The sequence below is a fragment of the Ranitomeya imitator genome, chromosome 3 (genome assembly GCF_032444005.1).
Source record: "Ranitomeya imitator isolate aRanImi1 chromosome 3, aRanImi1.pri, whole genome shotgun sequence".
Classification (NCBI taxonomy): domain Eukaryota; kingdom Metazoa; phylum Chordata; class Amphibia; order Anura; family Dendrobatidae; genus Ranitomeya; species Ranitomeya imitator.
Genome location: NC_091284.1, coordinates 516,190,051 through 516,262,139, shown reverse-complemented (window position 1 = coordinate 516,262,139; position 72,089 = coordinate 516,190,051).

Here is a 72,089-nt window from a genome sequence, read left to right as displayed (position 1 = left end):
CCTAGGGAAAATACAAAACTGGGGGCTAAAAAATAATTTTTGTGGAAAAAAAATTTTTTTTTATTTTCACGGCTCTGCATTATAAACTGTAGTGAAACACTTGGGGTTCAAAGTTCTCACAACACATCTAGATAAGTTCCTTGGGGGGTCTAGTTTCCAATATGGGTCACTTGTGGGGGGTTTCTGGGGTTTCTACTATTTAGTTACATTAGGGGCTCTGCAAATGCAATGTGATGCCTGCAGACCATTTCATCTAAGTCTGCATTCCAAAAGGCGCTCCTTCCCTTCCGAGCCCTCCCATGCGCCCAAACAGTGGTTCATCCCCACATATGGGGTATCAGCATACTCAGGACAAATTTGATAACAACGATTGGGGTCGAATTTCTCCTCTTATCCTCGGGAAAATACAAAACTGGGGGCTAAATAATAATTTTTGGGGAAAGTTTTTTTTTATTATTTTCACGGCTCTGCGTTATAAACTGTCGTGAAACACTTGGGGGTTCAAAGCTCTCACAACACATCTAGATGAGTTCCTTAGGGGGTCTACTTTCCAAAATGGTGTCACTTGTGGGGGGTTTCTACTGTTTAGGTACATTAGGGGCTCTGCAAACGCAATGTGACGCCTGCAGACCATTCGATCTAAGTCTGCATTCCAAATGGCACTCCTTCCTTTCTGAGCCCTCCCATGTGACCAAACGGTGGTTCCCCCCACATATGGGATATCAGCGCACTCAGGACAAATTGGACAACAACTTTTGGGGTCCAATTTCTCCTGTTACCATCGGGAAAATACAAAACTGGGGGCTAAAAAATAATTTTTGTGGGAAAAAATTTTTGTTTTATTTTTACGGCTCTGCATTATAAATATCTGTGAAGCCCTTGGTGGGTCAAAGCGCTCACCACACATCTAGATGAGTTCCTTAGGGGGCCCACTTTCCAAAATGGTGTCACTTGTGAGGGGTTTCAATGTTTAGGCACATCAGTGGCTCTCCAAATGCAACATGGCATCCCATCTCAATTCCTGTCAATTTTGCATTGAAAAGTCAAACGGCGCTCCTTCCCATCCGAGCTCTCCCATGCGCCCAAACAGTGGTTTACCCCCACATATGGGGTATCAGCATACTCAGGACAAATTGTACAACAACTTTTGGGGTCCAATTTCTTCTGTAACCATTGGGAAAATAAAAAATTGGGGGCGAAAAGATAATTTTTGTGAAAAAATATGATTTTTTATTTTTACGATTCTGCATTATAAACTTCTGTGAAGCACTTGGTGGGTCGAAGTGCTCACCACACCTCTAGATAAGTTCCTTAGGGGTCTACTTTCCAAAATGGTGTCACTTGTGGGGGGTTTAAATGTTTAGGCACATCAGGGGCTCTCCAAACGCAACATGGCATCCCATCTCAATTCCAGTCAATTTTGCATTGAAAAGTCAAATTGCGCTCCTTCACTTCCGAGCTCTGTCATGCACCCAAAGAGTGGTTTACCCCCACATATGGGGTATCGGTGTACTCAGGACAAATTGTACAACAACTTTTGGGGTCCATTTTCTCCTGTTACCCTTGGTAAAATAAAACAAATTGGAGCTGAATTTTTATTTAAACATTCCAAAAATTCCTGTGAAGCACCAGAAGGGTTAATAAACTTCTTGTATATGGTTTTGAGCACCTTGAGGGGTGCAGTTTTTAGAATGTTGTCACACTTGGGTATTTTCTATCATATAGACCCCTCAAAATGACTTCAAATGAGATGTGGTCCCTAAAAAAAATGGTGTTGTAAAAATGAGAAATTGCTGGTCTACTTTTAACCCTTGTAACTCCCTAACAAAAAAAAAATTTGGTTCCAAAATTGTGCTGATGTAAAGTAGACATGTGGGAAATGTTACTTATTAAGTATTTTGTGTGACATGTCTCTGTGATTTAATTGCATAAAAATTCAACTTTGGAAAATTGCAAAATTTTCAAAATTTTCGCCAAATTTCTATTTTTTTCACAAATAAACGCAGGCAATATCAAAGAAATTTTACCACTATCATGAAGTACAATATGTCTCAAGAAAACAGTGTCAGAATCCCTGGGATCCGTTGAAGTGTCCCAGAGTTATAACCTCATAAAGGGACAGTGGTCAGAATTGTAAAAATTGGCCCGGTCATTAACGTGCAAACTACCCTTGGGGGTAAAGGGGTTAAACAGAAAAATGCTGTATAGAACTAGGATAACACATCACAAAAAAAGGTGAGTGTAGGCCTGAAATGCCCAAATATGTAGCCCACAGATAGATCTTAAGTCTGATAGAGGTACCACACTGTTCAATCTGTGGCCTGTATTTTTTTTAACCAGAAATACTGTATAGAACTAGGGTAACATACAGCTAATGCAGTGGAATGTAGGCATGAAATGCCCAAACTTGTAGCCCACAGATAGAACAGGCATCTGACAGAGGTACCACACTGTTCAATCTGTGGCCTCTATTTTTGTATTTTTTACCCCAAAATACTGTATAGAATGAGGGTAACAGAGAGGAAATGCAGTGGAATGTAGGCCTGAAATGCCCAAATTTGTTGCCCACAGATAGATCAGGGGTCTAACAGAGGTGCCACACTGTTCAATATGTGGCCTGTATTTTTTACCCTAAAATACTGAATAGAACGAGGGTTAGGGTATGTGCACACGTTGCAGATTTTGATGCGTTTGTTGCATTGGACGTGCAGAATTGCCTCAAATTCGCAGTACAGAGTGCCCACAATGTTAATGAACGGGAAATGCAAAAATGCAGCATGTCAATTCTTTTTGCGGATCTGCAGTAGCTGTCTCACTCATTTTACTCTGCGTTTTCTGCCAAGAGATGTGGATCCTATGCAGAAAAATCCACAACGTGTGCACATACCCTTACAGACAGCCAATACAATGGAATGGAGGTCTGAAATGCCCAAATTTGTAGCATACAGTGTCTGCATGCCTTGCACTGATATGAATAGAGCCATATAAACTCCCCTGCCTACCTAGCACTGCAATCTATATACTCATACTCACTTGCAAGAAACTCGGCTGAGTTTCGCATGCTGCCGGCACTCAGACCGGAGCATGCGGCCGCATAGGAATTACTGCACATAATCCACACAGACGGATGCGGTTCTCTGGCGCTTGTGAAATGAACAAGTAAACTCTAGGATATCGGTGGGTATAAAGAAGGTTCCTGAAACCCCCCATTTCATAGCAGGATACTAAAAAGTGCCACCATCATACACATTACTGCACATAACCCATAGGAATGCATTCAGCCGCACGCTCCGCTCCTGAGTGCCGGGTGCAGTGTCGGGTATTGATGTGCGAGACTCAGCCGGTGAGTATGAGCTCTTAGAAGGATTGTTGGTTTAGCTGGATATGTGGATTCTGTGATGGTAGACTCAAACTGACTAATAAATCCCCAAATCTGACCCTATCTGAGCAGCAGCTCTCCCTACTCTGTCTGAATCCGGTGCTGAATGCGACAAACAGGGTGGCGCAAGGTGTCTTATAGACCTGATGAAGCTGTGCTGCCAACCAATCACTGTAATACCACAACAAAGATGGCTGCGGCATTACAGTGAGTGGCACACAATCCCTGAATGCCAAACATGCAGGGAGGGAACTCAAGTTCCCACCAAGCAATCCCGAAAATGCTCTGCGCTTGCCGAGTACTGCTGGTGTAGTAACAAGCATTACCGAGTATGCTCTCACATCACTATTTAAGTCCTTTTCAATATGATGCTTCTTAAAAGCCCAGTCTGAGTCTGTAATTTTTACTATATACAGCAAAGCTGTTGCGCTGAAAAACAATTCCCCCCCCAAAAAAGTCAGATTTTTTTTTCACTATTTCTCCCCACTTGGAGTTTTTTTTCCAATTTTCAGTACACTATTTGGTAAAATGAATGTTGTCATTCAAAAGAACAACTCATTCTGCAGAAAATAAGCCCTGATTTGTCTATGTGGACAGAAAATTAGAAAAGTTTAGGGCTCTGGGAAGAAGGGGATGAGGAAACAAAAATGCAAAAATAGAAATTAGCCATGGAGTTAAAAACACATAAAGGCAACACATTCAAATACAAAGGATAGGAAATAACTTACTGAACTTTGTGGGTCTGAACTCTGCAATCCCCAGTGAGACAGGGACTGGAGCCTTTGAATCCCGGAACTACATTCTGAAAATCCCCATCTTGAATGGAGCATGCGTATGCAAACTTGACCTATTCGTTGTTTATGGGATGGTTGAATATTTTTTATTTTCACGGCTCTGCATTATAAACTGTAGTGAAACACTTGGGGTTCAAAGTTCTCACAACACATCTAGATAAGTTCCTTGGGGGGTCTAGTTTCCAATATGGGTCACTTGTGGGGGGTTTCTGGGGTTTCTACTATTTAGTTACATTAGGGGCTCTGCAAATGCAATGTGATGCCTGCAGACCATTTCATCTAAGTCTGCATTCCAAAAGGCGCTCCTTCCCTTCCGAGCCCTCCCATGCGCCCAAACAGTGGTTCATCCCCACATATGGGGTATCAGCGTACTCAGGACAAATTTGATAACAACGATTGGGGTCGAATTTCTCCTCTTATCCTCGGGAAAATACAAAACTGGGGGCTAAATAATAATTTTTGGGGAAAGTTTTTTTTTATTATTTTCACGGCTCTGCGTTATAAACTGTCGTGAAACACTTGGGGGTTCAAAGCTCTCACAACACATCTAGATGAGTTCCTTAGGGGGTCTACTTTCCAAAATGGTGTCACTTGTGGGGGGTTTCTACTGTTTAGGTACATTAGGGGCTCTGCAAACGCAATGTGACGCCTGCAGACCATTCGATCTAAGTCTGCATTCCAAATGGCACTCCTTCCTTTCTGAGCCCTCCCATGCGACCAAACGGTGGTTCCCCCCACATATGGGATATCAGCGCACTCAGGACAAATTGGACAACAACTTTTGGGGTCCAATTTCTCCTGTTACCATCGGGAAAATACAAAACTGGGGGCTAAAAAATAATTTTTGTGGGAAAAAATTTTTGTTTTATTTTTACGGCTCTGCATTATAAATATCTGTGAAGCCCTTGGTGGGTCAAAGCGCTCACCACACATCTAGATGAGTTCCTTAGGGGGCCCACTTTCCAAAATGGTGTCACTTGTGAGGGGTTTCAATGTTTAGGCACATCAGTGGCTCTCCAAATGCAACATGGCATCCCATCTCAATTCCTGTCAATTTTGCATTGAAAAGTCAAACGGCGCTCCTTCCCTTCTGAGCTCTCCCATGCGCCCAAACAGTGGTTTACCCCCACATATGGGGTATCAGCATACTCAGGACAAATTGTACAACAACTTTTGGGGTCCAATTTCTTCTGTAACCATTGGGAAAATAAAAAATTGGGGGCGAAAAGATAATTTTTGTGAAAAAATATGATTTTTTATTTTTACGATTCTGCATTATAAACTTCTGTGAAGCACTTGGTGGGTCGAAGTGCTCACCACACCTCTAGATAAGTTCCTTAGGGGTCTACTTTCCAAAATGGTGTCACTTGTGGGGGGTTTAAATGTTTAGGCACATCAGGGGCTCTCCAAACGCAACATGGCATCCCATCTCAATTCCAGTCAATTTTGCATTGAAAAGTCAAATTGCGCTCCTTCACTTCCGAGCTCTGTCATGCACCCAAAGAGTGGTTTACCCCCACATATGGGGTATCGGTGTACTCAGGACAAATTGTACAACAACTTTTGGGGTCCATTTTCTCCTGTTACCCTTGGTAAAATAAAACAAATTGGAGCTGAATTTTTATTTAAACATTCCAAAAATTCCTGTGAAGCACCAGAAGGGTTAATAAACTTCTTGTATATGGTTTTGAGCACCTTGAGGGGTGCAGTTTTTAGAATGTTGTCACACTTGGGTATTTTCTATCATATAGACCCCTCAAAATGACTTCAAATGAGATGTGGTCCCTAAAAAAAATGGTGTTGTAAAAATGAGAAATTGCTGGTCTACTTTTAACCCTTGTAACTCCCTAACAAAAAAAAAATTTGGTTCCAAAATTGTGCTGATGTAAAGTAGACATGTGGGAAATGTTACTTATTAAGTATTTTGTGTGACATGTCTCTGTGATTTAATTGCATAAAAATTCAACTTTGGAAAATTGCAAAATTTTCAAAATTTTCGCCAAATTTCTATTTTTTTCACAAATAAACGCAGGCAATATCAAAGAAATTTTACCACTATCATGAAGTACAATATGTCTCAAGAAAACAGTGTCAGAATCCCTGGGATCCGTTGAAGTGTCCCAGAGTTATAACCTCATAAAGGGACAGTGGTCAGAATTGTAAAAATTGGCCCGGTCATTAACGTGCAAACTACCCTTGGGGGTAAAGGGGTTAAACAGAAAAATGCTGTATAGAACTAGGATAACACATCACAAAAAAAGGTGAGTGTAGGCCTGAAATGCCCAAATATGTAGCCCACAGATAGATCTTAAGTCTGATAGAGGTACCACACTGTTCAATCTGTGGCCTGTATTTTTTTTAACCAGAAATACTGTATAGAACTAGGGTAACATACAGCTAATGCAGTGGAATGTAGGCATGAAATGCCCAAACTTGTAGCCCACAGATAGAACAGGCATCTGACAGAGGTACCACACTGTTCAATCTGTGGCCTCTATTTTTGTATTTTTTACCCCAAAATACTGTATAGAATGAGGGTAACAGAGAGGAAATGCAGTGGAATGTAGGCCTGAAATGCCCAAATTTGTTGCCCACAGATAGATCAGGGGTCTAACAGAGGTGCCACACTGTTCAATATGTGGCCTGTATTTTTTACCCTAAAATACTGAATAGAACGAGGGTTAGGGTATGTGCACACGTTGCAGATTTTGATGCGTTTGTTGCATTGGACGTGCAGAATTGCCTCAAATTCGCAGTACAGAGTGCCCACAATGTTAATGAACGGGAAATGCAAAAATGCAGCATGTCAATTCTTTTTGCGGATCTGCAGTAGCTGTCTCACTCATTTTACTCTGCGTTTTCTGCCAAGAGATGTGGATCCTATGCAGAAAAATCCACAACGTGTGCACATACCCTTACAGACAGCCAATACAATGGAATGGAGGTCTGAAATGCCCAAATTTGTAGCATACAGTGTCTGCATGCCTTGCACTGATATGAATAGAGCCATATAAACTCCCCTGCCTACCTAGCACTGCAATCTATATACTCATACTCACTTGCAAGAAACTCGGCTGAGTTTCGCATGCTGCCGGCACTCAGACCGGAGCATGCGGCCGCATAGGAATTACTGCACATAATCCACACAGACGGATGCGGTTCTCTGGCGCTTGTGAAATGAACAAGTAAACTCTAGGATATCGGTGGGTATAAAGAAGGTTCCTGAAACCCCCCATTTCATAGCAGGATACTAAAAAGTGCCACCATCATACACATTACTGCACATAACCCATAGGAATGCATTCAGCCGCACGCTCCGCTCCTGAGTGCCGGGTGCAGTGTCGGGTATTGATGTGCGAGACTCAGCCGGTGAGTATGAGCTCTTAGAAGGATTGTTGGTTTAGCTGGATATGTGGATTCTGTGATGGTAGACTCAAACTGACTAATAAATCCCCAAATCTGACCCTATCTCAGCAGCAGCTCTCCCTACTCTGTCTGAATCCGGTGCTGAATGCGACAAACAGGGTGGCGCAAGGTGTCTTATAGACCTGATGAAGCTGTGCTGCCAACCAATCACTGTAATACCACAACAAAGATGGCTGCGGCATTACAGTGAGTGGCACACAATCCCTGAATGCCAAACATGCAGGGAGGGAACTCAAGTTCCCACCAAGCAATCCCGAAAATGCTCTGCGCTTGCCGAGTACTGCTGGTGTAGTAACAAGCATTACCGAGTATGCTCTCACATCACTATTTAAGTCCTTTTCAATATGATGCTTCTTAAAAGCCCAGTCTGAGTCTGTAATTTTTACTATATACAGCAAAGCTGTTGCGCTGAAAAACAATTCCCCCCCCAAAAAAGTCAGATTTTTTTTTCACTATTTCTCCCCACTTGGAGTTTTTTTTCCAATTTTCAGTACACTATTTGGTAAAATGAATGTTGTCATTCAAAAGAACAACTCATTCTGCAGAAAATAAGCCCTGATTTGTCTATGTGGACAGAAAATTAGAAAAGTTTAGGGCTCTGGGAAGAAGGGGATGAGGAAACAAAAATGCAAAAATAGAAATTAGCCATGGAGTTAAAAACACATAAAGGCAACACATTCAAATACAAAGGATAGGAAATAACTTACTGAACTTTGTGGGTCTGAACTCTGCAATCCCCAGTGAGACAGGGACTGGAGCCTTTGAATCCCGGAACTACATTCTGAAAATCCCCATCTTGAATGGAGCATGCGTATGCAAACTTGACCTATTCGTTGTTTATGGGATGGTTGAATATTTTTTATTTTCACGGCTCTGCATTATAAACTGTAGTGAAACACTTGGGGTTCAAAGTTCTCACAACACATCTAGATAAGTTCCTTGGGGGGTCTAGTTTCCAATATGGGTCACTTGTGGGGGGTTTCTGGGGTTTCTACTATTTAGTTACATTAGGGGCTCTGCAAATGCAATGTGATGCCTGCAGACCATTTCATCTAAGTCTGCATTCCAAAAGGCGCTCCTTCCCTTCCGAGCCCTCCCATGCGCCCAAACAGTGGTTCATCCCCACATATGGGGTATCAGCGTACTCAGGACAAATTTGATAACAACGATTGGGGTCGAATTTCTCCTCTTATCCTCGGGAAAATACAAAACTGGGGGCTAAATAATAATTTTTGGGGAAAGTTTTTTTTTATTATTTTCACGGCTCTGCGTTATAAACTGTCGTGAAACACTTGGGGGTTCAAAGCTCTCACAACACATCTAGATGAGTTCCTTAGGGGGTCTACTTTCCAAAATGGTGTCACTTGTGGGGGGTTTCTACTGTTTAGGTACATTAGGGGCTCTGCAAACGCAATGTGACGCCTGCAGACCATTCGATCTAAGTCTGCATTCCAAATGGCACTCCTTCCTTTCTGAGCCCTCCCATGCGACCAAACGGTGGTTCCCCCCACATATGGGATATCAGCGCACTCAGGACAAATTGGACAACAACTTTTGGGGTCCAATTTCTCCTGTTACCATCGGGAAAATACAAAACTGGGGGCTAAAAAATAATTTTTGTGGGAAAAAATTTTTGTTTTATTTTTACGGCTCTGCATTATAAATATCTGTGAAGCCCTTGGTGGGTCAAAGCGCTCACCACACATCTAGATGAGTTCCTTAGGGGGCCCACTTTCCAAAATGGTGTCACTTGTGAGGGGTTTCAATGTTTAGGCACATCAGTGGCTCTCCAAATGCAACATGGCATCCCATCTCAATTCCTGTCAATTTTGCATTGAAAAGTCAAACGGCGCTCCTTCCCTTCTGAGCTCTCCCATGCGCCCAAACAGTGGTTTACCCCCACATATGGGGTATCAGCATACTCAGGACAAATTGTACAACAACTTTTGGGGTCCAATTTCTTCTGTAACCATTGGGAAAATAAAAAATTGGGGGCGAAAAGATAATTTTTGTGAAAAAATATGATTTTTTATTTTTACGATTCTGCATTATAAACTTCTGTGAAGCACTTGGTGGGTCGAAGTGCTCACCACACCTCTAGATAAGTTCCTTAGGGGTCTACTTTCCAAAATGGTGTCACTTGTGGGGGGTTTAAATGTTTAGGCACATCAGGGGCTCTCCAAACGCAACATGGCATCCCATCTCAATTCCAGTCAATTTTGCATTGAAAAGTCAAATTGCGCTCCTTCACTTCCGAGCTCTGTCATGCACCCAAAGAGTGGTTTACCCCCACATATGGGGTATCGGTGTACTCAGGACAAATTGTACAACAACTTTTGGGGTCCATTTTCTCCTGTTACCCTTGGTAAAATAAAACAAATTGGAGCTGAATTTTTATTTAAACATTCCAAAAATTCCTGTGAAGCACCAGAAGGGTTAATAAACTTCTTGTATATGGTTTTGAGCACCTTGAGGGGTGCAGTTTTTAGAATGTTGTCACACTTGGGTATTTTCTATCATATAGACCCCTCAAAATGACTTCAAATGAGATGTGGTCCCTAAAAAAAATGGTGTTGTAAAAATGAGAAATTGCTGGTCTACTTTTAACCCTTGTAACTCCCTAACAAAAAAAAAATTTGGTTCCAAAATTGTGCTGATGTAAAGTAGACATGTGGGAAATGTTACTTATTAAGTATTTTGTGTGACATGTCTCTGTGATTTAATTGCATAAAAATTCAACTTTGGAAAATTGCAAAATTTTCAAAATTTTCGCCAAATTTCTATTTTTTTCACAAATAAACGCAGGCAATATCAAAGAAATTTTACCACTATCATGAAGTACAATATGTCTCAAGAAAACAGTGTCAGAATCCCTGGGATCCGTTGAAGTGTCCCAGAGTTATAACCTCATAAAGGGACAGTGGTCAGAATTGTAAAAATTGGCCCGGTCATTAACGTGCAAACTACCCTTGGGGGTAAAGGGGTTAAACAGAAAAATGCTGTATAGAACTAGGATAACACATCACAAAAAAAGGTGAGTGTAGGCCTGAAATGCCCAAATATGTAGCCCACAGATAGATCTTAAGTCTGATAGAGGTACCACACTGTTCAATCTGTGGCCTGTATTTTTTTTAACCAGAAATACTGTATAGAACTAGGGTAACATACAGCTAATGCAGTGGAATGTAGGCGTGAAATGCCCAAACTTGTAGCCCACAGATAGAACAGGCATCTGACAGAGGTACCACACTGTTCAATCTGTGGCCTCTATTTTTGTATTTTTTACCCCAAAATACTGTATAGAATGAGGGTAACAGAGAGGAAATGCAGTGGAATGTAGGCCTGAAATGCCCAAATTTGTTGCCCACAGATAGATCAGGGGTCTAACAGAGGTGCCACACTGTTCAATATGTGGCCTGTATTTTTTACCCTAAAATACTGAATAGAACGAGGGTTAGGGTATGTGCACACGTTGCAGATTTTGATGCGTTTGTTGCATTGGACGTGCAGAATTGCCTCAAATTCGCAGTACAGAGTGCCCACAATGTTAATGAACGGGAAATGCAAAAATGCAGCATGTCAATTCTTTTTGCGGATCTGCAGTAGCTGTCTCACTCATTTTACTCTGCGTTTTCTGCCAAGAGATGTGGATCCTATGCAGAAAAATCCACAACGTGTGCACATACCCTTACAGACAGCCAATACAATGGAATGGAGGTCTGAAATGCCCAAATTTGTAGCATACAGTGTCTGCATGCCTTGCACTGATATGAATAGAGCCATATAAACTCCCCTGCCTACCTAGCACTGCAATCTATATACTCATACTCACTTGCAAGAAACTCGGCTGAGTTTCGCATGCTGCCGGCACTCAGACCGGAGCATGCGGCCGCATAGGAATTACTGCACATAATCCACACAGACGGATGCGGTTCTCTGGCGCTTGTGAAATGAACAAGTAAACTCTAGGATATCGGTGGGTATAAAGAAGGTTCCTGAAACCCCCCATTTCATAGCAGGATACTAAAAAGTGCCACCATCATACACATTACTGCACATAACCCATAGGAATGCATTCAGCCGCACGCTCCGCTCCTGAGTGCCGGGTGCAGTGTCGGGTATTGATGTGCGAGACTCAGCCGGTGAGTATGAGCTCTTAGAAGGATTGTTGGTTTAGCTGGATATGTGGATTCTGTGATGGTAGACTCAAACTGACTAATAAATCCCCAAATCTGACCCTATCTGAGCAGCAGCTCTCCCTACTCTGTCTGAATCCGGTGCTGAATGCGACAAACAGGGTGGCGCAAGGTGTCTTATAGACCTGATGAAGCTGTGCTGCCAACCAATCACTGTAATACCACAACAAAGATGGCTGCGGCATTACAGTGAGTGGCACACAATCCCTGAATGCCAAACATGCAGGGAGGGAACTCAAGTTCCCACCAAGCAATCCCGAAAATGCTCTGCGCTTGCCGAGTACTGCTGGTGTAGTAACAAGCATTACCGAGTATGCTCTCACATCACTATTTAAGTCCTTTTCAATATGATGCTTCTTAAAAGCCCAGTCTGAGTCTGTAATTTTTACTATATACAGCAAAGCTGTTGCGCTGAAAAACAATTCCCCCCCCAAAAAAGTCAGATTTTTTTTTCACTATTTCTCCCCACTTGGAGTTTTTTTTCCAATTTTCAGTACACTATTTGGTAAAATGAATGTTGTCATTCAAAAGAACAACTCATTCTGCAGAAAATAAGCCCTGATTTGTCTATGTGGACAGAAAATTAGAAAAGTTTAGGGCTCTGGGAAGAAGGGGATGAGGAAACAAAAATGCAAAAATAGAAATTAGCCATGGAGTTAAAAACACATAAAGGCAACACATTCAAATACAAAGGATAGGAAATAACTTACTGAACTTTGTGGGTCTGAACTCTGCAATCCCCAGTGAGACAGGGACTGGAGCCTTTGAATCCCGGAACTACATTCTGAAAATCCCCATCTTGAATGGAGCATGCGTATGCAAACTTGACCTATTTGTTGTTTATGGGATGGTTGAAAATAGCCAAGTGCTGGACGACATTCTAGGGCAGGCCCTTAAACATTAAATTGAATGGAGTGTGAGTGTGTGCACTTCTCCTTTCATGATGGGGTTCTGTAGATCTCAGTTCCAAAGTTCCAGAACCTCTTATAGGCTCTGGAACCTTGGATATGCTCCTAACAGGCTTTGTATATTCTTCTTAAAACTATCTATCAAATCTGGACCTGTAAATATATGATGCAATCAATAAGTTACTATATTACATATGAGAGTCCTAATTATTATCCAACTATTTTGGTTGATTATAACTTTTCTAGGCCAAAGATACTGTATTATGTCATCGGCATTGCAGGTTTTCCAACGAAGAAACAAAGCGATCTCCATCTTCCCATTTACCATGACATCAAATTACACAGATATTTTTCGATCTTTGGGATCGAAGCGTCGCCACAGAAAGCAGAATAAATTGTGATTTATTTCACCAACATGTGAGGCGTTGTCTTTTATATCTCTATACATTGGACTACATACCAAGAAGGACTCCTTGGCTGAGACGTGCGCTCTTTATATGGATAATGTTGACCCTGCTTTTCCCATGAGGTGCTGTGTTCCACTGATTATGCTATATCAAATTACACAGGTCTGCAAGGGTAAAATTGTTTGAAAAGTAAGACGTGATTTTTATATACTGTACTTTTGATCGCTGAACTTAGTACAAATATCGAAAAAGTATCAAAAGAAGCTTTAAAGGGAAAAAAAAGGTGCAAGAATGAATTTCCAGTAAAGTTACAGAATGAATGTTCAATACATTTTTATATATAATATTTTGTACATTTAAAGATTTTCTTGTTCATTTTGCTTATACGTAATTTCACTCTCATTTTGTGCAAAATCCATTTGTGAAATAGAAGTTTTTTTTTAAATCAGGGCATAAGAAATCATAAGAATCAGTTGTTGGCTTTAAAATGTTTTCCATAAACTCAAATTTTGCATACCTGTATTATTAGAGGGAGTTGCAATCTCAGCCATTGCAACACTGTTAGCTATATGTTAAAGATGCTATCCATTGCGGAGGATGAATACAGAGCTCCTGATCCATGTCATCTGCATGTCATAGGGGTGCAAGTAGATATTTAAAATCTTGTTATTATCATCATTATCAATATTCTTTTTTGCCAAAAATGTATGAAATTATTACTATATTATTATTATACATGATGGATGGATGGATGAATAGATATACTTCTTAGCATTGAAATTGCAATACCAAGAAGGAATGTCATGGATTGATAAAGATCACAAAATCACCTTTTTAAAATATCCTGATGTATGCTGCTGCAGCACACTGTCAGGCCACATGTTGCTAGTGCTACTTTTGTAGCCTAAATAAACTACCATGGCTTTTAACATTTCCAGACACTGAGTAAATCTGTGATGTCTTTGGTTTGCAATTAGAAAGGAAGATGCCAGCAGTGGATCTTGATCATTTGCATGCTCAATTGCATTCAGTGTGGCAAAACATTACTCAGGTAATCATTAATAACCTCAGTGATAGCGTTTCAGTGCACGCGTAGCGCTTATAATTGATAGTGCATAAATTGAGATATTTTGTGAATATTCCCATTATTTCAGCAATTCATATTATTTACCTGCCTATCGAACATATGATTGCTATAATTTCACTTTTCCTTCTTTGTGTTTTCGTTTTCATATTGAGGAGTGTAGATAATCATACTATAATTAATTATTAATTGCTGTCACATGATTGAACAATAGCTATGTGCTTGCAATATACTAAGAAGAAAAAGAAAAAAGTCCAAGTGAAACTTTATTTGCTGTTAGGCTAATAAAAGTCTCTTAATTTTTGTCATTTGGAATGCTGTTTTACTTTGTTTTGTTTTTTTTGTAGATTTATTTGTTATTTACTAATTACTTTATCGTGCTGAGGATTATAAATTTTGCGGGGCACTTTGTCATTGGATCAGATTCACATCCACAACTGTGACTGCATTCAATGGTTGAAGGTTTTCATATGTTATATACTGCATGTTAAGTCCTAAATCGGCTAGATGCATTGTACAGTGATTTTGAAAACTTGGCTTATACATATCTCAAAAGGGAAATTAGTCACAGGCGATCTTTAGTTCTCACTTCATAATGCAGTTACAAGGTCTATTCTGTTTCACTGAAAATTCACAACTATTTAGCATAAAAAAAAGAACATAACCAAATTCTGTTCCTGATATCATGCGGAGCAGATAATATCTTTAATAAAAGGATGCAAAGCAAACAGCATGGTGTAACTTGAACGTGTACATTTAAAAAAAACCTTTGAAACTTCCAACTTCTACTGGCACTTATAAAGTACAAAATGAGGCGTTATATAATTGTAACCAGTGGAAGATTTTTCATTAACCTTGGTTTAGGCAAATACTTGTTCTTCCCTTCATCTTTCTGTTCATCTTTCCTTCTTTCATCTTGCTCTAAGCTCTAACATTTCTTATCTCAGAATGATGTACAGTATCCATTAAAATTCAGAGATGACCTGATAAGAACAAATGTATATTAAAGCAAAAGTGACCCCTTAGGACCCAAAGTGAGATTAACTTGATAATTCTACTAACATGAGCACTAGCAATTCTATTAGCCTTTACTTACAGTAATTGCTAAATTACTGCAGAGATGCCATTTTAGCAAGTACAGTTTCACCTTTATATTTCAGTATGGTATGTAGCATACATCCGGAGGCATATAACAAAATTCTGCTGTTTTTTTGCATGTATATTGATCTTTTTCACCCATTTTAAGTCTACACAGCCACATTATTTTATTAATTTTCTCTGTGTTTGTAATTCTTTACCAAAATCAGTATGTAGTTGAATGTTGTCTTCACTGCTCTCTTTTTTAGCTTTTGGTAATTGCCTTTTTTCTTCGTTGTTACTATTTGCATCCAGATAAAAATTGCAAAAAAAACCTCCAAACCATTCTTCCATGCAAAAACAGATCTAAAGGAATGATACAAGAAGACATATAGTGAAGAGCAAAATAGTAGCAATGTTTGACTTCCAGGTTCCATTTCTCATCATCCACTACTGCATTGAGGTGTCTCGTATGCTTCATAATAGTGAGATCACAGACAGTGATGCAAGCACCGTGTGCCACACATTACACAAGTCTGGAATGGTGGCCCGAAAAAAGGTGAAGAAGCCTCATTTAAAGATGAACTCTGCCTCTTACCCATAATAAAGTCTACAGTACGCTGTCCAGCACCAGCTCTTAAGGAAAGCTCCTGAATATTCAAAGATAGCACTGGGATGGGGGGATGCCTGTTTGCACAATCTTTCACTTGACCTAACCTCCAGCTGCCCACTATCTGTTCTTATACTGCCTGATAGGACTGGCGGAATGCACCCAAAAATAATTAGAGTGGATATTAGGTGCGTTCGCAGTCTGGGGTCCACCGTGCAGAAAAGACAGCTGCTGCTCGGTAATGACGGACTATAAGGCGGTATAATGTGAATACACACACGGGTTAGCTTCATCCGGTATGAAGGAAGCAAATCCTGTTGCATCACAGGGCCGCGGTACTGCACAAAGTGCGCAAACAAAGAGTCACAGAACTCTGTTCCAAGACTCAGGGGAAGAGTTCCTCTAGACCTCCTGTGCTCTACACCGCTACTGGGGTGTCAGAGATTAATGTAAACTAATAATTTTGCTGCACAAGAGTGCGTGCAGCGCCACTCTGGCGGGAGCCACTAACCACCCAAACTTGGGCCAGGAAAGGGCACTATTAGCGCACAGCACCACACTGGCGGTCACTGCTAACAGACACAGTATCGTGTGCTAGATGTGCGGGATAGCACTGTCAGGCACTAAGTAGCTTCCACCATTCGTGATCAGGCAACAACACTAGGGATGGGAATGATTTGGAGCTTTCAACCATTGACAGGCATACATCCACACACACATGTTAGCAAGTTTACACTAGTGCATGGCCGAGCGGCCATGCTTACCTTTTATAGTAGTAGTGCTCCGGGACCCTCCTGATGGTCCAATAGGAGCCGCAACAGGACCTGAGCATGTGACCCCCGACCTCCAATGGGAGGTCGTCCCGTTGGCATGCTCAGTATGAGAAAAGCAGGACTTAGTCCCTGAAAGGCCTGCTTGCTGCTGGTCAGTGCTGGCTACAAAGGTAGAGCCTGGAAAGGCAGCAGTAACCAAGCTCACAGTATCAGCTTGAGCCAGACGCTGGGACCGATGTCTCTGCTTAGCAGGTTTCACTGCGGCTGGAGGAGAATGAGAGACCGCAGCAGACATGGTTCGAGATTCCCCTTGTGCAGTGGCTGGAACTCGACACCTAACAGCCTCAACTTCAATATTGTCATAAGAAGCATTGGTTCGAGTTTGCAAGCAAGTATGAAAAGCGGACATTTAAAGATTTGAAACTGGTGATTTGGAGAGATGACATGAAAGTCAATAGATTAAGCTCTGATAGGTGCAAATGGGTCTTAATGAAACAAGGGAAAAAAGGGCTAACGGATTGAGAAATTGAAGGAAATGTAAAGTTTGGTAGAGGAAGCCTGATGAAATGGGGTTGTTTCACAGTTAAGGGCATTTGGATACATGACAAGGATCAATGGTGGTCTTAATGCTGAGCTATATGTGAGTGTCCAGCAAGTTGAGTTACTTCGTACACTCAAGTACAATGGGTATGAAAAGGAAGACATAGTGCTCCAACAACATGAAGTGTAGGTAGAGATTGGCAAATAAATGGTTCAATGATAATGAAGTAGAGGTGCTGGAAAGGCGTGAACGGTTCCCAGACCTTAACCCAATCAAATACTTGTGGGAAGAATAGAAAAAAAATCTGTATACATAACAAAGTGAGTAAACCAGTATGCACCAACTTTGGGAACGTGTAGCAGAGACCAGATTTCGACACATGTTTGAATCCGAGAGCATACCCAGAAGGATTCAGGCACTGTTGAAAGCCAAATGTAAATTTACAAAATGCTAGTAAAATAGTAACAATTCAATTTTAGAACTTTAGGAACAACAAAACAGTAACAATGCAGTGAAATGATAAGAATCTGCATAACTAATTATATGTTAAATAGTTACAAGTCAAATTTAGGAATGAGCTGTCCAAGATGATTGTCTCTAAAATGAAGATAGTCTCAAGTTTAAAGCAGAAGTGAATAGTGAGATATGGAGCCTGTAAAGCTTTAGTCACACTAAACGACTTACCAACGATCACGCCCAGCGATACGACCTGGCCGTGATCGTTGGTAAGTCGTTGTGTGGTCACTGGGGAGCTGTCACACAGACAGCTCTCTCCAGTGACCAACGATCAGGGGAACGACTTCGACATCGTTGAAACTGTCTTCAACGATGCCGAAGTCCCCCTGCAGCACCCGGGTCACCAGGGTAAACATTGGGTTACTAAGTGCAGGGCCGCGCTTAGTAACCTGATATTTACCCTGGTTACCATTGTAAAAGTAAAAAAAAAAAAACACTACATACTCACATTCTGATGTCTGTCACGTCCCCCGCCGGCGTCCATAGGGGTAAAATTGCTTTCGGCAGGAGCGCTGCTAATGCACGCGCTGCTGCCGAGAGCTTCCCTGCACTGACTGTCAGCACCGGCAGTAACAGCGGTGACGTCGCGCTGTGCTCTGCTTTACGGCCGGCGCTGACACATTAGCAGCGCTCCTGCCGAAAGCAGTTTTAACCGTGTGGACGCCGGGGGACGTGACAGACATCAGAATGTGAGTATGTACTTTTTTTTTAACTTTTACAAAGGTAACCAGGGTAAATATCGGGTTACTAAGCGCGGCCCTGCGCTTAGTAACCCGATATTTACCCTGGTTACAAGTGAACACATCGCTGGATCGGCGTCACACACGCCGATCCAGCGATGACAGCGGGTGATCAACGACCAAAAAATGGTCCTGATCATTCCCCAATGACCTACGATCTCCCAGCAGAGACCTGATCGTTGGTCGCTGTCACACATAACGAGATCATTAGCGGGATCGTTGCTACATCACCAGAAGCGTGATGTTGCAACGATATCGTTAACGATATCATTATGTGTGACTCCCCCTTAAGTCAAAAGTTCAAAATATTACCCTTTTACTCTTCACTGTACATAGCCAATGTGTAGATAGAATACTTTACAATGCCTCCCTAAACAAATGAAAGTCTGGTGGTTTAGTTCAAAAAATTTGAAAAGTGATCAATGTTGCTGTAAACCAAGGTTACTATACTACTGCAATGTCCAATATATTGATCCTGAGGTGCTTAAGGTTATCTTACTTAAAGGGAACATGACAGCAGGATTGTGCACAGTAACCTACAGTCTCAGGTCGGCACCGTTATACTGAATAAAATGATACCTTGGTTGATGAAATCCATCTTGTTGTTGTTTCTTAATCTTTACTTTCAGTTTTCTGTTAATGAGATTCTCGTGCCTTAAAGGGAACCTGTCACCCCGTTTTTTGAGATTGAGATATAAATACTGTTAAATAGGGCCTGTGCTGTGCGTTACTATGGTGTATGTAGTGTACCCTGATTCCCCATGTATGCCGAGAAATACATTACCAAAGTCGGCGTTTTCGCCTGTCAATCAGGCTGGTCTGGTCAGGTGGGCGTGTTCACAGCGTTCTTTTCTTCCCCAGGTTTCCGTTGGTGGCGTAGTGGTGTGCGCATGTCCAAGGTCCGGATTCCCTGTGCCCACGTGAAGACACAGCGCGCGATCTGCGCTGTCATTCCTTTCATCGGTGCGGGCGGCCATCTTCCTGGGGCCGCGCGTGCGCAGATGTAGTGCTCTGCTGCACGGGGCTTCAGGAAAATGGCCGCGGGATGCCGCGCGTGCGCAGAAGAGATCGCGGCGGCCATTTTCCCAAAGCCGAGTTTGCATCTCGGCTTTGGGAAAATGGCCGCCGCGATCTCTTCTGCGCACGCGCGGCATCCCGCGGCCATTTTCCTGAATACATAAAGGACAGTGTGTGAGGGAGAGAATAACATGGAGGACAGTCTGTGAGGGAGAGAATAACATGGAAGACAGTCTGTGAGGGAGAGAATAACATGGAGGACAGTCTGTGAAGGAGAGAATAACATGGAGGACAGTCTGTGAGGGAGAGAATAACATGGAGGACAGTCTGTAAGGGAGAGAGCAACATGGATGACAGTGTGTAAGGGTGAGAATAAAAATTCTCCCCATTTTTAAGTTTATCATATGGTAAAATAAATGGTGTCTTTGAAAACTGTAAGTCATCCTGTAGAAAACAAGCTGTAGCTGTCATACAGCGATAGATGACTAATAAAGCTTTGACTCTTAAAATAAAGACAGGAGAAAAACAATGGCAGTGTGTCCAATGGGTTAAAACATAAATGTAAGTACAAATGTTTATATGAATACTAGATGGTGGCACAATTCTAACGCATCGGGTATCTATTATATAATTGTCTAATTCTGTCTGTTTTTCTGTAACGGAAATTCCGTGTCGCTGATTGGTCTCTCCAGCTGCCCGCGACCAATCAGCGACAGGAGCAGTCCGGCCGCTAATTGGCACAGGATTTGAACCAAGCTTCGCTGATTGGTCGTGCCCGGCCGGCCGCGACCAATCAGTGACAGGCGCCGTCCGGCCATGAATTGGCCCAAGATTTGAACCATGCTTCGCTGATTGGTCATGCCCGGCTGGGCATGACCAATCAGCGATATTGGCGCCAGATTTAAACACCACTTCACTGATTGGTCGCCCCCGGCCAGCCGTGACCAATCAGCGACAGGCGCAGTCCGGCCGCAAATTGGGATGGGATTTGAACCACGCTTCTCTGATTGGTCGCGTCCAGCTGGCCACGAACAATCAGCGATATTGGATTGAGATTTAAACCCCGCTGCGCTGATTGGTCGTGCCCGGCCGGCCGCGACCAATCAGTGATATTGGCGCGGGATTTAAACACCGCTTCACTGATAATGTATATATTTTACCCGGAAAATCCTGTGTATTCATTGCATTATTCTTAAATCTTCATAAATAAACTACATACATATTCTAGAATACCCGATGCGTTAGAATTGGGCCACCATCTAGTATAATATAACAGCAAGAAATACTTCATATACAAAGCAGAAGAAGTTAATGCTTGTAAAATATCATCTTCAATAGTTCTCACATGCTTGCTAAAAAATTACAGCCATTAGCCTCCCTAAAAGGTTTCACCAAATTGGCGTCATCGGGAGAACAATGCTATAATTTGAACCTTATATCTCATTCCCTTGTTGCCGCCAGTTTGGTGAAATATATTGGGGAAGCCATCAGTTGACATTTTTTTTGCTATCATGTGCGACGATAGGCTGATAAAGAAATGTATATAGTACAAGGTTTATCAAAATAGCACAGTGACAGTCCACGGCAGCGCAATACCTAGTAAAGAGCAATTGCCATCAATCTTTTATATTTGGCTTTATATAGATCTGGATGATCTATAACATTTATCCCAATACAGGTTTACTAGCCATCACATTATGTGCTGTTAATTATTTAGTGCAATAATTTCTAATTATCAATTTGTAAAATATATATTTTTTACAATGTATGGTCTTTAATATATGGTCATTAATTCAGGATATATTTTGCCTTTGCTAATTTGTGAATAATAGAACACAGCACTTTGACCCCTCAGATGCTGCTCTCAAAAGTGACAGCAGAAATTGAAGAGTTAGACAAAGGATTACTGATCCCATTTTCAGACTATTGGCACCCCCCCCCCCCAGCATGTTTGCCAGGTACCAACAGGTTGCTACTGTAGCAAAGGCTAAATAATGCGCTCTATGTCTTCCATATCCCTTAGTCAATCAGATTGCACCAAATGTGGGTCCTGATAGGCTGTTAGATTAGATAATGCATTATGCAAAAAAGGATACACAGCACATTATCAATGCAAATAAATAATAGTAGGTTCAAGTACCCTTGTGGGGCAAGCAAAAATTATAAAAAGAAAAAGAAAAAACATGAAAATGTAGTTTTAATAACAAAAATGGTGTATCTAATAAAAAACATCTCTTCACAAAAACATCACATATTTGGTATTGATGCATTTATAAAGACCTTCTATATAAAACTACCTTTTTCATCCTATACAGTGAACATGATTAAAAAAGATATGAAAATTATGCTTAAAGCCCTTGAGACTTATGGCATAAAGGGCCCTTTTAAAGCTGTTGAGACATTGTACTTTAATATCTCAGCTACAATACATCTTCCTCATAGCTCCTCTAAACCAATTATGATTAATAACGGTACCAAACTGTGGTGCCCACTTTCCCCCCTACTTTTTGTCCTTTGCAGTGAGCCTTTGGCTGCTGCTATCAGAACATCACCAGATAATAGGGGAGTCCTGGACAAAGACAAAGAATTCTAAATATCCCTTTTTTGCTGATGATATCCTACTAACAATCACAAAACCTCACACATCACTGTATAAAACAAATACAACTAAAACTGAAGCCCTCCCAATTAACTTAAATGACTCCCATCTACATCACCTCCAGAGTAACTTTAAATATCACTGACATAACACCTCGCTCAAATAGCTAGGAATGAATCTCACAACCTTGTACTCCATTCTATACCGGAAATATTTGGACACATCTCAGCAATAGAAATTACTATTATCCCAAAAGTTTCTTATCTTTTTGAGACTTTACCCATATCGGTCCCACTCAAGGATTTTTCATGAAGTCATTTTAAATTTTATATGGGCAGGAAAATGTCATAGAATTTCAAATTTGGCTATGTTGGCCAATAAAAGCCTAGCGGCTCCTTTGTTCGTTATTATTGGGCATCGCACCTCTGCATGATTCCATCCTGGCCTTCTAAACTTTCCAACACGAAATGGTTGAATAAAAGATATGGTTAGCCCCATTTCACCTCAACTCCCTGATCTGAAATGGGGCTTACAATCCCCATTCAATAGACTTATTATGTCCAATGATGCACCCCAGAAATATATGGAGGGTCTGCTCTAAAAATTTAAAATCTGGCATCACCAAACTCTGCTCCTTTTTCATCCAAACTTTCCTGAAAGTCTAAGCCACTCAATAGAAGCGTAGATAACTGGGGAACAAGCAAAAGCACAATAGGGTCTTAACTGATAAACACTGTGAGAAACCAATGGGGTGCTAACTTATTTGATGGGGTTACAAAATAGTAACATGGACAACAACTTAAATCAGCTGCAGCAGAACATGGGTTCGTGGACCAAGGAAGTGATTAAACCAGTGGAGGAAAATACAGGTCAAACCTGGGAAAGATTCAGGTTTTTGTCCTGAAGAAGGGGTCCTGTGTGACCTTGAAACGTGTTGACTGCTAAACCTGTTCAGAATAAGCAATTTTAAAGAATAAAGCTGACATTATGGATTTTTCAGCAGAGCAGGTTTGACACGTATTTTCCTCCACTGGTTGAACCTATGCCACTCAATGACAGGAGTATGCACTCAATCTGGCTCATTTTACTTTGTCGACATAATAAACTGTAAAATGCAAATTTTACATCCTTATGATGAACTGAAAACAAAGTTCTCTCTCCATTCTCTTTTATTATTCTAATACATTAAGATTGGGCATTTTTCCTCATCATTATTCCACGGTCTACAGGCCTCCATTCCTACTTCCTTGGAGAGACTATGCAACAATAATTCGACAAGAAAAGATTTAATTTCTAGTATTTACAATATTATACAGACTCCAGACACAGATTACTTAATTAGACACTCCAATATGCTGAAGTGCGAGGAATATCTTGGTAAAATATTAACAGTAGTATAGTGGAGAAATGTTTGGACGAGAGCAGCTAAGACTGTATCTTATATTTTCTAGATTGTGAGCCCCATCGGGGACAGTGATGATAATGTGTGCAACCTGTAAAGCGCTGCGGAATATGTTAGCACTACATAAAAATAAAGATTATTATTATTATTATATTTTATACAAAGAAAATCAATAAAAAATTCTTCATCACTGGTACCACAGGCCTGAATTTTTACATAAAATGGCCCCATCTATTCTTCCCCTTTGCTAGAGGCATGTCCTATCTGGGGGTTCGATTTTTCATATTTTTTATGGCTGCCCTATGATTAAACCATTTTGGGTGAACTTATCACTAAGCAAGTTTTCAGAGTAGATGTTCATCTACATCCTCAGCTCTTTTTATTAAATCTTTTCCCTGAGTCCATTAGAGATCTATTAGACTGATTTTATATATGTTGACAGCAGCACACTGTTTGATTGCCTAACACTGGAAACAAACTTCTCCACCTTTCCAACTAGATCTGTATTCTCGCATCAAGGATATCAGGAATTTTGAGTAGCGGGTAGCCCTTAATTACAATACTGTAGAGAGATTTAACCTTCTTTGGTCTCTAAGGGATTTCTTTTTGGCCATGTTTAATATATGACCTCTATGAGATGGGAAAATATTTAGAATTGAGAGTCCTCAGTGGTTGATACCTTTTAATAGCTGACTGAAAAGATGGTAACAAATTGCAAGCTTTCGAGACTAATCAGGTCTCTTCATCAGGCATAGACTAATAGAAATTCTGAAGCACATCACCACCAGGCACTGCTCTAGCTCCTGCAGCATTCCCAGGGACTTACCCATTCCGGATCTCCACATGCATTAACCATAGTCCGTACTGGGAATTTCTCCAAATTTTTCTACACTGCATCTCCGTTTTGCTATCCTTATCCTCTTTCAAGTGAGGTTTGGCAACGACCCACCACGGTGTCGAAACGTTACCTACTTACCTACTTTATACCTACCATGGAGTACCTCTCCTAATTGCCTTAACACTGTGGTGAATTGAACAAACTTTTTGCCCCTGTTATGCATTTAAAAAATCCAAACCTGAGTGCGGCTGCTTTCTTCAATATATGACTTTGTTTGTATCATTTCCACGTCCAGTCAGCACCTATCTAACCATACACTGAGTGCACGCCTTCTTCTCTATAACTTATGCACAACACAGCATAGAAAAATGCCATAGATACGACAGGTGACATTAAGTAGAATTACCATTTTGTGAGTGATAAACAGTTATGTCCATAAATAGTGGAACAGTTCATAGATAAGGAGTGTGAATGTTTTATTGTCCTTTGATTGGGGTCTGATTCTATGTTATGGTGACCCCACATGGTCTGAGGAGCAAATTCATTAGTTGACGTAAAAAGACATAAATCCATGCAACACATTCATTCCTGCACTGAGAATGTCAAAGGTCATCATCAGCTTATATTTGCATATCCTTCTGCTGTCTCACTGAGATTTGAAGTTACCTTTTAATACAAGTAATTTCATGTCCATAATGCTATGAACAGGGAGATAAAAATGTCACATTGACATTCTGGAAAATCAGCACAAACAATTTATCATATCCATGTATTCTTACTGAAAAACAAATCAAATGCAAGTCAAAGTGCCATCCAAATATTTTTCTGCTGGACCCAACAACAGGTCTGGGGGCCTGAGAAAAAAAGCTGAAATAGATAGGAAAGTGCTAAAACTAAATTTGAACAGCATGGAGAAGATCCTGCATGCCTTTCTGACTCACATATGGTACCTTTGCATAATGTTGTCAGACTATTGACCCGGTTTTACAGATTTATAAAATGACTAGTGTTGAGCATTCCGATACTGCAAATATCGGGTATCGACCGATATTTGCTGTATCAGATTTCCAATACTGAGTTCCGATATTTTTAAGATAGCGGATACCGGAATCAGAAGTTCCTATAGTGCAATGATGCACTATAATGCAGTGTGGGCGGTGCATCTGTGTGTGCGGGCAGGGTCTGTGCGTGACCGTGGGGGGTCTGTGCGGGCCTGCTGGGGGTCTCTACGGTCCTCTCGGGGGTCTATGCGGCCGGCCGGGGGTCTGTGTGGCCTGCCAGAGGTCTGTATGGGCCTCTCGGGGTTCTGTGTGGCCTGCCAGGGGTCTGTGTGGCCTGCTGGGTGTCTGTACGGGCCTCTCGGGGGGTCTGTGCATCCTGTCGGGGGTCTGTACGGGCCTCTCTGGGGTCTGTGCGGCTTGCCGGGGGTCTGTGCGGCCTGTCGGGGGTCTGTATGGGCCTCTTGGGGGGTCTGTGCTGCCTGCCTGGGGTCTGTGCAGGCCTCTCTGGGGTCTGTGCGGGCTGCCAGGGGTCTGTGCAGGTGTGCAGGCATCGTCTGATGGGACTACAAGTCCCATCGGGCTATTTCTGCTACAATGGCAGTGATTGACACATTTGCCAATGATGGGACAGTAGTAGTCCCATCATCCGGCTAATGTGTTGAATTTAAAAAAAAAATACTACATACTACATGCAACATGCATACCGCATACTACATACATACAACATATATACAACATACATACTACATACATACATGCATAATACATACATGCAACATACATACTACATACATACATACAACATACAGCATACTACATGCATACAACATACATACTACATACATACAACATACTACATACATACAACATACATACTACATACATACATATATACTACATACATACTACATACATACTACATACACACAACATACCTACTACATACATACTACATGCATACATACTACATACATACTACATACATACAACATACATACTACATACATACTACATACATACATACATACAACATACATACTACATACATACTACTTACAATACATTAATACATTACATACAATACATACATACATACAGTACATATAGCATAGAGTACATACTCACCATCACTTGTCACTTTGTTCCCCGAAGCCAGTGTCTTCTGCAAAAAAGATTAAAATAACAAACAACCAATATACTCCCTGATCCCGCAGAAATCCACAAGTTTGCCACGACAATCTCCCGTGGAGAATGGCAACATCAGCTGATGCGACCGCTCTCTAGGGGCTCCAGAAATACAATGACGAGAGGAAGGTATCCTTGCGCACTGTATTCCTCTGCCACTGTAAAAAAATAGTCCCTAGTCTCACTTTTGTCATTGCTGTGTAAGAAGTTTTCCCACGCAGCAATTGCCATAAAGTGAGAGTTTGAACTCTAGTAACCTCTCAGTGATGCACTGCAGGAGCCATTGTCTCCTGTCAGTGTGTCACTGAAGGTCCTATAGAGTAGTGACATCACCCGATGTCACTGTTCTACAGTGGAGATGGTTGTGGGACACTCGTTATTAATTGGACTATGGTGGACAGGTAGTATACGGTTTATTATTTTAAATTTTTTGCAGGCGCTGAAGTATGGTAAGTATGGTTAAATGAAAAATATTAAAATACTTTTTTCCTAATATGTGTGTTTTATTAACCCTTTACTAGTATTGGATTAATAATGGATAGGTGTCTTATTGATGCCTCTCCGTTATTAACCCGGCTTAATGTCACCTTACAATAGCAAGGGGACATTAACCCCTTATTACCCCATATCCCTTCAGACGGAACCTGAAAACCCATCTCTTCAGGAAAGCCTACAGCCTGCACTGACCCCGCTGCCGCCTCATCACTACCGAAGCTACCGCCTCACCAACACCGGAGCTCCTGCAACCCTCAACCTACTGTCTCCTTCCCCATAATCCTGTAGAATGTAAGCCCGCAAGGGCAGGGTCTTCACCCTTCTGTATCTGTCTATCATTGTTAGTTTGTTTACTGTAAGTGATATCTGTAACTTGTATGTAACCCCTTCTCATGTAAAGCACAATGGAATCAATGGTGCTATATAAATAAATAAATAATAATAATAATAATAATAATCCCACCGTTACACAGGAGTGGGAAGGGAGGGGCTAAGTACCGGAATTGGTGCATCTTACAGATGCGCCATTTCTGGGGCGGCTGCGGACTAGTATTTGTAGCCGGGGGGGCAATATCCATGGCCCCTCTCTAGGCTATGAAAATCAGCCCGCAGCTGTCTGTGTAGCCTTTCTGGCTATAAAATATAGGGGGACCCCACGGCATTTTTTGGGGGGTCTCCCTATTTTAATAGCCAGTAAAGGCTACGCAGACAGCTGCAGGCTGATATTCATAGCAGGCTACAAATATCGGCCCATGCTGGTTTTTTACGTTTTTTTAATTAAACGCTCATTAAGGCCTCTTTCACACTTGCGTCGGTACGGGTCAGTCGCTATGTGTCGGGCCGATGTTTAATTTGAATGCAGATTGCACATTTTCTCCAGGAACTCATTAAAAGCTACAGGAAGCGACTAGAGGCTGTTATTTTTGCAAAAGGAGGATCTACTAAATATTTATGTCACTTTTCTGGTGGGGTGCCCATATTTATGCACCTGTCAAATTTTGTTTGAATGCAGATTGCACATTTTCTGTTAGTACAATAAACCTCATTTCAAGGCAGAAACATTACTGTGTCCAACAGTTATTAGATATATGAAACTGAAATAGCTGTTGCAAAAAAAACAATTTTTATAAAACATTAAGCTTAAGATTAATAGGGGTGCCCAAACTTTTTCATATAACTGTATATATATATTGAGTAGTAGGTGCGTTCGCAACCCAGGGCCCACCGTGCAGAGGAGAACTTGCTGCTAGTAAAAGACAGTACTATATGGCACGGTATAAGCGAACTCTGTTACTTGACAGATTCGCTTGAGAAAGAGAATGCTGTGCCCTGTTAACCTCACAGAGGAACAGCTATCTAATAGAGCCGACAGTGGTCATTCAGTCAGCATAGCACACACAAAACTCCTCACCAAAGGTGCAATTTGGGATTTGCTCCCTTCTTGGTGAGAGCTACAAAGGGAGCTAACAAAGTTGAGAAATGAGGAAAGAACTGGCGATAATAGTTAATGAACCCCATAAAGCGCTGCACCACTTTAAGAGAATTGGGTTCTTTCCAGTCCATCACAGCCTGCAGTTTAGCAGGATCCATAGCCAATCCCTGTGCGGAGATGATATAGCCCAGGAAAGGTAAGGACTCCTGCTCAACACACATTTCTCCAACTTGGCGTAGAGGGAATTAGCTCATAAGAGGTCGAAGACTTTGCAAACATCTCTCTTGTGAATGAGAATATCATCCAGATAGACTATGACCGAGGTGGAGAGCATATCCCGGAAGATATCGCTTACAGAGTCTTGGAAAATGGCTGGAGCATTACAGAGCCTAAAGGGCATCACTAGATATTCATAGTGCCCATCCCTGGTGTTAAAAGCCGTCTTCTATTCATCCCCCTCACGGATGCGAATCAGACTGTAAGCACCCTGCAGATCTAATTTAGTAAATACCCTTGGTCCCCAAAGCCTATCAAAGAGCTCAGATATCAGGGGCAGGGGATATTTATTCTTAACGGTGATGGCGTTAAGACCCCTGTAGTCTATACATGGATGTAGTTCCCCGTTTTTCTGCGCAAAGAAAAACCCGGCCCCTGCAGGTGACACTGACTTCCTAATGAATCCCCTTGCCAGATTTTCCTGGATTTACTGTGACATTGCCTCCATCTCCGGGAGAGATAACGGATAGACTCAACCCCGGGGAAGCTCAGCACCAGGCAAGAGATCTATAGGACAGTCCTAGGGGTGGTGAGGCGGGAGGATCTCCACAGCCCTTTTGGAGAACACGTCCGCATAGGGCCAATATTGCTTGGGGAGAGAGGATAGATCTGCGGGTACCTCGGTAGTAGCAACCTGACGCATTCCCTCTGACATCTACCCCCACAAGATTCACCCTATCCCAAAATTCTGCCTGTGGACCACTCAATATGAGGAGAGTTGTACCGTAGCCAAGGTATCCCTAACAGGACCTCATCAATTCCCTCAGGAATGACGAGCAGAGATATTATCTCCTGATGAGATGGTGATATGGACAGAGTGAAAGGGATGGTCTGGTGTGTCATCTGAGAGGGTAGTGTCGACCCACTCACCACTCGTACGGTAACTGGTTGAGCTAGCATTACCTGGGGAATTGCATGACTTTTGGTGAAGGCTGAAGACATAAAATTGCCCTCTGCCCCAGAATCCACGCTGAGCTCTACTGAGTGGGAGAATGACCCTATAGTAATTGTCCCATTAAAGGACAATTTGGAGGCAAATGTCGCTGTGTCTAGTGTACCTCCACTGTTATGACCTGGTGGTTAGGACAACAATGGACCTGGTGGTTAAGAGCACACAGAAAAAACCTGATAGTGACAAAAATACAGGACAAGCTCTGGGAAGTGGAAACTCTGCTGACCGCAATCCCTAATCCTATCGCACACACTAGAAATAGCTGTGGATTGCGCCTAACGCTCCCTATGCAACTCGGCACAGCCTAAGAACTAGCTAGCCCTAAAGGAGGAAAACAAAGCCTACCTTGCCTCAGAGAAAATTCCCCAAAGGAAAAGGCAGCCCCCCACATATATTGACTGTGAAACAAGATGAAAATCACAAACACAGAGATGAAATAGATTTAGCAAAGAGAGGCCCGACTTACTGAACAGAGAGAGGATAGGAAAGGTAACTTTGCGGTCAACACAAAACCCTACAAAAAACCACGCCGAGGGTACAAGACCTCCGCACCGACTCACGGGGCGAAGGCGCCCCCTCAGCGTCCCAGAGCTTCCAGCAAGCAGGACAAAAATCAAATAGCAAGCTGGACAGGAAAATAGCAAACAGTAAAATTCAAGCAGGAACTTAGCTTCTGATAGAGTAGACAGGTCACCAGCAAGATCCTGGAGCGGACTAGACCAATACTGAAACATTGACAGGTGGTATGGAGCAATGAACTAAGTGGAGTTAAATAGAGCAGCCAGCCAACTAATTAGCCTCGTCACCTGTGAAAGGAAACTCAGAAGCAGCAGCACCACTCACCGCCACCAAAGAAAGTTCATGGACAGAACTAGCCGAAGTACCATTCATGACCACAGGAGGGAGCTTCACAACAGAGTTCACAACAGTACCCCCCTTGAGGAGGGGTCACCGAACCCTCACCAGAGCCCCCAAGCCGACCAGGATGAGCCAAATGAAAGGCACGAACCAGATCGGCAGCATGAACATCAGAGGCAAAAATCCAGGAATTATCTTCCTGACCATAACCCTTCCACTTGACCAGATACTGGAGTTTCCGTCTCGAAATACGGGAATCCAAAATCTTCTCCACCACATACTCCAACTCCCCCCCAACCAACACCGGGGCAGGAGGATCAACGGAGGGAACCACAGGCGCCACGTATCTCCGCAGCAATGACTTATGGAACACATTATGGATGGCAAAGGAAGCTGGGAGAGCCAAACGAAATGACACAGGATTAAGAATCTCAGAAATCTTATACGGACCAATGAAACGAGGCTTAAACTTAGGAGAGGAAACCTTCATAGGAACATAACGAGACGACAACCAAACCAAATCCCCAACACGAAGTCGGGGACCCACACAGCGCCGGCGGTTAGCGAAATGTTGAGCCTTCTCCTGGGACAATGTCAAATTGTCCACCACATGAGTCCAAATCTGCTGCAACCTGTCCACCACAGTATCTACACCAGGACAGTCCGAAGACTCAACCTGCCCTGAAGAGAAACGAGGATGGAAACCAGAATTGCAGAAAAACGGCAAAACCAAAGTAGCCGAGCTGGCCCGATTATTAAGGGCGAACTCAGCCAACGGCAAAAAGAACACCCAATCATCCTGATCAGCAGAAACAAAGCATCTCAGATATGTTTCCAAAGTCTGATTAGTTCGTTCGGTTTGGCCATTTGTCTGAGGATGGAAAACCGAGGAAAAAGACAAATCAATGCCCATCCTAGCACAAAAGGATCGCCAAAACCTCGAAACAAACTGGAAACCTCTGTCAGAAATCATGTTCTCCGGAATGCCATGCAAACGAACCACATGCTGGAAAAACAATGGCACCAAATCAGAGGAGGAAGGCAATTTAGACAAGGGTACCAAATGGACCATCTTCGAAAAACGATCACAAACCACCCAAATGACCGACATCTTTTGAGAGACAGGGAGATCCGAAATAAAATCCATAGAGATATGCGTCCAGGGCCTCTTCGGGACCGAAAAGGGCAAAAGCAACCCACTGGCATGAGAACAGCAGAGCTTTGCCCGAGCACAAGTCCCACAGGACTGCACAAAAGAACGCACATCCCGTGACAAAGACGGCCACCAAAAGGATCTAGCCACCAAATCTCTAGTACCAAAGATTCCAGGATGCCCAGCAAGCACCGAACAATGAACCTCAGAGATAACTCTACTAGTTCATTTATCAGGGACAAACAGTTTCTCCGCTGGGCAACGGTCAGGTCTATCAGCCTGAAATTTTTGCAGCACCCGCCGCAAATCAGGGGAGATGGCAGACAAAATTACCCACTCTTTGAGAATACCCGCCGGCTCAGAAACACCCGGAGAGTCAGGCACAAAACTCCTAGACAGGGCATCAGCCTTCACATTCTTAGAGCCCGGAAGGTATGAAACCACAAAATCAAAACGGGAGAAAAATAGCGACCATCGAGCCTGTCTATGATTCAACCGTTTGGCAGACTCGAGATAAGTCAAATTCTTGTGATCCGTCAAGACCACCACGCGATGCTTGGCTCCCTCAAGCCAATGACGACACTCCTCAAATGCCCACTTCATGGCCAACAACTCTCTATTGCCAACATCATAATTGCGCTCAGCAGGCGAAAACTTCCTAGAAAAGAAAGCACATGGTTTCATCACCGAGCCGTCAGAACTTCTTTGTGACAAAACAGCCCCTGCTCCAATCTCAGAAGCATCAACCTCAACCTGAAACGGAAGCGAAACATCTGGCTGGCACAACACAGGAGCAGAAGAAAAACGACGCTTCAACTCCTGAAAAGCTTCCACAGCCGGAGAAGACCAATTGACAACATCAGCAACCTTCTTGGTCAAATCAGTCAACGGTTTAGCAATACTGGAAAAATTAGCGATGAAGCGACGGTAAAAATTAGCAAAGCCCAGGAACTTTTGCAGGCTCTTCACAGATGTCGGCTGAGTCCAATCATGAATGGCCTGGACTTTAACAGGGTCCATCTCGATAGTAGAAGGGGAAAAAGTGAAACCCAAAAATGAAACCTTCTGAACACCAAAGAGACACTTTGACCCCTTCACAAACAAGGAATTAGCACGAAGGACCTGAAACACCATTCTGACCTGCTTCACATGAGACTCCCAATCATCCGAAAAGACCAAAATGTCATCCAAATATACAATCAGGAATTTATCCAGATACTCTCGGAAGATGTCATGCATAAAGGACTGAAATACTGATGGAGCATTGGAAAGCCCGAAAGGCATGACCAGGTACTCAAAATGGCCCTCGGGCGTATTAAATGCGGTTTTCCATTCATCGCCCTGTTTAATGCGCACAAGATTATACGCCCCTCGAAGATCTATCTTGGTGAACCAACTAGCCCCTTTGAAACGAGCAAACAAATCAGAGAGCAGTGGCAAGGGGTACTGAAATTTAACTGTAATTTTATTAAGAAGGCGGTAATCAATGCAAGGTCTCAAAGAACCATCCTTCTTGCCCACAAAAAAGAACCCTGCTCCCAACGGTGATGACGACGGGCGAATATGACCTTTCTCCAAGGATTCCTTTATATAACTCCGCATAGCGGCGTGTTCTGGCACAGATAAATTGAACAAACAGCCTTTAGGAAACTTACTACCAGGAATCAAATTAATGGCACAATCACAGTCCCTATGAGGAGGTAGAGCACTGGACTTAGGCTCATCAAATACATCCCGGTAATCCGACAAAAACTCCGGAACTTCAGAAGAAGTGGAAGACGAAATTGACAAAAAGGGAACATCACCATGTACCCCCTGACAACCCCAGCTGGACACAGACATAGACTTCCAATCCAATACTGGATTATGGACTTGTAGCCATGGCAACCCCAAAACGACCACATCATGCAGATTATGCAACACCAAAAAGCGAAAATCCTCCTGATGTGCAGGAGCCATGCACATGGTCAATTGGGTCCAGTACTGAGGCTTATTCTTGGCCAAAGGCGTAGCATCAATTCCTCTCAATGGAATAGGATACTGCAAGGGCTCCAAGGAAAAACCACAGCGCCTAGCAACTCCAAGTCCATCAAATTCAGGGCAGCGCCTGAGTCCACAAATGCCATTACAGAATAGGATGACAGAGAGCAAATCAGAGTAACGGACAAAAGAAATTTAGACTGTACAGTACCAATGGAGGCAGACCTAGTGAACCGCTTATTGCGCTTAGGACAATCGGAGATGGCATGAGTGGAATCACCACTCCGTCACCATTCCGACGTCTGTACTCTTGACGTTCAGCTCTGGTCAAAGTCCTATCACATTGCATAGGCTCCGGGCTATGCTCAGATAATACCGCCAAATGGTGCACAGCTTTACGCTCACGCAAGCGTCGATCAATCTGAATAGCTAAAGACATAGACTCATTCAGACCAGCAGGCATGGGAAATCCCACCATGACATCCTTAAGGGCTTCAGAGAGATCCTTTCTAAAAATTGCTGCCAGGGCAGACTCATTCCACTGAGTGAGCACAGACCACTTCCTACATTTCTGACAATATATCTCTGCCACATCCTGACCCTGACACAAAGCCAGCAAGATTTTCTCTGCCTGATCCACTGAATTAGGTTCATCATAAAGCAATCCAAGCGCCAGAAAAAACGCATCAACATCACGCAATGCCGGATCTCCTGGCGCAAGGGAAAATGCCCAGTCTTGAGGGTCATCACGTAACAAAGAAATAATGATCCTTACTTGTTGAACAGGGTCACCTGAGGAGCGAGGTTTCAAGGCAAGAAACAATTTACAATTATTTTTGAAATTCAAGAACTTAGATCTATCACCAAAAAACAAATCAGGAATTGGAATCCTAGGCTCTGACATCGGATTCTGAACCACAAAATCTTGAATGTTTTGTACCCTTGTAGTGAGATTATCCATCCAAGAGGACAGACCTTGAATGTCCATGTTTACACCTGTGTCCTGAACCACCCAGAGGTAAAGGGGAAAAGAGAGACAAAACACAGTGCAAAGAAAAAAAAATGGTCTCAGAACTTCTCTTATCCCTCTATTGAGATGCATTAGTACTTTGGGCCACCTGTACTGTTATGACCTGGTGGTTAGGACAACAATGGACCTGGTGGTTAAGAGCACACAGAAAAAACCTGATAGTGACAAAAATACAGGACAAGCTCTGGGAAGTGGAAACTCTGCTGACCGCAATCCCTAATCCTATCGCACACACTAGAAATAGCTGTGGATTGCGCCTAACGCTCCCTATGCAACTCGGCACAGCCTAAGAACTAGCTAGCCCTAAAGGAGGAAAACAAAGCCTACCTTGCCTCAGAGAAAATTCCCCAAAGGAAAAGGCAGCCCCCCACATATATTGACTGTGAAACAAGATGAAAATCACAAACACAGAGATGAAATAGATTTAGCAAAGAGAGGCCCGACTTACTGAACAGAGAGAGGATAGGAAAGGTAACTTTGCGGTCAACACAAAACCCTACAAAAAACCACGCCGAGGGTACAAGACCTCCGCACCGACTCACGGGGCGAAGGCGCCCCCTCAGCGTCCCAGAGCTTCCAGCAAGCAGGACAAAAATCAAATAGCAAGCTGGACAGGAAAATAGCAAACAGTAAAATTCAAGCAGGAACTTAGCTTCTGATAGAGTAGACAGGTCACCAGCAAGATCCTGGAGCGGACTAGACCAATACTGAAACATTGACAGGTGGTATGGAGCAATGAACTAAGTGGAGTTAAATAGAGCAGCCAGCCAACTAATTAGCCTCGTCACCTGTGAAAGGAAACTCAGAAGCAGCAGCACCACTCACCGCCACCAAAGAAAGTTCATGGACAGAACTAGCCGAAGTACCATTCATGACCACAGGAGGGAGCTTCACAACAGAGTTCACAACAGTACCCCCCTTGAGGAGGGGTCACCGAACCCTCACCAGAGCCCCCAAGCCGACCAGGATGAGCCAAATGAAAGGCACGAACCAGATCGGCAGCATGAACATCAGAGGCAAAAATCCAGGAATTATCTTCCTGACCATAACCCTTCCACTTGACCAGATACTGGAGTTTCCGTCTCGAAATACGGGAATCCAAAATCTTCTCCACCACATACTCCAACTCCCCCCCAACCAACACCGGGGCAGGAGGATCAACGGAGGGAACCACAGGCGCCACGTATCTCCGCAGCAATGACTTATGGAACACATTATGGATGGCAAAGGAAGCTGGGAGAGCCAAACGAAATGACACAGGATTAAGAATCTCAGAAATCTTATACGGACCAATGAAACGAGGCTTAAACTTAGGAGAGGAAACCTTCATAGGAACATAACGAGACGACAACCAAACCAAATCCCCAACACGAAGTCGGGGACCCACACAGCGCCGGCGGTTAGCGAAATGTTGAGCCTTCTCCTGGGACAATGTCAAATTGTCCACCACATGAGTCCAAATCTGCTGCAACCTGTCCACCACAGTATCTACACCAGGACAGTCCGAAGACTCAACCTGCCCTGAAGAGAAACGAGGATGGAAACCAGAATTGCAGAAAAACGGCAAAACCAAAGTAGCCGAGCTGGCCCGATTATTAAGGGCGAACTCAGCCAACGGCAAAAAGAACACCCAATCATCCTGATCAGCAGAAACAAAGCATCTCAGATATGTTTCCAAAGTCTGATTAGTTCGTTCGGTTTGGCCATTTGTCTGAGGATGGAAAACCGAGGAAAAAGACAAATCAATGCCCATCCTAGCACAAAAGGATCGCCAAAACCTCGAAACAAACTGGAAACCTCTGTCAGAAATCATGTTCTCCGGAATGCCATGCAAACGAACCACATGCTGGAAAAACAATGGCACCAAATCAGAGGAGGAAGGCAATTTAGACAAGGGTACCAAATGGACCATCTTCGAAAAACGATCACAAACCACCCAAATGACCGACATCTTTTGAGAGACAGGGAGATCCGAAATAAAATCCATAGAGATATGCGTCCAGGGCCTCTTCGGGACCGAAGGCGCCCCCTCGGCGTCCCAGAGCTTCCAGCAAGCAGGACAAAAATCAAATAGCAAGCTGGACAGGAAAATAGCAAACAGTAAAATTCAAGCAGGAACTTAGCTTCTGATAGAGTAGACAGGTCACCAGCAAGTTCCTGGAGTGGACTAGACCAATACTGAAACATTGACAGGTGGCATGGAGCAATGAACTAAGTGGAGTTAAATAGAGCAGCCAGCCAACAAATTAGCCTCTTCACCTGTGAAAGGAAACTCAGAGGCAGCAGCACCACTCACCGCCACCAAAGGAAGTTCATGGACAGAACTAGCCGAAGTACCATTCATGACCACAGGAGGGAGCTTGACAACAGAGTTCACAACACTCCACCCAATGCCACAAGATGCTGATGTTTCCTCGATCGCTGGGGACATCTGGTTGCAAGATGTCCTGACTGCTGGCAAACATATCAGACCTTGAGGGTACGAGTGATCCGTGACTTAGATCTAGCTCGTGACTAGGGTTGAGCGAAACGGGTCGTTCATTTTCAAAAGTCGCCGACTTTTGGCAAAGTCGGGTTTCATGAAACCCGATCTGACCCCTGTGCGGGGTCGGCCATGCGGTACGCGACTTTCGCGCCAAAGTCGCGTTTCAATGACGCGAAAAGCGCCATTTCTCAGCCAATGAAGGTAAACGCAGAGTGTGGGCAGCGTGATGACATAGGTCCTGGTCCCCACCATCTTAGAGAAGGGCATTGCAGTGATTGGCTTGCTGTCTGCGGCGTCACAGGGGCTATAAAGGGGCGTTCCCGCCGACCGCCATGTTACTGCTGCTGATCTGAGCTTAGGGAGAGGTTGCTGCCGCTTCGTCAGAAGCAGGGATAGCGTTAGGCAGGGTCCATTAACCACCCAACCGCTTGTGCTGTAGCGATTTCCACTGCCCAACACCACCTTTGGTGTGCAGGGACAGTGGAAGCTAAATTTTTTTTTTCTCCCCTCAGCGCTGTAGCTCATTGGGCTGCCCTAGAAGGCTCCCTGATAGCTGCATTGCTGTGTGTACGCCGCTGTGCAAACCAACTGCTTTTTTCAAAGCACAAATCCTCTTGTTCCTTCCTTTCTGCACAGCTATCTTTTTTGTTTGTCCACACTTTTTATTTAATTTGTGCATCAGTCCACTCCTTATTGCTGCCTGCCATACCTGGCTGAGATTACTGCAGGGAGATAGTAATTGTTGGACACTCCCTGTTTTTTTTTTTTTTTTGTGGGAGATTAAGATTGACATTTCTGCTAAAGTGCCATCCCTGTGTGTGCCATCTCTCACTCAGTGGGCCATAGAAAGCCTATTTATTTTTTGCTTGATTTGGGTTATAAAATCTACCTGAAAAAATCACTACATCAATCAGTGGGAGAAAAATATTGGCCTCAGGGCTTGTGTGCCACTCTTGACTCCTGTGTGTGCCATCTCTCAGTCAGTGGGCCATAGAAAGCCTATTTATTTTTTTGCTTGATTTGGGTTCTAAAATCTACCTGAAAAAATCACTACATTAATCAGTGGGAGAAAAATATTGGCCTCAGGGCTTGTGTGCCACTCCTCACTCCTGTGTGCATCATCACTCACTCAGTGGGCCATAGAAAGCCCATTTTTTTTTTTTTGCTTTATTTGGGTTCTAAATTCAACCTGAAAAAATCAATAAATCAATCAGTGGGAGATTAATATTGGCCTTTGGGCTTGTGTGCCAGTCCTGAGCGTGCCATCTCTCTCACAAATAGTGGGCCATAGAAAGCCTATTTATTTATTTATTTTTGGTTTTATAAATTCTCCCTGAAAAAAAAAAGGGAGATTAATATTGGCCTTTGGGCTTGTGTGCCAGTCATAAGCGTGCCATCTCTCTCTCTCAGATAGTGGGCCATAGAAAGCCTATTTATTTATTTTTTTATTGGGTTTATAAATTTTCCCTGGAACAAAGAAAAAAAAGTGGGAGATTAATATTGGCCTCTGGGCTTGTGTGCCAGTCCTGAGCGTGCCATCTCTCTCACAAATAGTGGGCCATAGAAAGCCTATTTTTTTGTTTTTTTTTTGTTTTATAAATTCTCCCTGAAAAAAAAAAGGGAGATTAATATTGGCCTTTGGGCTTGTGTGCCAGTCCTAAGTGTGCCATCTCTCTCTCTCAGATAGTGGGCCATAGAAAGCCTATTTATTTATTTTTTATTGGGTTTATAAATTTTCCCTGAAAAAAAATAAAAAGTGGGAGATTAACATTGGCCTCTGGGCCTGTGTGCCAGTCCTGAGCGTGCCATCTCTCTCACAAATAGTGGGCCATAGAAAGCCTATTTATGTTTTTGGTTGATTTGGGTTCTAAATTCTACCTGAAAAAATCAATAAATCAATCAGTGGGAGATAAATATTGGCCTCTGGGCTTGTGTGCCACTCCTGACTCCTGTGTGCGTCATCTCTCACTCAGTGGGCCATAGAAAGCCTTTTTTTGTTTTATTTGTTTTCTAAATTCTCCCTGAAAAAATCATTTTATTTTATTTGGTTTCTAAATTCTTCCTGAAAAAATCATTTTATTCTATTATTTTTTTTCCTAAAGTCTCCCTGAAAAAAAAACAAAAAACAAATCAGTGGGAGATTAATATTGCCCTTTCTGCTTGTGTGCCAGTCTTGACTCCTGGGTGTGCCATCTCTCTCTCTCTCTCCAATTGTGGGCCATAGAAAGCCTATTATTTTTTTAGCTTGATTTGGGTTCCAAAATCTACCTGAAAAAATCACTACATCAATCAGTGGGAGATAAATATTGGCCTCTGGGCTTGTGTGCCACTCCTGACTCCTGTGTGCGTCATCTCTCACTCAGTGGGCCATAGAAAGCCTTTTTTTGTTTTATTTGTTTTCTAAATTCTCCCTGAAAAAATAATTTTATTTTATTTGGTTTCTAAATTCTTCCTGAAAAAATCATTTTATTCTATTATTTTTTTTTCCTAAAGTCTCCCTGAAAAAAAAACAAAAAACAAATCAGTGGGAGATTAATATTGCCCTTTCTGCTTGTGTGCCAGTCTTGACTCCTGGGTGTGCCATCTCTCTCTCTCTCTCTCCAATTGTGGGCCATAGAAAGCCTATTATTTTTTTAGCTTGATTTGGGTTCCAAAATCTACCTGAAAAAATCACTACATCAATCAGTGGGAGATAAATATTGGCCTCTGGGCTTGTGTGCCACTCCTGACTCCTGTGTGCGTCATCTCTCACTCAGTGGGCCATAGAAAGCCTTTTTTTGTTTTATTTGTTTTCTAAATTCTCCCTGAAAAAATCATTTTATTTTATTTGGTTTCTAAATTCTTCCTGAAAAAATCATTTTATTCTATTATTTTTTTTCCTAATGTCTCCCTGAAAAAAAAAACAAAAACAAATCAGTGGGAGATTAATATTGCCCTTTCTGCTTGTGTGCCAGTCTTGACTCCTGGGTGTGCCATCTCTCTCTCTCTCTCTCTCCAATTGTGGGCCATAGAAAGCCTATTATTTTTTTAGCTTGATTTGGGTTCCAAAATCTACCTGAAAAAATCACTACATCAATCAGTGGGAGATAAATATTGGCCTCTGGGCTTGTGTGCCACTCCTGACTCCTGTGTGCGTCATCTCTCACTCAGTGGGCCATAGAAAGCCTTTTTTTGTTTTATTTGTTTTCTAAATTCTCCCTGAAAAAATCATTTTATTTTATTTGGTTTCTAAATTCTTCCTGAAAAAAACATTTTATTCTATTATTTTTTTTCCTAAAGTCTCCCTGAAAAAAAACAAAAAAACAAATCAGTGGGAGATTAATATTTACATTTGTGCTTCAGTGACAGTCCTGCGTGTGTGGCATCTCTCTCATTTGTTGCCACCAACAACAGAGTGTGTAACATTGTGCCTGATTTTCGTTGTGGTCTCACTCACCTGTAAAGGGGTAGCTAAATCATACTGAAGTTATAGCTCACCGTGTAAGTTGTGTGACAGCAACAAATACCGTTAGTTTGTTTACGTTTTTAAAACAATGAGGAAGTCTGGTGGAAGAGGTCGTGGCCGGGGGCGTTCATTGTCAGCTGGTAATGAGGGTAGTGGTAGTGGTGGAGCATCAGCTGGTCGTGGGAAAAAAAATATTGCACCCAAGTCTGGAGCTGTGGAGCCAGGTTCGTCGTCTGGCTACACAAGGCCTCGAACGCTCCCTTTTCTGGGAGTAGGAAAACCGCTTTTAAAGCCGGAGCAGCAAGAGCAAGTTTTGGCTTATCTTGCTGACTCAGCCTCTAGCTCTTTTGCCTCCTTTCGTGAAACTGGTAAATGTCAAAGCAGCGCGTCGTTAGTGGATGTTCACGGTCAGGGACAAGTCGCTTCCTTGTCCTCTTCAGCAAAAACAACAACAGAGAAGAATGCAGCAGGCGACACAACGGGTTACTCCATGGAGCTCTTTACACATACCGTCCCTGGCTTAGAAAGTGAAGCAGTTAACAGTCCATGCCCATTACAAGTTGAATCTGACATGGAGTGCACTGATGCAGAGCCACAGCCAGACTACTATGCTGGTCCTTTGACTCAGACCACAACATTGCCCTCGCAGGGTAATGATCAAGAATCAGACCCTGATGAGACTATGTTGCCCCATCACGAACGCTATACCACCGACCGACACGGTGACACAGACGAAGTTGCACACGAGCTACAAGAAGAGGCAATAGATGACCCAGTTCTTGACCCCGATTGGCAGCCATTGGGGGAACAGGGTGCAGGCGGCAGCAGTTCTGAAGCGGAGGAGGAGGGGCCGCAGCAGGCATCAACATCGCAACAGGTTCCATCTGCCGGGCCCGTATCTTGCCCAAAACGCGTGGCAAAGCCAAAACCTGTTGGAGGACAGCGTGGCCATCCGGTTAAAGCTCAGTCTGCAATGCCTGAAAAGGTATCCGATGCTAGAAAGAGTGCAGTCTGGCATTTTTTTAAACAACATCCAATTGATCAGCGCAAAGTCATCTGTCAAAAATGTTCAACTACCTTAAGCAGAGGACAGAATCTGAAAAGTCTCAATACAAGTTGCATGCATAGACATTTAACCACGATGCATTTGCAAGCCTGGACTAACTACCAAACGTCCCTTAAGGTTGTAGCACCCTCGGCCAATGAAGCTAGTCAGCAACGCAACATCCCTTCCGGCAGTGTAGGGCCACCATTTTCCGCACCACCTGCAGTATCTGTGCAGGTTTCTTTGCCAGGCCAAAGCAGTCAGGGTCAGGGAATCACCAGTTTCGTAGTAGGAAACACTGTATCTAGGGCACCGGCGGCAACAATACCATCTCCCACCGTCTCTCAGTCTGCCATGTCCACCGGCACCCCCGCTAGTTCCACGATCTCCAGCTCTCCAGTCCAGCTCACCCTACATGAGACTATGGTTAGAAAAAGGAAGTACTTAGCCTCGCATCCGCGTACACAGGGTTTGAACGCCCACATAGCTAGACTAATCTCATTAGAGATGATGCCCTACCGGTTAGTTGAAAGCGAAGCTTTCAAAGCCCTGATGGACTACGCTGTACCACGCTACGAGCTACCCAGTCTACACTTTTTTTCCAGAAAAGCCATCCCAGCCCTCCACCAGCATGTTAAAGAGCGCATCGTCCATGCACTCAGGCAATCTGTGAGCACAAAGGTGCACCTGCCAACAGATGCATGGACCAGTAGGCATGGCCAGGGACGTTACGTGTCCATCACGGCACACTGGGTGAATGTTGTGGATGCAGGGTCCACAGGGGACAGCAAGTTTGGGACAGTTCTGCCTAGCCCACGGTCTAGGAAACAGTTGGCTGTAGCCGTTCGCACCCCCTCCTCCTCCTCTTCGTCCTCCTGCAGAAGCGAGAGCTCGTCCACAGACCGCAGTCGCACAACCACTCCATCCGCAGCTGCCACTGTTGCACACCAGGTCTCCCATTATGGGGCAGCTACTGGCAAACGTCAGCAGGCTGTATTGGCTATGAAGTGTTTGGGCGACAACAGACACACCGCGGAAGTTCTGTCCGAGTTCTTGCAGAAAGAAACGCAGTCGTGGCTGGGCACTGTAGATCTTGAGGCAGGCAAGGTAGTGAGTGATAACGGAAGGAATTTCATGGCTGCCATCTCCCTTTCCCAACTGAAACACATTCCTTGCCTGGCTCACACCTTAAACCTGGTGGTGCAGTGCTTCCTGAAAAGTTATCCGTGGTTATCCGACCTGCTCCTCAAAGTGCGTGGACTTTGCTCACATATCCGCCGTTCGCCCGTACACTCCAGCCGTATGCAGACCTATCAGCGTTCTTTGAACCTTCCCCAGCATCGCCTAATCATAGACGTTGCAACAAGGTGGAACTCAACACTGCACATGCTTCAGAGACTGTGCGAACAGAGGCGGGCTGTTATGTTTTTGTGGGAGGATACACATACACGGGCAGGCAGTAGGATGGCAGACATGGAGTTGTCAGGTGTGCAGTGGTCGAAGATTCAAGACATGTGTCAAGTCCTTCAGTGTTTTGAGGAATGCACACGGCTGGTAAGTGCAGACAACGCCATAATAAGCATGAGCATCCCCCTAATGCGTGTGCTGATGCAATGTTTGACGCACATAAAGGATCAGGCGTCTGCAGCTGAGGAAGAGGAAAGCCTTGATGACAGTCAGCCATTGTCTGGCCAGGGCAGTGTACAGGACGAGTTAGCGGGCGAAGAGGAGGAGGAGGACGAGGAGGATGATGGGGATGATTATATTTTTAATGAGGAAGCTTTTCCGGGGCCACTGGAAATTGGTGGCGCGGCAAGGCCGGGTTCTGGTTTTTGGAGGGACACAAGTGACGTGGATTTGCCTGAAACTGCCCCTCAACCAAGCACAACCGCAGATTTGAGAACTGGAACTTTGGCCCACATGGCGGATTATGCCTTACGTATCCTCAAAAGGGGCACACGCATAACTAAAATGATGAACGATGACGATTACTGGTTGGCCTGCCTCCTTGATCCTCGCTATAAAGGCAAATTGCAAAATATAATGCCACATGAGAACTTGGAACTAATATTAGCAACCAAACAATCAACTCTTGTTGACCGTTTGCTTCTGGCATTCCCTGCACACAGCGCCCGTGATCGTTCTCACACGAGCTGCAGGGGCCAGCAGACCAGAGGAGTTAGAGGGGCAGAAATCAGAAGTGGCGTTGGCCAGAGGGGTTTTCTGACCAGGTTGTGGAGTGATTTTGCTATGACCGCAGACAGGACAGGTACTGCAGCATCAATTCAAAGTGACAGGAGACAACATTTGTCCAGTATGGTTACAAACTATTTTTCATCCCTTATCGATGTTCTCCCTCAACCGTCATTCCCATTTGATTACTGGGCATCAAAATTAGACACCTGGCCAGAATTGGCAGAATATGCATTGCAGGAGCTTGCTTGCCTGGCAGCTAGTGTCCTATCAGAAAGAGTATTCAGTGCTGCAGGTTCAATACTAACAGAAAAAAGGACTCGTCTGGCTACCCAAAATGTAGATGATCTAACCTTCATTAAAATGAACCACAACTGGATTTCGAAATCTTTTGCCCCACCTTGCCCGGCTGACACCTAGCTTTCCTATGAAAAGGTCTTGCCTGTGGACTATTCTGAATGCCTTTTCCAATCTCATAATTTTCTGCACCTGATTGTCCAGCATACGACATGTTTACACCTCACTAAATGGCCAAACTCCCCACACGGGGCCGTGGTATCGACACTTGGCGACAGCACCCGTGAGAGTGCTGTTTGTCTGAAGAGGTGGGTGTGCCCGCTTTTGGTCGACGGCACTGCCACTGGGTCCCTCCTAGTACAATAAAGTGTCTCTGGCGGTGGTGGTGCGCACCCAACGTCAGACACACCGTTGTAATATGAGGGGCCCTGGGCCTGTACCGCCGGCCACAAGACAGTTCCCCCCCCCAGCTCAAACAGTGCTCTACCACTTGCAAAATTATCTCACAGCTCCACCAATGTTTAGTCTATGCGCTGACATCCTTCAATGCCTGCCACTGACAATACCATTGTATTGACATTTTTGTTATGTTAGGCCTTCGAAGCCTGTCTGCGGTCACTCCTTCCACTATGCCTCCACTGACCACACCACTGCTGCCCGTGTACCCCTGGAACCAATTTAAAATTGCCTACAGCCAGCCCAATTTTTTTACTTTAGGCCTTCGATGCCTGTCTGCGGTCACTCCTTCCACTAGGCCTCCACTGACCACACCACTGCTGCCCGTGTACCCCTGGAACCAATTTAAAATTGCCTACAGCCATGTGTTATTATTTTAGGCCTTCGATGCCTGTCTGCGGTCACTCCTTACAATATGCCTCCACTGACCACACCACTGCTGCCCGTGTACCCCTGGAACCAATTTAAAATTGCCTACAGCCAGCCCAATTTTTTTATTTTAGGCCTTCGATGCCTGTCTGCGGTCCGTTCTTTCTACTACTACTACACTGACCAGGCCACTGCTGCCCGTGTACCTCTGGAACCAATTTAAAATTGCCTACAGCCATGTGTTATTATTTTAGGCCTTCGATGCCTGTCTGCGGTCACTCCTTCCACTAGGCCTCCACTGACCACACCACTGCTGCCCGTGTACCCCTGGAACCAATTTAAAATTGCCTACAGCCATGTGTTATTATTTTAGGCCTTCGATGCCTGTCTGCGGTCACTCCTTCCACTAGGCCTCCACTGACCACACCACTGCTGCCCGTGTACCCCTGGAACCAATTTAAAATTGCCTACAGCCATGTGTTATTATTTTAGGCCTTCGATGCCTGTCTGCGGTCACTCCTTACAATATGCCTCCACTGACCACACCACTGCTGCCCGTGTACCCCTGGAACCAATTTAAAATTGCCTACAGCCAGCCCAATTTTTTTATTTTAGGCCTTCGATGCCTGTCTGCGGTCCGTTCTTTCTACTACTACTACACTGACCAGGCCACTGCTGCCCGTGTTCCCCTGGAACCAATTTAAAATTGCCAACAGCAATGTGTTATTATGTTAGGGCTTCGATGCGTGGTGGTGGGAGACTCACTACTGAGAGGCACCGAAGCAGCCATCTGCAGACCGGACATAACTGCAAGAGAAGTATGCTGCCTTCCAGGTGCGATGATCAAGGATGTGACCGATAGGATACCAAAGCTCTTCAGCTCCAAGGACGTCCACCCATTTCTTCTGATACATGTTGGCACCAATGACACGGCAAGGAAGGACCTACCGACAATCTGCAAGGACTTTGAAGAGTTGGGGAAGAAAGTAAAGGAACTGGATGCACAGGTAGTTTTTTCTTCTATCCTTCCAGTAGACGGGCATGGCACCAGGAGATGGAACAGGATCCTTGATGCAAACAACTGGCTAAGACGATGGTGCAGACAACAAGGATTTGGATTCCTGGACCACGGTGTGAATTACTGGTATGATGGACTCCTCGCCAGAGACGGACTACACCTCAACAAACCTGGGAAACACACATTCGCCAGAAGACTCGCTACACTCATCAGGAGGGCGTTAAACTAGAAGAAGAGGGGACGGGAAGAAAAACATTAGACTCGAACAAAGACGACCCAGGAAAACATACTCAGAAGGGAGGTAAGAACATTTCTAAAACAATCCACAGTGAGGAGATTGGAACAAAACAAAATCCTCTAAACTGCATGCTCGCAAACGCCAGAAGCCTGACAAACAAGATGGAAGAACTAGAAGCAGAAATATCTACAGGTAACTTTGACATAGTGGGAATAACCGAGACATGGTTAGATGAAAGCTATGACTGGGCAGTTAACTTACAGGGTTACAGTCTGTTTAGAAAGGATCGTAAAAATCGGAGAGGAGGAGGGGTTTGTCTCTATGTAAAGTCTTGTCTAAAGTCCACTTTAAGGGAGGATATTAGCGAAGGGAATGAGGATGTCGAGTCCATATGGGTTGAAATTCATGGAGGGAAAAATGGTAACAAAATTCTCATTGGGGTCTGTTACAAACCCCCAAATATAACAGAAAGCATGGAAAGTCTACTTCTAAAGCAGATAGATGAAGCTGCAACCCATAATGAGGTCCTGGTTATGGGGGACTTTAACTACCCGGATATTAACTGGGAAACAGAAACCTGTGAAACCCATAAAGGCAACAGGTTTCTGCTAATAACCAAGAAAAATTATCTTTCACAATTGGTGCAGAATCCAACCAGAGGAGCAGCACTTTTAGACCTAATACTATCTAATAGACCTGACAGAATAACAAATCTGCAGGTGGTCGGGCATTTAGGAAATAGCGACCACAATATTGTGCAGTTTCACCTGTCTTTCACTAGGGGGACTTGTCAGGGAGTCACAAAAACATTGAACTTTAGGAAGGCAAAGTTTGAACAGCTTAGAGATGCCCTTAATCTGGTAGACTGGGACAATATCCTCAGAAATGAGAATACAGATAATAAATGGGAAATGTTTAAGAACATCCTAAATAGGCAGTGTAAGTTGTTTATACCTTGTGGGAATAAAAGGACTAGAAATAGGAAAAACCCAATGTGGCTAAACAAAGAAGTAAGACAGGCAATTAACAGTAAAAAGAAAGCATTTGCACTACTAAAGCAGGATGGCACCATTGAAGCTCTAAAAAACTATAGGGAGAAAAATACTTTATCTAAAAAACTAATTAAAGCTGCCAAAAAGGAAACAGAGAAGCACATTGCTAAGGAGAGTAAAACTAATCCCAAACTGTTCTTCAACTATATCAATAGTAAAAGAATAAAAACTGAAAATGTAGGCCCCTTAAAAAATAGTGAGGAAAGAATGGTTGTAGATGACGAGGAAAAAGCTAACATATTAAACACCTTCTTCTCCACGGTATTCACGGTGGAAAATGAAATGCTAGGTGAAATCCCAAGAAACAATGAAAACCCTATATTAAGGGTCACCAATCTAACCCAAGAAGAGGTGCGAAACCGGCTAAATAAGATTAAAATAGATAAATCTCCGGGTCCGGATGGCATACACCCACGAGTACTAAGAGAACTAAGTAATGTAATAGATAAACCATTATTTCTTATTTTTAGTGACTCTATAGCGACAGGGTCTGTTCCGCAGGACTGGCGCATAGCAAATGTGGTGCCAATATTCAAAAAGGGCTCTAAAAGTGAACCTGGAAATTATAGGCCAGTAAGTCTAACCTCTATTGTTGGTAAAATATTTGAAGGGTTTCTGAGGGATGTTATTCTGGATTATCTCAATGAGAATAACTGTTTAACTCCATATCAGCATGGGTTTATGAGAAATCGCTCCTGTCAAACCAATCTAATCAGTTTTTATGAAGAGGTAAGCTATAGACTGGACCACGGTGAGTCATTGGACGTGGTATATCTCGATTTTTCCAAAGCGTTTGATACCGTGCCGCACAAGAGGTTGGTACACAAAATGAGAATGCTTGGTCTGGGGGAAAATGTGTGTAAATGGGTTAGTAACTGGCTTAGTGATAGAAAGCAGAGGGTGGTTATAAATGGTATAGTCTCTAACTGGGTCGCTGTGACCAGTGGGGTACCGCAGGGGTCAGTATTGGGACCTGTTCTCTTCAACATCTTCATTAATGATCTGGTAGAAGGTTTACACAGTAAAATATCGATATTTGCAGATGATACAAAACTATGTAAAGCAGTTAATACAAGAGAAGATAGTATTCTGCTACAGATGGATCTGGATAAGTTGGAAACTTGGGCTGAAAGGTGGCAGATGAGGTTTAACAATGATAAATGTAAGGTTATACACATGGGAAGAGGGAATCAATATCACCATTACACACTGAACGGGAAACCACTGGGTAAATCTGACAGGGAGAAGGACTTGGGGATCCTAGTTAATGATAAACTTACCTGGAGCAGCCAGTGCCAGGCAGCAGCTGCCAAGGCAAACGGGATCATGGGGTGCATTAAAAGAGGTCTGGATACACATGATGAGAGCATTATACTGCCTCTGTACAAATCCCTAGTTAGACCGCACATGGAGTACTGTGTCCAGTTTTGGGCACCGGTGCTCAGGAAGGATATAATGGAACTAGAGAGAGTACAAAGGAGGGCAACAAAATTAATAAAGGGGATGGGAGAACTACAATACCCAGATAGATTAGCGAAATTAGGATTATTTAGTCTAGAAAAAAGACGACTGAGGGGCGATCTAATAACCATGTATAAGTATATAAGGGGACAATACAAATATCTCGCTGAGGATCTGTTTATACCAAGGAAGGTGACGGGCACAAGGGGGCATTCTTTGCGTCTGGAGGAGAGAAGGTTTTTCCACCAACATAGAAGAGGATTCTTTACTGTTAGGGCAGTGAGAATCTGGAATTGCTTGCCTGAGGAGGTGGTGATGGCAAACTCAGTCGAGGGGTTCAAGAGAGGCCTGGATGTCTTCCTGGAGCAGAACAATATTGTATCATACAATTATTAGGTTCTGTAGAAGGACGTAGATCTGGGTATTTATTATGATGGAATATAGGCTGAACTGGATGGACAAATGTCTTTTTTCGGCCTTACTAACTATGTTACTATGTTACTATGATGCCTGTTTGCGGTCACTCCTTCCAATAGTTCTCCACTGACCAGACCAATGCTGGCCGTGTACCCCTGGAACCCAGCTGAAAGTGCATGTAGCCTCCTTTTTTTCTTTGTTTTATATTTAGAAAGCCCAGATGAACTACGCTGTGCAACGGTTCAAGCTACCCAGTCGACATTTCTTTTGCGAGAAAAGCCATCCCAGCCCTCCACCGGCATGAAAAAGTCTGCATTGTCATAGCACTCAGGCAATCAAACAGTAGAAAGGTGCACCTGACAAGAGACGCATGGACCAGTAGGCATGTCCACAAAAAGTTACGTGTCCATTACGGCGCACTGGGTTAATGTGTTGGATGCATGGTCCACAGGGGACAGCCTACAAAGTCTGTCTGCAGTCCCTAATTCCAATTTTCCTCCGCTGACCACACCACTGCTGCCCGTGTACCCCTGGAACCAATTTTACAGTGTCTACAGCCTAATTTTGTTATGTTAGACCTACTACACCTGTCTGCGGTCCCTCCTTCCAATACTCGTCCACTGACCACACCACTGCTGCCCGTGGACCCCTGGAACCTATTTTTAATTGCATAGAGCATCCTTTTTTTAATAGTAGGCGTACAAAGTCTGTCTGCGGTCCACTATTGAAATTGTCCTCCACTGCCCAGAGCACTGCTGCTTGTGTACCCCTGTAACTTTTTTAAGCTGCAGTGAGCCACATTTTTGGGTTAAGTCCTACTACCTGTGTCTGTCTGCGCCACTCAATTCAGCTGTGTTCCTTTGAAAAAAGCTGAGCGTCAATAGTCTTGTTTTCAGCCTCTAGGAATTTTAAAACTGCATTGGGGGTACAACTTTGGTAGGGCCTACTAACGGTGTCTGCCTCCCCAAGATGTGCCCCAGGTTTCCTCGCCATTGCTTCGATCTTAATGCTCTCGTTTAGTAGTTGTTGGAAACTACACTGCATTAGGCCTACAAATTGGGTATGGGGTGTAGAGAGATGGTGTGTTCCACTCCAAGGTGTTCTCCAGGTTGCCTTTCCTGAGCTTCGATCTTCCGGCTCTCGTTTAGTAGTTGTTTGAAACTACGCTGCATTAGGCCTACAAATTGGGTATGGGGTGTAGAGAGATGGTGTGTTCCACTCCAAGGTGTTCCCCAGGTTTCCTCGCCAATGCTTCGATCTTCATGCTCTCGTTTAGTAGTTGTTGGAAACTACACTGCATTAGGCCTACAAATTGGGTATGCGGTGTAGAGAGATGGTGTGTTCCACTCCAAGGTGTTCTCCAGGTTGCCTTTCCTGAGCTTCGATCTTCCGGCTCTCGTTTAGTAGTTGTTGGAAACTACACTGCATTAGGCCTACAAATTGGGTATGCGGTGTAGAGAGATGGTGTGTTCCACTCCAATGTGTTCTCCAGGTTGCCTTTCCTGAGCTTCGATCTTCCGGCTCTCGTTTAGTAGTTGTTGGAAACTACACTGCATTAGGCCTACAAATTGGGTATGGGGTGTAGAGAGATGGTGTGTTCCACTCCAAGGTGTTCTCCAGGTTGCCTTTCCTGAGCTTCGATCTTCCGGCTCTCGTTTAGTAGTTGTTGGAAACTACACTGCATTAGGCCTACAAATTGGGTATGGGGTGTAGAGAGATGGTGTGTTCCACTCCAAGGTGTTCTCCAGGTTGCCTTTCCTGAGCTTCGATCTTCCGGCTCTCGTTTAGTAGTTGTTTGAAACTACACTGCATTAGGCCTACAAATTGGGTATGGGGTGTAGAGAGATGGTGTGTTCCACTCCAAGGTGTTCTCCAGGTTGCCTTTCCTGAGCTTCGATCTTCCGGCTCTCGTTTAGTAGTTGTTTGAAACTACGCTGCATTAGGCCTACAAATTGGGTATGGGGTGTAGAGAGATGGTGTGTTCCACTCCAAGGTGTTCCCCAGGTTTCCTCGCCAATGCTTCGATCTTCATGCTCTCGTTTAGTAGTTGTTGGAAACTACACTGCATTAGGCCTACAAATTGGGTATGCGGTGTAGAGAGATGGTGTGTTCCACTCCAAGGTGTTCTCCAGGTTGCCTTTCCTGAGCTTCGATCTTCCGGCTCTCGTTTAGTAGTTCTTGGAAACTACACTGCATTAGGCCTACAAATTGGGTATGGGGTGTAGAGAGATGGTGTGTTCCACTCCAAGGTGTTCTCCAGGTTGCCTTTCCTGAGCTTCGATCTTCCGGCTCTCGTTTAGTAGTTCTTGGAAACTACACTGCATTAGGCCTACAATTGGGTATGGGGTGTAGAGAGATGGTGTGTTCCACTCCAAGGTGTTCTCCAGGTTGCCTTTCCTGAGCTTCGATCTTCCGGCTCTCGTTTAGTAGTTCTTGGAAACTACACTGCATTAGGCCTACAAATTGGGTATGGGGTGTAGAGAGATGGTGTGTTCCACTCCAAGGTGTTCTCCAGGTTGCCTTTCCTGAGCTTCGATCTTCCGGCTCTCGTTTAGTAGTTGTTGGAAACTACGCTGTATTAGGCCTACAAATTGGGTATGGGGTGTAGAGAGATGGTGTGTTCCACTCCAAGGTGTTCCCCAGGTTTCCTCGCCAATGCTTCGATCTTCATGCTCTCGTTTAGTAGTTGTTGGAAACTACACTGCATTAGGCCTACAAATTGGGTATGGGGTGTAGAGAGATGGTGTGTTCCACTCCAAGGTGTTCTCCAGGTTGCCTTTCCTGAGCTTCGATCTTCCGGCTCTCGTTTAGTAGTTGTTGGAAACTACGCTGCATTAGGCCTACAAATTGGGTATGGGGTGTAGAGAGATGGTGTGTTACAATCCAAGGTGTTCTCCAGGTTGCCTTTCCTGAACTTCTATCTTCAGGCTCTCATTAAATTGTGGTTAAACGGAACAACTGCATTTGGCGTACTAGTTGGTTTGGGGCCTCCTGTCGGTGTCTGCCACTCCTTGCTGTTCTCCTGGTTTCCTGTCCTGAAATTCCATTTTCAGGCTCTCGTTAAGTAGTTGTTAATGTTAGACTGCATTTGGCCTACTAGTTGGGTTGGGGCCTACTATCGGTGTCTGCCACTCCTTGCTGTTCTCCTCCACTGAACAAAGCTGTGCCGCCTGTTTACTACGGTTGCCAATTTTGAACTGCATTTCGACTACTTACTGATTTGGGCCTACTCTCTGTGTCAGCCTCTCATTCCAGTTGTCCTCCACTGCAATGCCCCCTTGTTAGTCCTGTGTTACCAATTTTGAACTGCATTTAGCCAACTTTATTCTTTGGGCCTATATCTGTGTTTCCTCCTCATCCTGCCCATTGCCCAGCCAGTGATAGATGAGTCTGCTGGTACATTGACCCATAACGCAAAATTCCCCGTGCACGCTACACAGCAAGATTGTGACCCTGCTGAAAGTCAGGTTCCTCTTCCCGCATACCATACCACCTTACACGGGGACAAAGAGGAAGGTGCAGATGAAAGTGCAGGTTCCTTCATCAGGTGGGGGGAGGAATACTAGTTGGCGACGTCACTGGCACAGGGCCTCTCATAGTACGCAAAAGTGTTGCTGCCGGTGGGAGGCGCCCCCGCCATGCAAACACACCGCTGTACTTTGAGGGGCCCTGTGCCAGTGCCAATGCCAACGAGTGGGCCCCCCCTGCTTGCTCAGGATCACAGCACTTGCAAAGTTGAAATACTTACCTCTCCCTGCTCCACTGCCGTGACGTGGTCCAGATTTACTGGGCCCACTAATTACTTGAACCAGCCCTACCCCCCACAACTTTAGCCAAATGACCCCCAATTTCAAATGCCTTCCAATTATTATAAGGTAAATTACGATTGACAAGCTTCTTTAACAAGAATGGATGTTTTTGCCATTAAAATGGGCAGTGTAGGTGTTTTCCTGGCCTCCACTCACTGCCGACTATGCTCCCCCATTGACTTGCATTGGGTTTCGTGTTTCGGGCGATACCCGACTTTTCGCGATAATCGGCCGATTCCACTCGACTCGACTTCTAAGATAGTCGGGTTTCGCGAAACACGGCTCGACTCTAAAAAGGTCAAGGTCGCTCAACCCTACTCGTGACACCTCCATGGCCTCATGTGGCTCAGGGACCAGGACCAGAGATTTCAAAGGTTTGGCGAAGGTGGGAGCCACCTGAAACCTCTGCCTACACTGGGCTCGCTCTAACCCCTGCTCGTAAAAACGGAGGTCAATACAAGTGGACACAGCTTTTAACTCCTCCAGTGTGACAGGAATCTCCCTAGTAGCCAGAGCGTCCTTCACGTGGTCAGCCAGCCCCCTCCAAAATATTGGGATAAGTACATTATCCGACCACTCCAACTCAGATGCTAGGGTACGGAAGTGGATGGCAAGTTGATGGCTGACCAAGGACGAGCCCTGGGTCAATACCAACAGTTGGAGCGTAGTATCATGGGTGACTCGTGATCCTAAAAACACCTGTTTCACAGTGCTCAGGAACAGTGGAGCACTCTGCACCTCATGATCGCCACGCTCCCACAGCGGTGTAGCCCACTCCAATGCCCTGTCCGACAGGAGAGACACAATAAATCCTGCCTTTGCCCGCTCTGTGGGAAACATGTGGCCAGAAGCTCAAGGTGTTTAGAGCATTGGGTCACTAATCCCCTACAAGGTTTACTATCACCAGAAAAATTTTCTGGCAGCGGGAGGAGAGATAGAGTCAGAACAGGGGTGGCAGTGGACAAGGTTGCTGCAGCCACGCTAGCAGCCTGAACAGCAACTGCGGTAACATCCACAGCTGAGGTTGTGCACTCGAGAGCCACCAACCTACCCTCTAGCTGCTGGATGTACCGCAAGGATTGCTGTTTGTCCACCATTTACTAGCCAGACCCTGGCACTAGCATTCTGTTAGGGTTGGCAGAATGCACCGTGCATATATATATTGAGTAGCAGGTGCGTTCGCAACCCGGGGTCCACCATGCAGGAGAGAACCTGCTGCTAGTAAAATACAGTACTATATGGCGGTATAAGCGAACTCTGTTACTTGACAGATTCGCTTGAGAAAGAGAATGCTGTGCCCTGTTAACCTCACAGAGGAACAGCTACCTAATAGAGCCGACAGTGGTCATGCAGTCAGCATAGCACACACAAAACTCCTCACCGGAGGTGCCGGTATTCTAGGGGCTTATTTCAGCCAAACCCTGACCACATACAAGCATGACCACATGAGCGCTGAGCTCATAACTTAGGTAAATACTAGCGCATGGTCGTGCGGCCATGTGAACCTTTTATAGCTGCAGCAACTTCAGGACCTTCCTAGAGAACCAATGAGAGCTGCTACAGTACCTGAGCAACTTCAGGACCTTCTTAGAGGACCGATGGGAGCTGCTGCAGTACCTGAGCATGTGAACCCCGACCTCCAATGAGAGGTCTTACTCTGGGCATACTCAGAAGGGGAAAAGTGTTATGATCCGGTGGTTTGGATAAATAATGGACCTGATAGTGGCTGATAATAAGGACGAGCTCTGGGACGTGGGAACTCTGCTGACCGCAATCCCTAAACCTATCAAAACACACTAGAAATAGCCGTGGATTGCACCTAACGCTCCCTATGCAACTCGGCACAGCCTAAGAAACTAGCTAGCCCTGAAGATAGAAAAATAAAGCCTACCTTGCCTCAGAGAAATTCCCCAAAGGAAAAGGCAGCCCCCCACATATAATGACTGTGAGTAAGGACGAAAATACAAACACAGAGATGAAATAGATTAAGCAAAGTGAGGCCCGACTTACTGAACAGACCGAGGATAGAAAAGGTTACTTTGCGGTCAGCACAAAAACCTAAAAAAGACCACGCAGAGAGTGCGGGGAAAAATACCTTCCGTACCGACTCACGGTGCGGGAGGCGCCCCAAACTCAGAAACACCCACAGGCACCAGAGAAAGTCCATGGACAGAACCAGCCGAAGTACCATTCATGACCACAGGAGGGAGCCCGACAACAGAATTCACAACAGAAAAGCAGGACTTAGTCCCAGAGACGTCTGCTCGCCGCTGAGCAGTACTGGCTATAATGGCTAAGCGTGGCAAGGCAGCAGTAATCATCCGCACCGTATCAGGCTGACCCAGATACTGGGACCGACGTCTCCGCTGAGCAGGTACCACTGCAGCTGGAGAAGAATAGGAGACCGCATCAGAGATGGTTCGAAATTTCCCCTTGTGCAGAGGTGGAAACTCGACCTCTAAAACCTACGCATTGAAATTTGATTGACGGTTCTCAAAAATAAATTTGCCAGGCATTATTTCCCAGGCTGCTGAAACTACAGACAGCGTGCTAACATAATTTTGTGTTGTCACGTAAGCCTCCCGATAGTGGCATGCATCTTTAACATCTTATTGATTATCATAACTTGTACAATGTTGGTCAGTATAGGGCCATGTGTGATCACCTGTTTTCAGTGGAGCACAGTTTGTATGGCTTAATCATTTTCCATCTCCACAGTCACTGAGTAAGCCTCTCTCTACTGTAGAGTGTAAGCTCTTATAATAAGCAAGGTCATCTTTCCTGTAGAGTGAAAGCTCCTACAATCAGCGGGTCCTCTCTCTTACTTGTAAAGTATAAACTCATAGTGACAGCAGAGTTCTCCCTCTCTCTATTCACTATGTGCATTTTTGTACCAATTACAAGCTTTCCAGTATAGGGAATCTCACAGATGTATTCACCGCAAATCAAATTTTTAGGTAAAATTTGGCAAAGCATTGCTTAGTATTACTCCTTTTTATGTGTCTTTTGACATATTTAATCATTTAGTCAATAACTATCAGCCATTTATTAAGTTTAATTTTATATAATCAACATGATTTTTTGAAATGCGATATCCTTTTCCACAAATGCAAAATGAATTGTATATCCACAATGATTAGGAAAAAGCATAGAATGTGATTAGCAAACGAACCGTCCTGCAGATTCAAAGTACCTATTTTGCAAAGTATCGCCTAAGAAAAGTGGCTAACCTATAAGTCAATTCTTGATGCTTTTAAAAGCCTTGCAACATTATCAGAGATGCCAAGTCAATGCTCATCCTCATCAGACTCAGCTGATCTCTCCACACTGATGAAGATCATATACACTGACACACTGTAGATTATTTTGTGCTTTGTCATTTATCTTTCATCGTGTTGTATAGGTTGTTAAACGTTTGGACATTGATCTACAGGGTAGCCATCTCCTCTAGGTGTTACTTTCTGAGATAGTCTCTTCTTCTTCAAGACAGTAACTTTGCGTACTTTCATCTATCTATAATTGCATACTCCATACTCCATTCTGCTCTGTTTAAGAGAATACAGTACTTCTCTCAAAATGTGATTATAACATCACTGCAGTTGAAGCCTTCAAAGACAGTATCAGACCTTTGGTAACATTCCTGATTATCTTTCATCTATTTTTGAAAGTAGGTAAAGCAATGCACCTAAAAATACACCAAACCTGTTGCAAAAAAAATGGTAAATCTGATTCTTGGCTTATAAAGTTTTTATTTGATTGCAAAAGTTCCATATGCAATTATCTATAACTGAATTATTAAATTGCTACTTATTGTAAGACTATTTTTAAAACAAAAAGCTATTTCATATTGATTTCAAACATGAATTTAATAAAAATCTAATTTATTTATAATGGTAATTTTAGTTTCAATCTAGTAACATTATGTAGCCAAATAATTATAACATGCACTAGAATACTTTGGAAATATTCATTCTTATTTCTGGGAAAATTATGGGAAGAGAGCACATTTTACATTTGCGCAAATAAAATGTATATGCTTCTGGCAAGTAATTTTAATCCCTTTAAAGAAATTCTAAAAAAAAAATAAATAACGTTTTGTTGAATTACAAACCTTAAAGATGTTCATTTTTGCTATATTTTGTGGATGATGGCTGGAATTATAGCAGGAGAAATGATGAGACTGTTCATGATAAAGCTCATAAACTTTTTATAACCTCTTTTTCAACTTTATTAGAAAATAAAATGAGTAAGAATGCGTTTGACCTCAAATTAAAATAGCTTAGGGAAGGATCAGAATTATCAAATTATATTTTCTGTAGTGTGTTTTTGTCAGACTTTTAAGTGAATTCTTGTCAAAAAATATATAAAAAGATATCAATTAAACAGAATCTTTGACCTTAAACACAAAACGATTATATTAGGCACTTATGGTTAGCAAGAAAGAGACAGGATGTTGTGAGCAATTACTGAAAACCTGAAATCTAAAGTGTTGTTATTGTGTATCTACAAATTCTATAAAAATCGTTTTTCAAATCTATTTGAGGCCATGCCCTTGTGCAATCAAGTTGTTCATAGGTGGACAGACTGTAGCTGCAAAGGTGTGCAGAGTGTAACAAGGCAAGAAAGATAAAAATTTACAAAAAGGTCACAGAAAAGTTTAGAACAATGGTTAATGCAGAGTCCAGTCACAATATGAAATGAAACTTTGAATAAAGCACACATATAGTACATTTTATTTAATAAATGTGTATATATACATATAATGTTTAAATATGGCATGGTTTAAGGACCACGCTATTAGCACAAATAATTTATATTGTGAAATGTGGACTCCTGGCTGGAGCACTAGACCAGCCCAAAATAATTAAACGATACTGCTTTATGTAGCATGGTAGTAACAGGAAAAAATAGATTTTTTTTACTGTGGGCGAGGCTTGGATACAGCAGAATCTGAGCACAAAGAATTACAACCTCAGATGTGGGCAACGTTTTGGAGCATGGTAGTAACAGAACATATTAATATTTTATCATGTGTACCCCTGTATGGAGAACAATATCAGCACCCAAATATTTCAAACTGTGGATGAGGCCTGTATACAATCGAATATATGCTCAAAACAATTTCAAACTCACATCTAGCCTTCTGTATGATGTTTGTCACAGAAAAACATATTTTTTTTTCCTTTGCATGAGCTCTGCACACAGCTGAATTTCACTGCCACTAACTGAAAAGGTGAGATATGGCATGCTGAATAACATTAGCAAATGCCAAAAATATTTTCTCCACTGTGTAACAGCTCTGCACATAGAACAATTTCACCACCACTAAATAAAAAGGTGGTATATAGCATGCTGAATCATGTTAGCAACTGCCAAAAATATTTTTTTACTGTGCAATAGGTCAAATCACAGAACAATCTCACCACCGCTAAATGACAAGTTGGAATATCGTGTGCTGTAGCACATTTGTAGCAGATTTTTTCAAATCTGCATGAGCTCTGCAGACAGCTGAATTTAACCAAACTCAATGACAAGGTGGGATATAGTGTGCTGTATCATATTCACATTTAGCAGCTGAAAAATACGATTTAGAAAGGTCTACTAATGCATAGAGCACAATAGAAGCAGTGCACAAGATACTTCAATGAAATGTGCCCTGCTGTCTTTGTCTGTGGTCGTCAGGAATGGCACAAAAAAAATCTGATGGAAGGTCAATTTCACAGCCACAAAGGAGACTAGCTGTCTTAACTATCTGACTTAGAAACACTTGCCTAGCTATGTAACTAAAATCAGCCACCAGGTGCAGCCTCTCTGCATTGTGCTAGTAACAAAATGGAGCTAAACTAAGATGTCCATTCTTTATATAGAGAGGGACATGTGATTCCAGCAGCCAATAACACAAGAAATTGTGTCAGCACATTGTGGATGTTTCCTGCACCCTGATTGGCTAGCTGCAATGTGCACACATAAAGTCAGAAAAAATAAATAAATAAAAAACATTTTTTACAAGCACGCCGCTCCTCTGATTTCTACCCACCCCTTACTGTCATCAAGCACGTGCCCCACATCACCCTACACAACCACTATCCTATCCAAAGTGCTCAAAATAGTTTAGTTATAATAAATGAAATGTGGATTACATCCGCGCTGCTGCGACAATAATAGATCCAGATATACTGTTAGGGTGTTCGGGTGGTTTATTCAACGCGTTTCGAAGCTCAAAGGCTTCTTCTTCAGGAAGTTTCCACACAAAGATATGACACATGCTACTATTGCCCCGCTTATATACATTCTGAATTCAAATAACGGCGCCAAGCAGTCTTCTGGCATGTGACAGGCAATGTCAAAGTTCAAATAAAGCCGTATTACATAGAAACAAGTTGTTTTTAACATATATGTAAATCATTACTATTATAATTATAATCGATGAACAATATACTTAAATTGCACCTCTTTTTCAGATTCCAAGGTGGAAGGTATAAAAAATAAAAAATAAAAAAATGTGTGCGAGATCCCGGGACACGAACTGATTTGATGGATCCAACCATCCCCATTCTACTCGCTTCACTTCCAATTTCGCCACCAGAGGAATTATTCCTGGTGAACAAATTCGGCTGACACCCTTCTATGCCTGCATATGTTTATTAAAAAATGTATTAAAATGTAGAATTAATAAAGATAAAAATATAACTATAAAATTCTCCTTTTGGATTTATTTTTTCTTTTATATAAACTGTGATGTGATTTTTTAAAAACAATGGAGAAATAATCATTATATCCTCACTTGGACTGAACCAAGGAGAATTCCTTCTGTCCTTCTCGTGGGTTAAAATTTCAATGAAGTTCCCGTAAAAGATCAGGAGAAGCTAGAAGCAGATATATCCTATCACCCTGTACGATCCCTAGTACCATTGTGCCTTAGTGATTTCTTCCCCGTTCAAAGAGATTAGTGTGCCAGTAAATCATTAAGCCGGTGCTGCGCCCGACAAATAGCCTGTGCAAGGTAATTATCTGGTCATGAGCTAAAAAGAAAAAAAGAAAAAAATCATGTTTGTTTGTGATAAGCTAAGTGAGTTTTATCTGACTGTGCAGTGGAGCCCAGCACAAGTAGGGGAAAAAAGCGAGAGGACCTGACGAGGAGCACAAGTAAAGAACGGCTCCTTCCTAAGATCGCTCCATCTATTACCCCATAGGTAATAATGAATATAGTATAAACCCTTTGTGTACTTTGTGAATATTTAAAATTGGTACCTTTATTGAAATACAAGCCAAACTACCGTATTCCTAGAACTTATAGGGTTTTGATCTCCCTAATTATTCTATTACTATGTGACTATTGCATCAAAGTTGCTGAAAGATTAGATATTGGTGGACTAATGAAGCTAGTGTTTTAATTAAAATTTAAAGTGCGTTATGCTGGGGTCTTCATGAGAGCAAACTTCTTATTGTTTAATTTATTCTTATAATATATCTATAGATGTGCAATTAATTATACCCCCTTTTTGATTAATACATTAATAATATTCTAAATGTTCCTCTACAATTAGGACCAACATTATCTAAATTAAAACTTCAGTGATTTCATTTAGACCTCCTGGTCTCAGGGTGCCTAGCTTATATATCCAGTAGACTTCTTTTCTATTTAGTTTCGTTACTCTATTGGGAACATTTGCTGGAATATGGTCAATAGGACTGATTTTTAATTTGTTAAAAAATTTTTCATGTAGCAAAGTACAGTGTCTTGACAAGCCATGGGCAAGGAAGCCTTTTTTAATATTGTGCCTGTGAGAATTTAGTCTTAAATGCAGAGGTTGTGTGGTTCTCCCCACATATTGTTTGCCACATTCACATTCTATTACATATATAACAAATTCCGAGTTACAATTTAGAAAGTGATTGATCATAAATTTCTCTTTCGTCACAAATGATGTTATACTATCAGATTTGTGTTTGATGCTGAAGCAACATAAACAGTTCTTTGAACCGCACTTAAAAATACCTTTAATTGTATTTATGATCTCATTGTTAGATGTATCAGTGTGAGGTTTAAGGCGGCTGGGAGCAATCATATTTCTAATTGTAGGGGCTCTGCGAAAAGTAATTTTGGGGTTTCTAGGTAGAATTTTACTAATGATCCCATTCTTAGTAAAATTCTACCTAGAAACCCCAAAATTACTTTTCGCAGAGCCCCTACAATTAGAAATATGATTGCTCCCAGCCGCCTTAAACCTCACACTGATACATCTAACAATGAGATCATAAATACAATTAAAGGTATTTTTAAGTGCGGTTCAAAGAACTGTTTATGTTGCTTCAGCATCAAACACAAATCTGATAGTATAACATCATTTGTGACGAAAGAGAAATTTATGATCAATCACTTTCTAAATTGTAACTCGGAATTTGTTATATATGTAATAGAATGTGAATGTGGCAAACAATATGTGGGGAGAACCACACAACCTCTGCATTTAAGACTAAATTCTCACAGGCACAATATTAAAAAAGGCTTCCTTGCCCATGGCTTGTCAAGACACTGTACTTTGCTACATGAAAAAAATTTTAACAAATTAAAAATCAGTCCTATTGACCATATTCCAGCAAATGTTCCCAATAGAGTAACGAAACTAAATAGAAAAGAAGTCTACTGGATATATAAGCTAGGCACCCTGAGACCAGGAGGTCTAAATGAAATCACTGAAGTTTTAATTTAGATAATGTTGGTCCTAATTGTAGAGGAACATTTAGAATATTATTAATGTATTAATCAAAAAGGGGGTATAATTAATTGCACATCTATAGATATATTATAAGAATAAATTAAACAATAAGAAGTTTGCTCTCATGAAGACCCCAGCATAACGCACTTTAAATTTTAATTAAAACACTAGCTTCATTAGTCCACCAATATCTAATCTTTCAGCAACTTTGATGCAATAGTCACATAGTAATAGAATAATTAGGGAGATCAAAACCCTATAAGTTCTAGGAATACGGTAGTTTGGCTTGTATTTCAATAAAGGTACCAATTTTAAATATTCACAAAGTACACAAAGGGTTTATACTATATTCATTATTACCTATGGGGTAATAGATGGAGCGATCTTAGGAAGGAGCCGTTCTTTACTTGTGCTCCTCGTCAGGTCCTCTCGCTTTTTTCCCCTACTTGTGCTGGGCTCCACTGCACAGTCAGATAAAACTCACTTAGCTTATCACAAACAAACATGATTTTTTTCTTTTTTTCTTTTTAACTCATGACCAGATAATTACCTTGCACAGGCTATTTGTCGGGCGCAGCACCGGCTTAGTGATTTACTGGCACACTAATCTCTTTGAACGGGGAAGAAATCACTAAGGCTACGTTCACACTGGCGTTCCGCCAATGTGCGTCGCTGTTGCGCCGGCGACGCAGCGGCGACGCAGCGGCGACGCAGCGGCGACGCGCCCCTATGTTTAACATAGGGGACGCGTGCGTTGTTTTTGGTGGCGTTTTTGCCACGTGCGTCGTTTCCGACGCTAGCGTCGGACGCAAGAAAACGCTACATTGTAGCATTTTCTGTGCGTCCGATTTTCGTCAAAAACGACGCACGCGTCGCAAAACGCGCGCGTTTTTGCGCGCGTTTGCGCGCGTTTTTACGTGCGTCGCGCGTTGCGTCGCCGACGCAGGGCGGCGCAACGCTAGTGTGAACCTAGCCTAAGGCACAATGGTACTAGGGATCGTACAGGGTGATAGGATATATCTGCTTGTAGCTTCCTAGTTTCTCCTGATCTTTTACGGGAACTTCATTGAAATTTTAACCCACGAGAAGGACAGAAGGAATTCTCCTTGGTTCAGTCCAAGTGAGGATATAATGATTATTTCTCCATTGTTTTTAAAAAATCACATCACAGTTTATATAAAAGAAAAAATAAATCCAAAAGGAGAATTTTATAGTTATACTTTTATCTTTATTAATTCTACATTTTAATACATTTTTTAATAAACATATGCAGGCATAGAAGGGTGTCAGCCGAATTTGTTCACCAGGAATAATTCCTCTGGTGGCGAAATTGGAAGTGAAGGGAGTAGAATGGGGATGGTTGGATCCATCAAATCAGTTCGTGTCCCGGGATCTCGCACACATTTTTTTATTTTTTATTTTTTATACCTTCCACCTTGGAATCTGAAAAAGAGGTGCAATTTAAGTATATTGTTCATCGATTATAATTATAATAGTAATGATTTACATATATGTTAAAAACAACTTGTTTCTATGTAATACGGCTTTATTTGAACTTTGACATTGCCTGTCACATGCCAGAAGACTGCTTGGCGCCGTTATTTGAATTCAGAATGTATATAAGCGGGGCAATAGTAGCATGTGTCATATCTTTGTGTGGAAACTTCCTGAAGAAGAAGCCTTTGAGCTTCGAAACGCGTTGAATAAACCACCCGAACACCCTAACAGTATATCTGGATCTATTATTGTCGCAGCAGCGCGGATGTAATCCACATTTCATTTATTATAACGGTTCTGAGAGGTCGCAACGCCGACCTGTGGATCTGCAGCAGCTGACAACTACACGCTTGTACTGTGTACTACCAGGTGAGCAGTTCTCTCACAATTGATTAAGAACAATCCTGGGGATAAGACCCTATTTGCGCTTTTTTTGTCTCCTATCTTTCAAGACAAAATAGTTTAGTGGCAAAGCAAATATTTTCCCACACTTTTTATGAAATGTCACCAAATTTTTTTCCGATTTTATAAAAATCACAAATCCGAATGTGCTATATTCGTGCCGAGTTTATGTTTGCCAATTGTTTTTTGAACATATTTGTTCATCTCTACTGACTGTCACACATATCGTCAGATCTAGTTTATGCTGCATGGCTAGGAGGATAGTTGTAGTTGTTGGTGGTTATTTCAGTAGGTTTTTAGTGGATTTATCTGTGACAGTGGCTTGGTTTTGTGAGTGTGATACATCCCTTTCTTCTCCTACTTTGGTTTAACTCCATATTTTACTCGCCAGTATATACCTCTGTTATAAGTGAGTGTATATTTTTATGTTTTGTATTTTCCATTACTCCTGTTCATATTACCTTGCAAGTCTGGTTGGTGTACTATGGTGCACTACTACTCCCCTTTTCCCTGAGTGGGGGAAGGTTACAGACTGAGGGCGATTCAGGAACTAAGGCAAGTTTTGTTGTCCTGGCATCCTTCAGATGTAACCCGGAGAACAGGGCAAGCTAGGGTGCCCCCTATCATTAGGGATAGGGAAGGAGCCCCTGGTCACAGGACATCCAACAACAGAGTCGTGACAATATAGCTTTCAGTCCACACTGTGTTCCTAATGTATAACCTTGTTACTAGGGTTGAGCTACTTTTCTTTTTATAGGATTGGGTCGGGTTTCATGAAACCCGACTTTTTCAAAAGTCGGGTCGAGTGAAATCGGCCGACCCTATAGAAAAGTCGGGGTCGGGGTCGGCCGAAACACGAAACCCAATGCAGTGCATTGGGTTTCTAATGGTTCCCAGGGTCTGAAGGAGAGGAAACTCTCCTTCAGGCCCTGGGATCCATATTTAAGTGTACAATAAAGAATCAAAATAAAAAATATTGATATACTCGGACGCGCCCTGGTTCTCACCGGCAGCCTTCCTTCCTAAGAATGAGCGCCTGAAGGACCTTCGATGACGTCGCGACTTGTGATTGGTTGCGTGAGCGGTCACATGGGCGTCACGCGACCAATCACAAGCCGCGACGTCATCTAAGGTCCTTCAGGCGCTGATTCTTAGGAAGGAAGGCTGCAGGTTAGAACCAGGGCGCGTCCGAGGGTGAGTATATACCTATTAGGAATATACTCACCCTCGGATGCGCCCTCGGATGCTTCCTTCTTAAGAATTAGCGCCTGAAGGACCTTAGATGACGTTGCGGCTTGTGATTGGTCGCGTGACGCCCATGTGACCGCTCACGCGACCAATTACAAGCCGCGACGTCATCGAAGGCCCTTCAGGCGGTCATTCTTAGGAAGGAAGGCTGTCGGTGAGAACCAGGGCGTGTCCGAGGGTGAGTATATCAATATTTTTTTTTTTATTCTTTATTTTACACTTAAATATGAATTCCGATACCGATTCCCGATATCTTAAACATATCGGAACTCGGTTTCGGAATTCCGATTCCAGATCAGAAGATCGCCGACCTCATGGCCGACTCCACACAGGGGTCGGGTTTCATGAAACCCGACTTTGCCAAAAGTCGGCGACTTCTGAATCTGGCCGACCCGTTTCGCTCAACCCTACTTGTTACAGTATGCATAGTGTGCACCTGTCTTGTGTGTGGTCCCCTTATCTGATGCTATATTCATGTACTTTATTCAGAGGTGAATCTAGGTTTTCCTGCACACAGGGCAAAAATTCAGTTTGTGCCCCCTCCTATACACAGCTTAAGCAGTTTGAGTAGTTGTCATGCGACCACTCATATGTGATTTGCATACTTATACTCACCTGCTGACTAGCTGCTCTTCTGAAATTCTCTCAATGTTCAGTGAACTACTTCAGCCCCTGCTTCATTGAGATAAGCAGGAAGAGAAGCTAGTTAGCACGTGACAGTAAGCGTGAAAATCGGAAATGAGTAGTCACATTATTATCTCTGAAACCAGCACGCAGAGCTGAATCTTAACAGTCAATATCCATGAAAACATCACCAGAACTATCATCATTACTACATCATTACTGAAAAACTGTATTGCAACAGCCATCAGTAAGAAAGTACAATGCCAGAATATATGAATGCAGCACTGGGAGTTTCATGATCAAACTGCAGACCAGAAAGGAACAATGGTACTGATGAGATATAGGCAGGATTATACACAAGCATCCAGGTACCATATAGATTACATTTTCTCTGATTGAGGTTGTTCTCTTTCTTATCTTCTCCATATAGTCCAGACTCCAGGATGACCCTTCCTATCCATAGCTCATTTATGCAAACCACTATCTTCTCTGGTCTTCTGCATAACATTCCAACATGGTGCCCTTAAAAAGAAATGTAAATATAATGCTCCTGAAAAAACTAACTGCCATAGTCTCATCACACATTTCCCCTTTCCCATACTATCTCATTACACATTTCCCACACTGTCCTTACTATCTCTTCACACATTTCCTCAATCACCCAGCCCATATTGTCTGTTCACATATTTCCTCCCCCCTGCCTTTACTGTCTCTGCATACATTCCCCCTGACCATAGTGTCTCTTCACACAATAACCCTTGTCCATACTTTCTCTTCATACAATTTTTTGCCCATATTATTTCTACTCACATTCTCATTTTTCTGCCCTTAATGTCTACCAGCACATTCCCAGCACCCACATCTGCCTATGCTGTCTATTCAAACAATTCCTCAGCCCACATTGGGGTCTAAGGGGTATCGTTTGTCCTTATGGAGAGTGACATACCATTTCTGGCTTGTCAAGGTAAGGAGGCTTATTCGCCATGCAATGCTCCTCTGGGAAACATAATATGCAAATTGCTTCTTCTGAGAAAAAGAGGACTTAAACTCTATAGCGCCACCTGTTGGAAGTAGCGATCCTATAAATCACAATCAACCCTTTAACGAGTCGTACAATATGACTTAGAATAAAAGCCAAATCAATATCTCAATTCGCAGACACGGTGTTTCGGGCTGTCGGCCCTCGTCAGTGCGAAGCATGAGAACTAATTTGGCTATTTGAGAGGCTCTGGACTGGGGTCTAAGGGGTATCGCTTCTCCTTATAGAGAGTGACATACCATCTCTGGCTTGTCAAGGTAAGGAGAAACAAACACGGCAAACACCACTTCTGATCAGCAGGAAAATCATCCCCGCTGGTCAGAGAGCCGTGGTTCCCATACGGTCAAAAGATAGTGTGAGCTCGCAGCTGTGATCGGAGGTATAAACTTTACCTTTGGTCACTGGTGTCAGCTACAGCTCCCATCATCTGACACTTGCTGCCGCTAATAACTGTGAGAGCGGGAGCAGCCTGTCACATATCCCACGATTGACAGCTTTACACAACTGTAGCATTGGCCCAGTCCAGTTTTGGGACTAATAAGAGCCGATTAACCCCATAAATACCACTGTCAATTAGTCAGTGGATAAACTTAAAAAAAAGCAAGAGATCAAATACTTATTTCCCCCACTGTTAGGTGTTGAGTTCCTGACACTGCACAGTGGGAATCTTTAACCATGTCCTCTGCAGTCTCCCATTCTTCCCCAGCTGCAGAGGGGCCTGCTCAGCAGCGATGCCGCTCCCAGCATCTTGCTCAAGCTGATGCTGAGCATTTGATTACTGCTGCCCTCAAAGGTTCAGCTATTGCAACCATCAGTAATCAGCGACAAGCTGATGCTCCAATGACTAAGTCCTGTTTTTGGTCAACTGAGCATGCCCGTGGGATGACCTATCATTGGATGTCGGGGATCACATGCTCAGTTCCAGAAGTGGTCCTGATTGGACCACCGGGAAGGTCCCAGAAGGACGCAACTATAAAAGGTTCGCATGGCTACCCGGCCATGCACTAGTATAAAACTAAAATCGTGTGTGTGTGGATGTGTGTTTGATATCTGGTGCAAGCTCCTAATTATCCCCTTCCATAGCATTTTTGCATGTGGTTGGGTGTTTGAGCTGACTAGTGCCAGATTGTGACATCCAGCACTAGGCACAATAATACGGTGTCAAATAGCAGCATCCGTCTGTGCAGCGCCGTGCGCAATTAGTGCGCTTTCCAGGCCCCAGTCAGGTTGATTAGTGGCTGTGCACATCTAGTGCGCTAAATCTATTGGTTTATTTTTTGCCTGTCACCGCAGTTGTGGCGCCGAGGGCTAGTGGGTCTGGAGGGACTCTAACCGTGTGTCCTTGGGGCAGAGTCCTGTCACCTAACACTGATGTTCACTTAGCGGTATTGTGGCCTGTGAAGCAACAGGGTTCTCCTCCTCACATACCAGGTGAAGTTTACCCATGTGTGTTCACATTATACTGCCATATACAGGTCCTTCTCAAAAAATTAGCATATAGTGTTAAATTTCATTATTTACCATAATGTAATGATTACAATTAAACTTTCATATATTATAGATTCATTATCCACCAACTGAAATTTGTCAGGTCTTTTATTGTTTTAATACTGATGATTTTGGCATACAACTCCTGATAACCCAAAAAACCTGTCTCAATAAATTAGCATATCAAGAAAAGGTTCTCTAAACGACCTATTACCCTAATCTTCTGAATCAACTAATTAACTCTAAACACATGCAAAAGATACCTGAGGCTTTTATAAACTCCCTGCCTGGTTCATTACTCAAAACCCCCATCATGGGTAAGACTAGCGACCTGACAGATGTCAAGAAGGCCATCATTGACACCCTCAAGCAAGAGGGTAAGACCCAGAAAGAAATTTCTCAACAAATAGGCTGTTCCCAGAGTGCTGTATCAAGGCACCTCAATGGTAAGTCTGTTGGAAGGAAACAATGTGGCAGAAAACGCTGTACAACGAGAAGAGGAGACCGGACCCTGAGGAAGATTGTGGAGAAGGACCGATTCCAGACCTTGGGGAACCTGAGGAAGCAGTGGACTGAGTCTGGTGTGGAAACATCCAGAGCCACCGTGCACAGGCGTGTGCAGGAAATGGGCTACAGGTGCCGCATTCCCCAGGTAAAGCCACTTTTGAACCATAAACAGCGGCAGAGGCGCCTGACCTGGGCTACAGAGAAGCAGCACTGGACTGTTGCTAAGTGGTCCCAAGTACTTTTTTTCTGATGAAAGCAAATTTTGCATGTCATTCGGAAATCAAGGTGCCAGAGTCTGGAGGAAGACTGGGGAGAAGGAAATGCCAAAATGCCTGAAGTCCAGTGTCAAGTACCCACAGTCAGTGATGGTGTGGGGTGCCATGTCAGCTGCTGGTGTTGGTCCACTGTGTTTCATCAAGGGCAGGGTCAATGCAGCTAGCTATCAGGAGATTTTGGAGCACTTCATGCTTCCATCGGCTGAAATGCTTTATGGAGATGAAGATTTCATTTTTCAGCACGACCTGGCACCTGCTCACATTGCCAAAACCACTGGTAAATGGTTTACTGACCATGGTATTAATGTGCTCAATTGGCCGGCCAACTCTCCTGACCTGAACCCCATAGAGAATCTGTGGGATATTGTGAAGAGAAAGTTGAGAGACGCAAGACCCAACACTCTGGATGAGCTTAAGGCCGCTATTGAAGCATCCTGGGCCTCCATAACATCTCAGCAGTGTCACAGGCTGATTGCCTCCATGCCACGCCGCATTGAAGCAGTCATTTCTGCCAAAGGATTCCCGACCAAGTATTGAGTGCATAACTGAACATTATTATTTGATGGTTTTTTTGTTTGTTATTAAAAAACACTTTTATTTGATTGGATGGGTGAAATATGCTAATTTATTGAGACAGGTTTTTTGGGTTATCAGGAGTTGTATGCCAAAATCATCAGTATTAAAACAATAAAAGACCTGACAAATTTCAGTTGGTGGATAATGAATCTATAATATATGAAAGTTTAATTGTAATCATTACATTATGGTAAATAATGAAATTTAACACTATATGCTAATTTTTTGAGAAGGACCTGTAGTCCGCTATTACCGAGCAGCAGGTGTCATCTCTGCACGGTGGACCCCGGGCTGCGAACTCACCATATATCATCCTTTACATTATTTGATCCATTCCACCAGTCCTAACACCCACTGTATGGGAAATGTTATTTGTTAATTTTTACAGCATGATTAACTGGTTTAAGGTGTGACAAAGTCACTGGCAAAGTGCTGGAGGAGATATATGTTCCATTGAGGCTATTAGCTTCAGTGATTTGAAAGTGATTTGGCTATTTTAACGGCTGAGTTTTTGTGGACAACCATAGAGCGGGTGGTAGGTTGTCCATCCTATATTCACTCCAGGGTGTGGTTTAAGTTATAAACAGTCTGGCCTTCTGAGGTATTCAATGTTCAGTAGGCCTGGAGAGTGGAACTTCAATGCTATGTGTCCTGACAAGGAAGCTGAATCATTATATGTGAATTTTCCTGAACGGGCAGATCCCCGCAGCAATATGGACAGTGGCGTATGTTATATATTTTTTTTTCCTTAGGCCAGAAAGGCCTTGTTTATTTTTGTTAACTCTGCACTATTTTATGCAGGACCCTTAATAAGCCAGTGAGACAGTGTTCCTTTGTCTACCTACATGTGCAGTGGAATGATCCAATTTACCAAAAAGATTTAAAGTTTGAAAATGGTGAATTTTTACATTTTTAGGCCAAAAATTTAAATATTTCCACAAATAAATACAAAACATATCAATCCAAATTTACCGCTAACATAATCTGCAATGTGTCTAGAAAAAACAATCTCAGAATCAGTGGAATACGTTGAAGCATTCCAGAGTTATTACCACATGAGAAGACATGTCAGATTTAAAAAAAACGGCCTGGTCATTAAGGTTAAAATTGGCTTGGTCAATAAGGGTTTAAACACAAAAGGGACACAACAATGATAATACAGTATGTATGGTTCATATGCATGTTTTTTCAACATGTGAACATAAATGTAAACAATACACAAGGTAAAATAAAATCTAAAAATATATTGTACCTATTGGCAGTAAAGGAGACCTGAGTTCAAAGAACTAGTTAAAAAGGTTTTACACAATATTAGATGTGGTGTGCTTGTTTCTATTTAAACAATATAATTTATAACAATTTTAACAAAGAATATTTTTACTAACCCTATCAGTGATTTTTATTTTATAATTGAATAGAAATCTCTCGGGGTTAACATCAGAGCGATCACGCAGATCCCATCACCACTGATACTAATTAATCAGGGATAACGCCAATATATCAGGGATAAACACTTTGCCGCCTCTAATAGGCAATTACGCAATTGAATGACAATTGATGCATGAGGCTGCAGCTGTTTTCACTACTAGGCCAGTTATTGTGGAACTAACAGTGAGCGTCTACTACATAAACAAATGATACCAATGCATGGAATATTATTATTATTATTTACTATTATAGCGCCATTTGTTCCATGGCGCTTTACATGTGAGGAGGGGTATACATAATAAAAACAAGTACAATAATCTTAAACAATACAAGTCACAACTGGTACAGGAGGAGAGAGGACCCTGCCTGCCAGGGCTCACAATCTACAAGGGATGGGTGAAAATACAGTAGGCGAGGGTAGAGCTGGTCATGCAGCGGTTTGATCGATCGGTGGTTACTGCAGGTTGTAGGCTTGTTGGAAGAGGTAGGTCTTCAGGTTCTTTTTTGAAGGTTTCAATGGTAGGCGAGAGTCTGATATGTTGTGTTAGACGGTTCCAGAGTAGGGGTGATGCGCGAGAAAAATCTTGCATCCGATTGTGGGAAGAGGAGATAAGAGGGGAGTAGAGAAGAGATCTTGTGAGGATTGGAGGTTGCGTGCAGGTAAGTACCGGGAGACGAGGTCACAGATGTATGGAGGAGACAGGTTGTGGATGGCTTTGTACGTCATAGTTAGGGTTTTGTACTGGAGTCTCTGGGCAATGGGGAGCCAGTGAAGGGATTGACAGAGGGGAGAGGCCAGGGAATAGCGTGGGGACAGGTGGATTAGTCAGGCAGCAGAGTTTAGAATAGATTGGAGGGGTGCGAGAGTGTTTGAGGGCAGGCCACAGAGTAGGAGGTTGCAGGAGTCAAAGCGAGAGATGATGAGGTCATGAACTAGGGTTTTTGCAGATTCTTGGTTGAAGAATGTAGGGATCTGTGAAATATTTTTGAGTTGAAGTCAGCAGGAAGGGGAAAGGGCTTTGATATGTGGTTTGAAGGAGAGATCAGTGTCAAGGATTACCCCGAGGCAGCGAGCTTGTGGGACTGAGGAGAGTAGGCAACCGTTTACTGCAATGGATAGGTTCATTGGGGGGTTGCTTGAGATGGGGGAAAGATGATGAATTATGCTTTGTCCATGTTAAGTTTCAGAAATCTAGCGGAGGAGAATGATGAAATAGTGGACAGACATTGAGGAATTCTGGTTAATAGGGAGGTGATATCTGATCCAGAGATGTAGATCTGTGTGTCATCAGCATGGAGGTGATACTGAAAGCCGTGAGATTCTATGAGCT